This window comes from Hemicordylus capensis, chromosome 5 (genome assembly GCF_027244095.1).
Source record: "Hemicordylus capensis ecotype Gifberg chromosome 5, rHemCap1.1.pri, whole genome shotgun sequence".
Classification (NCBI taxonomy): domain Eukaryota; kingdom Metazoa; phylum Chordata; class Lepidosauria; order Squamata; family Cordylidae; genus Hemicordylus; species Hemicordylus capensis.
Genome location: NC_069661.1, coordinates 18,095,418 through 18,159,189, shown reverse-complemented (window position 1 = coordinate 18,159,189; position 63,772 = coordinate 18,095,418). Strand labels below are relative to the sequence as shown.

Genomic DNA, 63,772 nt, shown 5'->3' with positions numbered 1-63,772 from the left:
CCTCTATAACAGGCTCTTCCCTAATTGAAGAATCCAGTTCTGCCCAAATACAAGAGATTTTGTCTGCAAAGAAATCATTAAAAGTGTCACAGCGGGTAACTGATGGTTCTAAATTTGGATTCAAGGGGGAGGGGGCTGTATTAGCCCTCTCACAACCCTAGACAACTCCTCTGGAGGCAATGCAGGGAGAAAAGAATTGCTTCTTTGCAGCGCATTGCCAGAACGTAGCTCTTCAGATATGCTCTATGCTGTAACCTGTTGGATTTGAGTCGTGTCTTTCTCCATTTGCGCTCTAGTCATCAACCTCAGTGCTTCAGCTCCCATAATTTTCTAGTAATTATTTATAGTTAATACACAGGCAGGTCATAGCAGGCATCTTCCTCCAAGAGGCATTTCCTCCTAGATCAGGTATAGGCAACCCTGGCTCTCCAGCTGTTGTTGAACTACAACTCCCATCATCCCCAGCCTGTTGCTGGGGATGATGGGAGTTGTAGTTCAACAACAGCTAGAGAGCCAAGGTTGCCTATCCCTGTCCTATGGGGGGGGGCATATCCCTGAAAATGATAACTTCTATGTTGTTTTAATAAGTAATTCTATTTAAAACATATATATCATATACCCGTGCCAACTAAGCAAAGATACACTGTTTAAAGTGGCAATTCTCTTATATTTAGCAGGGGGAGAGCAACTGGCCCTATCCAGCCCCAGCACAGCATCCCTCCAGTGGCTGTTGCTGGTGTCTACTTTATGTTTCTTTTTTAGACTGTGAGCCCTTTGGGGACAAGGAGCCATTTTATTTATGCATCATTTATTTTTCTGTGTAAACCGCTTTGAGAACTTTAGTTGAAGAGCAGAATGTAAATTTCTGTAGTACATGCATATAACTGTCTAATTAATTGGGGCTCCGTTTTAGTTTTAAGTTTCTACTTTTAAAAATGATTAAACTAACCAATTAATCAATTAAATATTGGAGGCCTAGAGAAAACTTAGTACAGAAGTGAATCTCACCCGGAGCCAATTGTCTTCTGCCTCTTGAGACAGAGTATGGTGAATGACTTGCTTTCTTAAGCCATCTCTTCCCCAATTTGCTGCATATCTTGCCTCCTCAGAGCCTCAGAAACAGAACTTCTCATGGGCTCAATTTCTCCCTTTTGCACATTGTAATATAGGAAGATGCTGAAAGGCATCTTCTCGTACTGCGCAGGAGGAGGCAATGGTAAACCCCTCCTGGACTCACAAGTATACCCCTTAGGTTCTGGCAACCCTCACCAGGAGTCGACACCGACTCGACGGCACCCTTTACCTATTAATATGGATGGTAGCTTTTAATAAGTCCAAGTTATAGAGTCATAGAGGTGGTTAACACGAGCAGCCCTACCTGGGTAGGGCTGCTCGTGTAAAGTGCTGAGAGCGAGGTCAGTCCCAGAATTGCCCTCCCGGGTAGCCCTGGATTGTTACCCATCTACCTGGGTAAGAGGGCACTTGCATGCCCTTTTATCCAGGTACAGGGCTGTGTGAATGCTTGAGCTGCACACAGCCTGGGCAGACACAGAGCTGGGTGCCTAGAGTGCCCAACTCATGGCAGAATCCTTCAATGCACCACGCTCATTGCACGGTGTATTATGGGGTATTTGGAAGGCACGACACATTTTCCCGGCCTCCACAACACCACGCAGCTCACAAAAGTGCCAGTGTGGGAGCATGAGCCACAGTATGGGACTATGCCAGATCGTTGGGGGAGGTAGGTAGATGGCCTCCTGCCTTCCTCCACCCTGGCGCTTTCAATGGTCGTGTCAATGACCTCACTGGCTCACATCCAGACTCTATTACACCCAGCTAGTCCTTCAGCATAACTCTGAGTCGTACTATTGAGAAACTTGGTCTGGATGTCAGCCTGAGTCTTTAAGGAGGTAGAGTTCCAGTCACTGAAGTATAAGGAACCCTAAACCTTTAAAGGCTGAGAAGCAGTATGAATGACGTGGACCGCAGTTGGGAGAGTATTGCTTCACAGAGGTGGCAGCATGCCAGCAAGAATCCGTACAAGCCAGAGCACTACAGGAGCTGCAAGTTCACGCCTGCACACGTGACTCTCCCCCTAAGAATTTTATGTGGAAAGCCAGCAAGAAGAGAGTGGAGAAGGCAAGCACGTCTGCAAACAAAAGCCCGAGAGGCAGACCTCAGAAGGTGCTGCATAAATGGCTGCCTTTTCTTGAGCATCTCCTGAGGCTTGCCTTCTTGGTCTTTGCCTTTATACAAGTCCCCTTCAGCACAGCGGTACCTGCAAGGGAGTGTGCATGGAACTGCAGCCTCAAGCCAAATGGGCTGGAACGGACCATCTTCCGATATATGGCCGCCATTTTGGGAATTAGGAGCCATGTGGAAGGCTGAAGACAAACACATTAAAACAGAAGAGTGGGAGGATGCATGGCAGTCTCTAGAATACTAGTTGTGTGCTTGTATAAGCAGGGAGAGAAGAGTCATAATAAAGAGGCTCTGTTGAGTGACGAGAACACATGCTTTGCATATATCCAGTCCCTGGTCAAAACCCAATCAAGGGTCCTAATAGCAGAGTTGTGGTAGCAAGCATTAATTGTCCTCTTTGCTAACCAGGGTCTCCCCTGGTTTGCATTTGAATGGGAGACATGTGAACACTGTCAGATATTCCCCTTAGGAGATGGGACCACTCTGGGAAGAGCATCTGCATGCAGAAAGTTCCAAGTTGCCTCCCTGGCATCTCCAGTTAGGGCTGAGAGAGACTCCTGCCTGAAACCTTGGAGAAGCTGCTGCCAGTCTGGGTAGAAAATACTGAGCTGGATAGTCCAATGGTCTGACTCAGTAGAAGGCAGCTTCCTATGTAGACAGTCCTGGGCAAAATGGGCCATTGGTTTAACTCCATACACAGCAGCTTCATGCGGTAATGTGCTCCCGTTGCCTAGAGTGTCCATGGAATTAACACAGGTGAAAAGGTTGCCAGAGGGCTGCATTTGCACCACTAGCAATCCATCCGAAAAACACTGGCATTCATTCAGCAAGTGTCAAACCATAAAACTAGACTTTTATTTAGCAGGCATGTCTACTGCATGGGTGACCATTTAAACTGAAGCTGGTTCAGTGCAGCATCACTGCAGGGTGTTTCTGCAACAGATCCATTACAATTCATGCACCACAAGGCAAAAAGTAAACCATGACATGGAACTCATCTAACACAGACAAGTGTTTTTCATGACCACACAAAAGGAAACTTTATTGCTAAAATTATCACAGGTGGATTTACAGTCACTTGTGGTTCCCCCCCTCCCCCCCAGCATGCAAAGGTTTTTGAGAAGTGGCGTATTTCTGTAGAGGGCTGCTAGGATACAGCTGCCCTCCTATGTGCAAGTGAGAACAGCATCATTTCAGTTTATAACATGCTGTGAAACCCACATGAACCAAAGAGATGCCCAACTCCAAAGAAACTTCACCCCAACTTATTTTTATGAATTCCTTGGTTCCTGAAGAACCTGTACACCAAGCTTGTCCTCAGGATAAGACTGTCCACCACAGACAGTTACATTTGTATCCCACCCTTTTCCCACTATGGAACTCAGAGTGCCATAGAAGGGGACTGACAAACAGGCAGGGGCAGACATACATTGCACATGCATACCCAAGCATTGGGGAAGCAGCAATTCCGGACACTTTCCCCTTCCCTAGGAAGCCCTATAATATGCCACTCGAAAATATGTCTATAAGGGCTGCTCAGCCCTCGGGGGCATATTTTCGGGTGGCAAAGAAGGCGTGCTGGGGAAGGAGAGGGCATCAAACACTGCCACTTCCCTGCTGCAATTAGTTAGGAAGATCTGTTAGGCTGCTCTCTCACTGCACTGATGCATCCTTGCTGTGTATGTCAGCCAGGGTTCCTAGGCAATCTGCCATCCAGACACTGAACAGACCCAGACTTGCTCAGGTTCAAGAACATTGTTACTAGGGGTGTGTACATTTTGCGTTCCGTTCAGAGTTCGGAACAGAACACAAAATGTGCAGACCGTTCCGTCAAAACAAGCTGTTGTGCCCCTTGTTCCAATGAAATGACCCCTTTCTGTTGAATCGTACCAAGCGCCATTTTGGATTCCAAATGGTGCTCTTCTGGTGACTGCGCATGCGTGGCAGCCAGAAGAGTGCACTTGGTATGGGGTGGATCCGTTTCAGGCTCAGAACAGGCCCCGCTTTTCTGTTCCAAGCTCAGAAGCCTTGAAACAGCCAGTTTTGAGGCAGAACATTCTGACCCCGGAACATTCTACACACCTCTAGCTGCTACATCACTTGCCTTCAGACCATGACCAGGATTGCAGTTATTACAAGGTGCAGAAACATAGTTTCAGACAATGGTGCTTGTGCAGAAACAAACACATGTGTCTCTTAACACAAACCCCATCCAGTGAGGATGGTAATCTCTCTCTCTCTCTCTCTCTCTCTCTCTCACACACACACTCTCACACACACCCCTCTCCTCTTCACATTACAGAAGAGGGCAGGAGTCATCTTGCTGCAAGGCAGCAGTTATGTTGCAGGGCATACCTGGAGGCAAGTATGTGACACATTGTTTACTTCCAAAGTCCAAAAGAACCAGGCTTATGTCATTACAAATTTATATTAATATGAATAAAAAATTACAAATAACCCAATAAAAACAGTCCTGTATCCCTGTACAGTCCTATAAAAATTAATACACCTATCAGATACTACTTTATTCATAGAAATTGATTCATATCCAAAAGATACAGTAATTCAGGAATCTTAATATAAAATACACTAAGAATAATATTCACTGTTGATTCTCCAACAGAACCTCCTGACTCATTCTGCAGGGACTCAACAGTGAATATGATTCTTTGTGTATTTTATACTAAGATTCTTGAATTATTGTATCTTTTGGATAAGAATCCATTTCTGTGAATAGTTTGTTGTAGCTAGTGGGTGTATTGATTTTTACAACTGTACAGGAATCTATTATTGACTGCTTTTATCAGGTTATTTGTAATTTTTAATTCCTATTTTAAAATTTGTAATTACATAAACCTGGATTTTTTTGGCCTTGGTTTTGTATCATGAGTGAGCCTAGACACATATCTTTTTGTTTCATTCATTCATATGACAGACAGAGAGACATGTACTACTGTTCGGGAGACTGGGAACACAGAATCTTTGAAGAAAAAAAGAAAAGCAAAAAAAAGGAAAATACATGGCGGGTTATTAAACACTCTCAACATGATGCAGGTAGGAGTAGAAGCGACTGCTTGCAGCAGCGATGTCACAGGCAATATTCAACTGGTGTCTCCAATATTAGTACAACTTTAAAAATAAAACCTCACACCTTCAATAGTCGCAATTGCAGAGTGGGGGAGAGATTACATTTCCCCAGCGACTCAGTGTAGGGAAAATGCAATTTCCTCAAATGGGTACGCTAGCTCAGGAAGCATCATATGGAGTATCTCCAACACAAGACACATCACTACCACCTGGAAAGGCCTCAACGGCATTTACAAATACAGTCTGCAATTTGGCAAACCTCACACACTAACTTGCTTTGCTTCTCAGAGCAGAATACTCAGCCCATCAGCTGTAGCTTGCAAGACTTTTAAAGAACTGGGACAATGAGTTGTATCATTTTACCTACTGGCAAAGAGAAAGATCTTAAGAGATCTTTACTGGCAGGAGGCTTTCAAACCCAAGGGATTGTGAGCTTGTGCTAGAACAGCCTGGGTTAGGGATGTGCACAGATCAAGCCGCGGTCCGAATTTGGACTGGTCTGGGGCTTCAAGGTGGTGCCAGGGGGGTGGAGCAGCGAGTGGCACCTTTATAATAAAGCTGCTGGTCTATGTCAGCATACAGCATCACTGACCACTGTGGCGTCAGCACTCCCAGCAGCCCGTGTGCAGCCGCATGGCTCCAGCACTTAACTGGCTTCCACACGTGGAGGCTGCATGCTGCTGGGGAGAGCCCTGGAGCAGCAGGAAGCTGTGTGGAGTGGCGGTCAGTGATGCTGTATGCTGGTAAGGACGTGTGGCTTTACTTTTAAAGGTGCTGCTCGCTACCCCTACCCCCCGGCATCGCCCCAAACCACCAGTTTGCCGAACCACAGACCACTCTGAATTTGAACCACGGCCCGAACTGGGGCCCATGCGCACCCCTAGCCTGGGTACAACCCACCAGGAGGGTGTCCTGAGCAAGCCCCTTTGTGGTGAGAATGAGAAGTGCAGACAAGCACTGCTGTGCGCTTGCACCATCCTAGTCATCTCAGAAGGGCTTGCACAGTAGACCCGTCCAGTGGAGCATGCCTTCCGATTCCTCGATGTGCAATTCTCAAGCCAGACTGCCAACTGGGGATTTCACGGGCGTTACTTTGAAACAGACTCACAACACCATTGGTCACTCTAATCACGGCAGTCCTGATTTCCTGTCCTCAGAGGGCCAAGTATCCAATGATTTCTCTTTTGCATTCTTATCACCAACAAAACTACCATAAATTATTCAAGGGGAATTTCATCAGGCGGTGTTTGGTCTTTCTTAAAAATAAAAAAAAATCCATGTGCAAATTTGCTTCTTCTCACGGTGTTGACGATGGCAGGTACAGTTCGCTGAAAGAGGTTATAAGTCTGTAATAAGATTTCTCGTCATCCGTCAGTCCTGCATTGCCTGGCCGGACTACTATAGCCACATGCATGTCAACTTCTTCTGCGGCATCAGCCTCTGCGGAAGAAAATGACAAAAACAGCACATTAGTCAAGTGGAGAGCCAGTGTCAGACTAGGCCTAGAGAGATCGAGGACCCAATCCCCATTCAGTCATCATGCTCACTGGGTAATCTTGGACCAGTTGCCATCTTTCAGCCGAACCAAACTCACAGGTACTTGTAAAGAAGTAGGTAGTACTCAAACTAGCCAAAAGGATCATAAGATGGTCATTAAGCAGGGCTATTCAACTTTGGTCCTCCAGCTGCTTTTTAGACTACAACTCCCATAATCCCCAGCCACAGTGGCCCATAGCCAGGGATTATGGGAGTTGTAGGCGAACATCTGCAGGAGGACCGAAGTTGAGCAGCCCTGTCATTAAACTTTCACAGCTGACAACCCACTTCATCAGATGCTGAGTTGTTACTAGAGAAATGCAGGAAAACAGGCTGCTGAAATCACAGCATGCTAACATTCCAAGATGCTTAAAGCTTCAGGGATTCAAATACATCAAGTATCTTTATATATAATTCCATACCTGTGGCTAAATATAGTAATAATAGCAGGTTGAGTTGGGTAAAATCAAGTAGTATTGTGGAGTATGTATGTTTTGAATTATTATAGCAATGGTTTATATGTATAGTTATTGTGAACTGCGCAGATAGGCAAGCGGGAAGTCAATATTTACTTATGTGTAGAATTAGATAAATTAATGTAATTTGAATGTAAAAGCTATTGTAAAATCCAATAAAAATTTAAAATGCAAAAAAAGGGGGGGGAAAAGAAAGAGACACACCCGTGGCTAATCCCATGTGTGACAGCTCTCACGAGAGTTCAGAGAGCTGCCGGATAGCCATGGGACAGTCCAGAGAATGAATATGATGGTGGTGGCCAACCAACTGAAGAAAATGGCAGTGGGCGGCCGCAATTGGTAGCTGGCTCGTTGGTCAGCAAGTGGGCAGCCAGAAAGTGGGGGTGGGCGGTGCAAAAGGAGTTTGGGGCGGGCGGCAGGCAGGGAACAACACAAGAAGAAGAAGGCGGCAGGGGCAGCGAGCGGGGGGAGAAGGTGGGCAGACAAAAGAGTGATGGTAGGGGGTGGGGTGGGGGGAGAAGGTGGCGGTGGCAAACTAGGGGAGCAGACACTCTGCACTGGATCAGCTAGTAATCCTTATAGTACAACAGGAAAACGCAGTCTATTTAATCCTTGTCCAGGACAATCCAACTTTCTGATCAATTCTGCTCTGCTCTTTCCTGGAGCAACAACTACCAGAACAGATCCTTTTCAGCCCAACATCATAGGGTTGTTACGATAACATAGGGAAGTGGAAGGGGAGAGCCCTGCGCCCCTTGGAGGAAACATGGGAATAAACAAACAACCAATTGAAAGTGGCTGAGCCAAGACACCCAGTCTGTTGTTCCTGGATAGTCACCTGCGCCATACATATGCTGCTAGTCCCTGGTCCAGCCTTGTAGGTTTCTCTAAGATACTTTGGGGCCAAACTATACGCACAGATAAATCACATGGTATACAGTTCCCAGGACTGTGCCATTTCAGCATGCAGACTGGAATAAATGGCATGTTTCAATGTTCCCATCAAAATCTCCCTACTTGTGGAAAACTAGCATGACAGAGAAAGCGTGCTAACTTAGCCTACCACTCAACATGATACTTCTTTAAAAAAATGTTTTGCATTTTCTTAAACAAAAATCTTCATTTGTGGAGGGAGAGAAATAATTATGCAACATCCCCCTGCAGTTCCAATGGTATAGCATCTGGGCCGAGTATCACAACTCCTTGCTCCTCCCCAAGAGCAGCAGAGCCAGAATAAATAAAGTATGCAAAATAGTGAAAAGCAAATTAAGAAGTTATGCCAATTAATCTTTATTTTAAAAAATACTTAATTGGCAGATTTTGGAGAAGTCTGCTTTCCTTGGAACATAATTCCTTGCAACAAGGAAGAAACTTATGTTTTTTCAGAGCAGACACACTCTGATGATATCAGATAAAAGACCTTTATACAGAAATTATTTCTAGTTTCCTGCTCTGGCTCTGACTATGTCTGAATCTAACAGACTCTGCTTGATGCTTGGAATTGGGACAACCTAAATGGATTTTCTCCATTTTCTCTTGCTCAATCAGAGATAGACTACTGAAAGGGCAGAAGTTGAAAAAAGGAAGTGGCATAAACAGAATTACCATGCAGAATGCTTGCACAACTTCCTGCCACTCTTCTTCATGGAAGCAGCAGCCTGTATGGGGGCGGGACAGAAAACAGGCTGCAGGTGTGGCTCATTTAAGTTACCCCTGCTAACTGGGCAAAGAGGCACCTTTTAATGTGGTGATTCTCTTTATTTAGCAGTGGGAGAGTAACTGGCCCTATCCACTCCCAGCACAGCATCCCTCCAGTGGTTTTTGCTGGTGTCTATCTGATGTTTCTTTTTAGATTGTGAGCCCTTTGGGGACAGGGATCCATCTTATTTATTTATTATTTCTCTATGTAAACTGCCCTGAGCCATTTTTTGGAAGGGGGTATAGAAATCGAATGAATGAATGAATTCTCCCTCTCCCGCCACACCATTAACCCCAGGTGTGTAGGTTGGTCATTCACCCGATTTGGAGACCGACCAACCCACACGCCTGGGGTTAGCATCCTGGCAGGGGAGACTAGGCAGAGCAAGGCAGTTGGGGTGGGGAGCTCATTTTCCATCCACCCCACCCATATAGGCCGCCACTGTTTCAAGGGGGCCTTCTCTGGTACCAATTACTTTGCAGGTTTAGTGCACAATTTCAGAGCACACCTGCTGGCACAAGGATATCAGCAAGACAACCACTGGATGTCCTACCCCGAGTGACGTCTGTCAGGAACAGGATGTTGTTCGTGGAACACCCGATGCTGGAAGCAATCCTCTGGTAACTCTCGCTGTCAACTTTGGGGCCTATTTTCGTATCAAAGTGGCCATCAAAGAGCTGAAAGAATGAAATTAAGAAGAGGAGCAATCTGCTTGTGGAAAGAAACAAGTTCTATATACTAAGTGGCAATCTGGAGACCTAGGTGTATATAAAATAACTGTTACACAAAGGCTACTTTATTTTATTTATTTACTGTGTTTAGAATATCCCTAAGCTGCTTTTGTACTAAATCTGTTGTTGCCTTTGCTCTGTAAACAGCATTTAAAAATGATTTGTTCTAAAAGGACTAGGAGAATAAAAAGGTCTTCGTCAGATGCCCAAAGGACAAAGGCAAGCCTTCCAGGGGACGGCTTTCCATAGGTGGGATGCCACAACTAAGAAGGCCTTTTCCCCCCAGTCACTACTGGCCTCACCTCCAAAAAGACCTCTAAAGATGGCTTCAGTGCATGGATAGGAAGCAGGTATCCTGTTGGGTACCCGAGTCCCAAGCTTTAGAGGGTTTTAAAGACTACTTCCTGTGTGGCCACCTCCACTCGGCAGGTTGCCACGCCGCTGCTCATGACACAGAATGAACAGGATTTCTGCTGCTGAGTGGATGGCGCTTCACTGGCCTGTGCAGCTCTTTGACCCTTCCTGAGACTAGTGGAATTATGCAAAACCTGCTGAGAAAACAGTCTGAAGGCCCATGATATAATCCACTTGCTAAAGCTAAGTAGGACCAGACCTTGAAGCTGCTTGGATGGGAGATTTTATGTAAAGCTCTTATTTTAGGAATTTCATCTTTATGCATGGAGCTCTTAAGGGCTCCACGCACAAGTGAAGAACTAAAAAGACAACAGCAAGTCACTGATAAGCATATACTCAATTTGCATGGTTAATACAGGTTGCTGACTATTGTACTGACAGAACCTCTTAGGCCTGGTCTACACATGCAGCAGAATGAGGTGGTAGAATCCTAAGGCGGCAGAGTGGACTGTACCATTTCGGACTACAGGCAAGTGCCATTTTTGAATGCGAATCCCCTGTAAACAACTTGAGGCATAAATAAATAAATAAAATCACTAGCACAGCAGAGAGAAAGCGGCTAGTCCAGCCTGCTCCCAACTGTTCTGGAATGCCACCAACAGAGTTTATTTTTTTTAACATAGGGAAGCATTTTTAAAATCCCAATCTCCCACCTTCAGCCCAAACTGGTACAATCCGGTCTACTGCCTCAGGAGTCTACCACCCCATTTTGCTGCAGGTGGAGACCAGGCCTCATTCCCCCCACAATTCCTCCCTACTCTTCCTTCATTTCTCCCATTCGCACTCCAAAGCATTTCAGTGTTTGAAACACAGAGTTAAGTTCACACCCCGAACAACATCTTTATTCAGTTTATTTACATTCAGCCTGTCAATAAGCAAACTTCCAGGGCACCTTTCAAAAATCACATCAAAATCAAAACACAAACCTCAAAAACAACAAAAGAGCAGCAGCACAAAAACATCAGAAGAATTAAAAGCAGCCTAAAAACACAAGTTTTTAAAACTGGGGAAATCGGATTTATGTGGGTTATTTTTAGCCTGCTTTTAAATCCTGTTGAAAAGCTCCCTGCAATTCAAGAACTGGCACTCTGTTTCCTCCAACCATTCTGTTCCCTCTGGAGCCAGCTTTTGGAGAGGTCATAAAAACAGTCTTACTGGATCAAGCTGGTCTTGCAGTAGCAAGCATGAATTGTCCCCTTTGCTAAGCAGGGTCCACCCTAGTTTGCATGTGAATGGGAGACTACATATTTGAGCACGGTCAGATATTCCTCTGAGGGGATGGGACCACTTTGGGGAAAACATCTGCATGCAGAAGGTTCCAAGTTCCCTCCCTGGCATCTCCTGATAGGGCTGAGAGACCTACCTGTAACCTTGGAGAAGCCGCTGCCAGTCTGTGTAAACAATACTGAGCTAGATGGACCAATGGTCTGAATCTGTAAAAGGCAACTTCCTATGTTCCAAGCCAAGGCCTATCTAGTGCAGTATCCTGTTTCCCACAGTGGCCAAGCAGAGGCCTCTGAGAAGCCCACAACCAGAAGATGAAGGCATATCCCCTCTTTCACCGTTGCTCCCCTGCAATATGCCTCTGAACACCTATTCCAGGGAAGCAACAACAGGAGGTAGCATATAGCCATCAAGATTGGTAGTCATTGATGGACCTGTCCTCCACAAATTTGTCTTATCCCCTTTTAAGGTCATCCAAGCTTGTGGCCATCACATCTTGTGGCAGAAAGTTCAACCAATTAATTATGTGTAGCATGAAGAAATATTTCCTTTTCTTCGTGCTAAATCGCTAGCCAATCAGTTTCATTGGATGACTTCTGGTTCTAGTGTCATAACAAAAGGGAGAAAAAACTTCTACTTTATCTGCACCATGAATAATTGTATAACCCAGTCATGCCCTCCCTTACAGGTGAAACTCGGAAAATTAGAATATCATGCAAAAGTCCATTAATTTCAGTAATGCAAATTAAAAGGTGAAACTGATATATGAGACAGACGCATTACATGCAAAGCGAGATAAGTCAAGCCTTAATTTATTATATTTGTGATGATCATGGCGTACAGCTCATAAAAACCCCAAATCCACAATCCCAGAAAATTAGAATATTACATGGAACCAAGAAGACAAGGATTGTAGAATAGAACAATATCGGACCTCTGAAAAGTATAAGCATGCATATGTATTCAGTACTTGGTTTGGGCCCCTTTTGCAGCAATTACTGCCTCAATGCGGCATGGCATGGATGCTATCAGCCTGTGGCACTGATGAGGTGTTATGGAAGACCAGGATGCTTCATTAGCGGCCTTCAGCTCTTCTGCATTGTTTGGTCTCATGTCTCTCATCCTTCTCTTGGCAATGCCCCATAGATTCTCTATGGGGTCAGGTCAGGCGAGTTTGCTGGCCAATCAAGCACAGTACATTGTATACTTTTCAGAGGTCCTATATTGTTCTATTCTACAATCCTTGTCTTCTTGGTTCCATGTAATATTCTAATTTTCTGGGATTGTGGATTTGGGGTTTTCATGAGCTGTACGCCATGATCATCACAATTATAACAAATTAAGGCTTGACTTATCTCGCTTTGCATGTAATGCATCTGTCTCATATATCAGTTTCACCTTTTAATTTGCATTACTGAAATTAATGGACTTTTGCATGATATTCTAATTTTCCAAGTTTCACCTGTAGATACTTTCTTTTCTAAACTAAAATCCACAAACCGGCGCTGGGCCAGTTCGGCAGGCTGGGTGGTTTTACCTTTAAGGAGCAGGAAGGGTGCTCATTCCCCACGCATGTGATGTCTTGGCTGGCATGGGGCGACAGCATACTTCCTGGCCACCCCGGTCAATGTTGGACCATAAGTGGTTGGTGCATGTGTGCACATCTATCTATCTATCTATCATATTTTTACACCGCCCAAAACTTAGTCTCTGGGCAGTTTACAACAAGATTAAAAAGTAAAACATTAATTAAAAACAAAAGCAAAACAAAACAAATATTTAAAAGCAAGAAATGTAAAACACAATTTAAAATTTTTAAAACAATATTCTAAAAACAACATTCAAAACAATCAAAACAATATCAGTTAAAAGCCTGGGTGAAGAAATGCGTCTTTAAGGACTTTTTAAAGGATGTCAGAGATGGGGAGGCTCTTATTACACTAGGGAGCGCATTCCAAAGCCTCAGGGCAGCAACGGAGAAGGCCCGTCCCTGAGTAGCCACCAGACAAGCCGGTGGCAAATGCAGACGGACCTTTCCTGATGATCTCAATGGGCGGTGGGGTTCATTATGAAGAAGCCGTTCTCTTAAAAACCCAGGGCCCAAGCTGTTTAGGGCTTTATAGGTTATGACCAACACCTTGTATTTTGCCCGGAAACATATCGGCAGCAAGTGTAACTCCTTCAATACGGGAGTAATATGGTCTTTCCTAGATGACCCAGAGACCAGCCTGGCTGCCGCATTCTGGACCAACTGTAGTTTACGGACACTGGCCACTTCCAGTCCGACACTGACCGGGGCGGTAAGGACATACAGTGCTCCCCTGAGCCAGCGGTTTAGGAGACAGCACTGGCGGGAGAAACGCAGCAGGGGAGATGAGCACCTTCCCTGCTCCTTAAAGTTAACACCCCCACCACTGCCACCGCCAAACCAGTCCAAACGCCGGACCTCTGAATCGGTCCGGCGGTCCAGAAAGGACCACCAAACAGGTTTGTGCACATCCCTAGCCCCAAACATTGTAGCATTTCCTGATTCATTTTGGTATTTTCCTGGCACCAAGAAGACTTAAGTGGAGGCCCCAGGTGAGCCTCCCTGAAGAGCATACTCCATAGGAAGGGTAACATAAGACGGCCTGCTCCAGCATATTATGCTGCTGGCCTTGTGCGAAACCAAACTTGCATTGTTTTTGCTTTATGAATGCAGCAAACATGCTAAATCAAGAGGCAGCAAAGCACCACCATTTGGGAGAAGGAAAAGAGGGTGGGGTGAGGGGAACACCTTTTTTTTTGAAGATTGCACCTACCTCTCGAATATCACCTTCCGTTGAGTTCCCAAACAAGAGCTTTTGTGCCTCCACACTCCCAGAAGAATAGATATAAACCTTCATACCAGCTTCTCTCCACTTTCTCACTGCTGGAACCACATCCTCAAAGAACCTAGAGCGGAGGACAATAGCAAGGTCACACGAGGGGCAATGCTAAAAAAATCCTGAAAATGCAACTGAAGTGCCTTCCTCATGCCATGCTTACATTGTTTATAATGTAAACACACACAACACTGAGTTAGGATCTCAGCAATACACATTTTTAACCCTGACAGCAAAATCAATTTTGATTATCACTCTTGCCAGAATATTCACTTTGGGCACCAAGAGATATTTCAGATAAGATGCCAAAAGGCAGAATTATGCAGCTAGTGAACACAGGCTCACAACCCCTGGGCTTGCTGAGTAACAAAATAGCTGGGGCGGGGGAGACAGTGTTCCCTCTAACAGGGATCCCCAGAGGTTGTTGACTACAACTCCCAGAATCCCCAGCTGCAATGGCTTTTGCTTGGGGATTGTGGGAGTTGTAGTCAACAACCTCTGGGAATCCCTGTTAGAGGAACACTGGAGGGGGGCATTTCTAGCAGAGGAGCAGGAGGCAGCAACAACGGGTGCTTAAGCCTTCTGACCATTTTTCTGTCCACAAACCCTTCCCCTTCCTCAAGTTGTTTTGGGAGGATGGGGCTGCAGCTCAGTGGCAGAACCACTGTTCTGAATGCCGAAGACCACAGGTTCAGTCCCTGGCAGCATCTCCAGGTAGGGCTGAGAAAAGAGACTCCTGCCTGAAAACTGGAAGAGCTGCTGCCACTCAGAGCAGGCAACACTGAGCTAGATGGACCAATGGTCGGACTCAGTATAAGGCAGAATCCTATGCAGTCGTGTCAGCTGTTTCTCCCCAGTCAGACTCCAAGACTAGCAAGTTGTTCTAAAGGTAAAATGTGCTGTTGTGTTGTTTTTGACTCCTGGCAAACACAGAGCCCTGTGGTTTGTCTTTGGTAGAATACAGGAGGGGTTTACCATTGCCTCATCCCACGCAATATGAGATTATACCTTTCAGCATCTTCTTATAGCGCTGCTTCCCATAGTCTGGGAAACATACCAACGTGGATTCTAACCAGCAACCTCTGGCTTGGTAGTCAAGCCATTTCCCTGCTGCGCCATTAGGTGGCTAGTAAGAACTAATCTGCCTACTTTCCTTTCAGTATCACTACAACTGGACTAAATTTGGTTCAAATTGAGGTCCCCAAATTAGATCTCTTGGGCCTCAAAGTTAACGTGTCCACCATTTTGTGTCAGGGTGGATGACATCATTACAAACTACACCACTGAGGTATCTTGTGTGCCACTCACTACAACTGTACTTCATTTGGTTCAAATCCATTTGACAGTCCATAAGTTAGTGCATTTGCGCCTCAAACGTTCACACATCTGCCATCTTGGATCGCCGTGGATGGCATCATCACAAACCCCACCATTGCGGCATCCCTGTATGTCCCTACAGCTGTAGCAAATTTGGTTCAGATTGGTTAAGCAGTTCACAAGTTAGCCTACCTGCACCTCAAATGTTCACACATCCGCCATCTTGAATTGGGGTGGATGACATCACAAACTACACTGTTGAGGTGTCGCTATGTGTCTCTACAACCGTACCTGATTTGGTTCATATTGGTCCAGGCATTGTGAAGTTGATGGGGGGGGGGGGATGACACACACACAGAATGCCAGGTGATCTCATAGGTCTACTGGAAAGCAGGCTAAAAATAAGCCCAGCTGGAGGCAAAAATGCCTGGAGAAAGCATTGGGTGGAAGGAAGGGTGAACACCTTCCTCTTGTCAATTTCTCCTACAGAAGTGCTCCTTCACCCTCCTCATTGCAGATATTCTGTGATGAGACTGTCATGAGTACACAGGCCATAATGGATCTATGGGCCCCTCGTATCACATATAGGATTCCTACGCAAAGTACTCACTCTCCCTTCACACGGCCATTTTCATATGCTGCCCTCCAAATGTGACCCTGGAGCTGTTTCAAGGCGGTGGTCTTTCTGTCTAAAGACATCTGCCAGCGGACATTGTCTACGACAGCCTGGATAATACGTTCGACCTCCTCTTCCCCGTCCCTGGTTTCCAGCGGAATAGGCACAACTCCATCCATATGAGAGTCCTCTTCCGCCTTTCAAATGTAGAACAGCAAAAGCAAGGTGACCATGTTAACCATTATGGGGACTCATAATCAGTGTTCCCTGTAACAGGGATTCCCAGAAGTGGTTGACTACAACATCCATAAGCCCCAGCCAAAGGCCACTGCAGCTGGGGATGCTGGGAGTTCTAGTCCACAACTCCTGGGAATCCCTATTGGGGGAACACTGCTTGTAATGACAATTCAAAGTAAAAATTTAAAAATTCTTTATTTTATTATAAGGATTTTTTTTTTTTAAGTTGGGGTGGGACAAGCTACAGATCTACTTGAATAAATAAATAGGCCATGCATGTATTGGAGGGATGGTTTCTTTTTTGACTTCACTGATTTATAGTGGCTGACATTCAGACTAACTAAAAGTTTGCAGGAGGATGTTATAGCACAAGGCTGTTGCACATAACACTTCTGCTAAGCCTGAAGCTGGGTTCCAGACTACTGTTGTGCTATCACAAGCATGCTTGTGCGACAATTGCACAACCAAATTCATATGTTTTAAAGCAGTATTTCTCAACCTTTTAAGCAGCATGTACCCCTTAATTTCTGAAAATGTGAAGTACCGCCACAATTTTTCAGTGGGTTTTCTATTTAGAGTAATGTGTGCCATTTGCTGGAAGAAGGGCTGTGCATAGAGGATCATGATATGACAGACATCCAATCTAGTGTGGGTAGGGTTGCCACCTTTTAATGCAGGGTACACAATTGAGAGTATGTACCTGGGCGAGAGAGGTGGTATTGGTCAACGCTAGGAGGGCCGCACCCAGTGCCATAAACAACGAATTATTGTTGGGAAATATAAAGCGTTAAGTGGTGTGCCAAATTCTTTTTGAAAGGAAAAGATTGCAAGACTAGTTCTAGGCAGTATTCGGCAGCAAAAGCAAAGAGGCGCTCTTCCCTCCATACCCCTCAATGGGCTTTCCCTCCCCTCCTTATCCTGTACCCTCTGCCTGTGTCTCACGTATCCCCAGAGTTATGTGTAGGAAAGGAAAGATTGTGCTGTCGAGTTGGTCTCAACTCCTGGCACCCACAGAGCCCTGTGGTTGTCTTCGGTAGAATACAGGAGAGGTTTACCATTGCCTCCTCCCGCGCAGTGTGAGATGATGCCTTTCAGCACCTTCCTATATCGCTGTTGCCCGACAGAGGTGTTTCCCATAGTCTGGAAAACATACCAGTGGGGATTCGAACTGACAGCCTCTTTCTTGCTCCCTAGGCAAGATGCTTTCCTGCTGTGCCATTAGGTGGCTAGGGTTACGTGTACCACATGCTAAAATACATTAGGCCTGTTCACACAACCATTTGGGAGTGGATTGGAAGGTTAGACAGCTCCTAGCCCAGTAACAGCACATGATCAGAACCTGTCAGCAAACCCAGGAAACACATGATTAAGCCAGGTGAGGTGCCCATTGTTGAAATCAGGAGCTGCAAGCATGGAAAGCCCTTTGAAGGCCTAGCAGGCCTTCCCAGAATCCTTTGCACTGTTAGCACACAAGAGAGCCTGACATCAGCAGGTGCCCTTTGATTGCCTATGAAGAAGCAGGAGGTGCACCCAGCACTGCAGAGGACCCAGACACTCTACTACAGGATCACAAAGTGTGCTTTGCAAAGTGGCACATACAGGGATGGTGTCCCTGTAGCCACAGCTCTCTATTGTTTCCATGCCTGCTGAGTTCCAATGGCTGGGTAGAAAAGATAAGTGAATCTACACCAGGGCTGCTCAACTTTGGCCCTCCTGCAGATGTTGGCCTACAACTCCCATAACCCCTGGCTACTGGCCACTGTGACTAGGGATGATGGGAGGTGTACTCCAAAAACATCTGGGGAACCAAAGTTGAGCAGGCCTGATCTACACAAGCAGAAAAGCAAGATAGGAGAAATCTCCTCTCTTCCTACCTTGGATAAGAGCAGGGTATAAAAGCTAGGGGGTTACCCTGCTTTGAACAGCCTGGGCTAGAGGGATTTCCATGGGTTCTCACTGTCATGCAAAACAGGATAATCCAGCTCCTATCCCGATTTTAAAAATTGTGTGGACAGATCTTATGTTTTAAAGGGAACTTTTGCACAAGAATGCTATGGTGCATGTCACAACTCCCCCTTTGTTTAGCACAGCTAAGCAATCACCTTATGGTAGGACAAATTTGTTTGTTGCAAAAGCACTTTGTTAAACAAAATGAATGCGTGAATTTTGTTAATTATTTTTTGCTGCATTTTATTTGTTTAGTTGTTTTACACTTTTTATTACTTTAATTATTGTGAGCCACCCCGAGCAGTACTGAATTGGAGGGGCGAGACAGAAATATTTCAATAAATAATCATCATCATCTGGATGTTAGCCAGTGGCTCCTGATTTATGCCATTCTTAATTTTTTTTGACACTGTTCTTTTTAATTCAACTATCTGATGCTTAGGAGACATTTTCCCAAAAAGCAGCCTGCAGCTTTTTAATTAAATAAATAGAACAAAATTGGGATTGTTGTGCAGCTAAGTTACTAAAAATCTGTGTGGGTTGCAGCTTTGTGTGAACTGTTTGCAAGGCTGGAATAGCCCTAAGAGTTATGTTAAACAGACAGAGAAGTAGAAAACAAAGAGGCTATAAGGAAAGAAAGAGACTTCAGGTACCTCACCTGTTTTCTCAAGAGACCGACATCCTGCTGGCACTCCTCTTCTTCCCAGTGTGCTCGCAAGTAATCTTTAATATTGTCTTTGATGTAGGGAAATAAGGTGTCCTAGTGATGCACAAAGCACACAAGTTAAATGACTGCCTTTGTGTATGTATATGCAGATATGGTGTTCCCATCATAATCTAAAAAAAGAATTATGAAAAACATCTGGAAGGCTGAAGTGACTGTAAAGAGCCAAACTGCATATTCAGAAATGCCATGTTACACAGCCCTTCCTGGATTACACTGCTTCAGATTTTAGGTTGAGGGAAGGCAGAAATGCATGTTGGAATGGTCAAAAGGTGGAGGCACAGTCTGAAACGGTACAGTCCAGCAAGTCCTACATTATGTGATATTCCTAACTGTGATATTCAGATCAAACAGTAGCAGTGTTCCCTCTAAGGCGTACGCACAGAACATGCAGGCACTCACAAGTTTTTTTTAATGTCCGCTCAGATAATTTTAGATCCTGCTCAGGTTGAATCAGGAAGGCCCCACTCTGAATGCACGTGCACACACACTGCCTTGGTACTGCCGTCCAGAACAAAACTCATTTCGCACACATGAAAAAAATTAGAGAGAACCCGGAACAGTAGGATTACTCTTTTCACTGACAGAAGCTCTGTGCCTTTAACAGTTATATTTCAGGCAGAGATCAACAGAGAAAGTTCTCCCCCAGCAGAGAGATGGAAGGATGGAGAAAAGCTTCACCTGTATATTTCTATCTGATGCACAGCTTTTAGGAGCATAGATCTTTGCTAATAAAATAAACTAAAAGAGAGGGAAACCTCTAGTCAGGAATTAATTTCCATATTTCAACCACTTTAAAAAGCAAAAGCAAAACATTAAAAAGTGACATTTGTATTCCTTTCTTAGATAAAATCCCACCCCCACCCCCGTTGTGGGCTATGTATAGATTTACATTATGATCCACAGCATGCTTAAGTAAGAATCAATTAAATCAGCAGGTCTTAATCCCACATATTGCATTTAGGAACCACGTGCCAGAGTGAAATATAGGTCTGTCATCATCAACAGGCATATTGTTATTGATTTCAACACACTGCTCCAAATACATTTTTCACAAGCAAGTGCAGCAGCCTTCTCTCTAAAACTTCGTGTGATTGGATCCTGGTTTATAAACCACAATTCCCAGGTTCAGATGACAAGCAGAGCTGTTAATTAACCAGGATTCTTGCATCACAGCTCTGCACCAAGGATGGGGGCGGAGAGGAACACAGGAAGCTGCTTCATATTGAGTCAGACTACTGGTCCATCTAACTCAGTATTATCTACACTGACTGGCAGCAGCTTCTAACTGGCAGCAGGCAGGAGTATTTCACAGTTCTACCTACAGATGCATTGCCAGGAATTGAACCTGGGACCTCTTGCATGCAAAACAGACACTCTACTACCAAGCTGCAGCCCCAACCCCTAAGAGAAGGGAGTGTGAGAGCCCCCCAGACCTTTGGAACACACTCAAAATTCAACAAACTTGAGTTTTGTTGGATCACCTGAAATGGCTATAATATGCATTTCTTACTTTAAAAAAAATCCTATTAGTTGCTTATCTGCCACTAGTTACTGTTCTTGGTGTTACAAAATACAGCAGTATTTGCAAGTGCAACACTTTTAGCTTGAGACTTGTGATGGGACAGTGTGATTTTCAATTAAATGCACCACTGAATGTAGAATTAGCAAAGAGTGCTTGTACAGTTGCTATTACTGAGTATCCAGAAAGGTCCCTGTCTAAAGAACATCTATATCAGGCATAGCCAGGTTATACAGAGAACAAAAAGGTTTGTCAAGTCTGACACTTCAGTTCATGACCAGAGACAATGTTCTTGCCAAACGACAAATGATCTGACCTTCAGGCCATGAAAGTGATGAAGTTCAAGGTTGATTGCTCATACTTCGGAATCAACTTGGGAGCTGATGGTGGGGGTGGGGGAGTATCTCAAGAGAGATATACCATCTCTCAGAATTTCACAGCATTTAAAAGAATCTTGTGACAGCTTAGACTAGGGCTGCACAATGTCAGCCCTCCTGCAGATGTTGGACTACAACTCCCATAATCCCTGGTTATCGGCCACTGAGGCTGGAGATGATGGACGTTGTCGTCAAAAAAGAGCTAGAGGGCCAAAGTTATGTAGCCCTGCTTTAGACTAGCACAAGGTTTCACAAACTTGGGTCCCCAGATATTGCTGAACTACAAATCCCACCATCCCCAGCCACAATGACCAAAGGCGGACAGATAATGAGGCAGTTCTCACACGCAGCCTAACCCAGACTAGGGACGGGCAGCCTGGGTTGGCTGTGCGTGAGAACCGCCAGGATCGGGCCTGATCCCAGTGGGCCAGCACCACCTAGACCGGCTTTTTAGTGCAGCCGCTAGCTGAGCTTAAGGGAGCGAGTGCTCCATTAACCCGGGCTACTTGCTCGCGTGTTAGCCAGGCTGCTTCTAGGCCGGCTGCACACAGATACGGGTACCTAGAGCATCCGTTTCTTGGGGGAATCCCCCAATGCATTGCGTAGTGCATTGTGGGATTCCCAGAGACTGGGAATCCCACAGCCTCCGCATACTCGCACTGTCTGGAGCAACATGGAGATTCATCTGTGCTGCTCCCAGCAGTGCTGGTCCTGTGGGCATATGGCTTGCGTGCCTTCAGGGCTGTGAGCGGTCATCTAGGGAAGGTAGACTGAACCTTGCCTCCCCCCTCACCCGTGTTCTCTCTCATTTTTTTCATCTGTGTGCAGAATTAAGCTTTGTTCTGGGTGGCAGTATCAAGGCAGTGTGCACGCACATATATTCAGGGTGGGGCCTTCCTGATTCAACCTGAGCAGGATCTAAAATTAACTGAGTAGACATCAAACAAGTTGTTCTAGTAAGAACTAATCAACTTACTTTCCTTTCACTATCTCTACAACTGGACTAAGTTTGGTTCAAATCGAGGTTCACAAGTTAGATTGTGAACCTCTTTCACCTCAAATGTTCATGCACCCACCATCTTGGATCAGGGTGGATGACATCATTACATACTATGCCACTGAGGTGTCCCTGTGGCTCACTCACTACAACTGTATCAAATTTGGTTCAGATGAGTTAGACAGTCCTCAAATTAGTGCACTTGTACCTCAAAAGTTCACAAGTCCACCATCTTGGATCAAGGTGGATGGCATCATCACAAACTACACCATTGGGACTTCTCTATGTGTCCATACAGCTGTAGCATATTTGGTTTGAATCAGTTAGACTGTCCACATGTTAGTGCACTTGCACCTCAAGAGTTTACATGTCCGCCATCTTGAAATGGGTTGGATGACGTTGTCACAATCTACGCTGTTGAGGTGTCCCTACAGCAGTAGCAAATTTGGTTCAAATCGGTTAAGCAGTTCACAAGTTAGCCCACTTGCGCCTCCAAATTGTATGCGTCCACCATCTTGAATCAGGATGGATGACATCATCACAAACTACGCCACTGAGGTTTCCCTGTGTGTCATTTATTGCAACCTTGTCCAATTTGGTTCAAATGGGTTAGACAGTCCAAAAATTAGCCTGCTTGCACTTCGGATGTTCACGCGGCCACCATCATGAACTGGAGTGGATGACATCACACACCACACCATTTGGGCATCCCTATGTGTCCCTAAAGCTGTAGCAAATTTGGTTCAAATCGGTTAAGCGGTTCACAAGTTAGCCCACTTGGACCTCCAAAGTTTACGTATCTGCCATCTTGGATTGGGGTGGATGACATTATCACAAACTACAATGTTGAGGTGCCACTATGTGTCCCTACAACTGTACCCAATTTGGTGTATATTGGTCCAGGTGTTGTGAAGCTGATACACGGACACATGCACAGAATGCTGGGTGATCTCATAAGCCTACTGGAAAGTAGGCTATAAATGTGTGAGCGCGCACACATGCGCATGCCTTAGGGGGAACACTGCCCCCCACCCCAGCCAGCGTGAGCAGCCCCTATGTCTTGCTTAAGGCCATCCAGGAAGCGGTTGAGCCAAGATCTAAACCAGAGTCTTTCCAGTTCATAGCCTACAATCTTAACTCCTACAGTACAATAGCTGCCATTCAGAAATGTCTGTATTTTGATTGCTCACTTGATAACACTCGACAGCATGCTGTTTTGGGAGACAACATTAACTGTGATTAATGACAACAATACTCGTAGCAACCCATTGTACTCATGCAAGTTTTACACTCTTAGACTGCCCCTTCCATTTCAATGGGTTCGCACAGGAGGTTCCAGCGAAGCGTGTCTGGAATTTTACAGAGAGGTACTCTTGAAAAGACATTTCAGAGAGTCACACATGTAATGGATGTGGGGGTCCTAGAAAATTTAAACAGTAATGCAAGTAAGACAATATATAAACACAGGGGTTTCCAAGCTTGAGTCCCCAGATGCTGTTGGACTACAAATCCCATCAAACATGTAACAGGGGATGACGGGATTTGTCATCCAACAAAATGTAGTCCAACACATCTAAATATTATTCATTTCTGCTTGCCTCAGAGAAGCATGGGAAAGCAGAGCATGCAAGTCATATTTTTGAAGGGGTACACCATGAGGATCAAAAGGCTCAATACACACTTCTAAATGCCTAGAAGAATGCTCCCCGGATATACCAATGATAATTCCCCCATGCAAAAACACACAGTGAAGCATGAGTACACCACAGTGAAGCGGGAAGCCTGAGGCACAAACCATGACCTGGTTTCCCAAATACCTGATGTGACAGACCAACACGCAGGATCCTGAAAAAACCCGCTCTTGCTCATGTAGCAGGAGTACATGGATTTAAAGCGAAAGGTTTAATTACTGTCAAGATTACAAAATGTTTTTCTACTTTTTTCAAAAGTGGTTAAGTATAGAGAACTAACAATCTCTTTTTGGATTTTTTATTTTTGTAAGATTTGTTAGTCCAGTTCTAAAGATCTTCTGTTAATATATAAACAGCAAGCTACATTGAAAACGGTTTGGAGAACATGAACAGGGAGAAGTTCTTCCTCTCTCACAGCACTAGAGCTAGGGGTCAACCCATAAAACTGATTGCCAGGAAGTTTAGGACCAATAAAAGGATACATTTTTTTGCTACACAGCACATAATTAATCTATGGAATTATTTGCTATGGGATGCAGTGGTGGCCACCAGCTTGGATGGCTTTCAGCGGGGCTTAGACAAATTCATGGAGGGCAGGTCTATCAATGGCTACACGCTTCCTCCATGAAGTTCAGAGGCAGGATGCCTCTGAATACTAGTTGCAGAGGAGCAGTGGCAGGACAGGGGACACAACTGGTTGTGTGGCTTCCCAAGGCATCCGGTGGGCCACTGTGGGAAACTGGATGCTGGACTGGCTTTAGGCCTACTCCAGGAAGGCTGTTATGTTCTGTTATAGTCTGTCATACAGACTCTAGAACTGCAAGCTGTTTGGAAATCTACAGTTAAGTGGGGAAAAAGTGCCAAGAAATTAGCAACGCTAATCCCATTGGCTTTGTTGTGAAAATACTGGCTTAAAATCCAAGTGCTTCTGCTTAAGTGGGTTGTGGATGTAATAGATCATGAGCAAGCATTCAGTTAACCAGTTTTGTGTGCACACGCACACGTGCGCGCGCACGCACACACACAGAGGAAGTTGCTTTATACCAAGTCAGACCATTGGTGCAACTAGCTCAGTATCGTCTATACTGCGTGGCAGCAGGTCTCCAAAGTTTCAGGCAGGAGTCTCTTCCAGCTCTACCTGAAGATGCCAGGGAGTGAGCCTGGAACCTTCTTCATAGGAACATAGGAAGCTGCCATATACTGAGTCAGATCACTGGTCCATCTAGCTCAGTATTATCTTCACAGACAGGCAGCGGCTTCTCCGAGGTTACAGGTAGGAATCTCTCTCAGTACTATCTTGAAGAAGCCAGGGAGGGAACTTACAAGCATGCAGATGCTCTTCCTCTGAGCTATGGCTCCATCCCCTAAGAGAAATAGCTTACGGCTCTCACATGTAGTCATCCATCCAAATGCAAACCAGGGCAGAACCTGCTTAGCAGAGGGGCAATCCATGCTCACTACCACAAGACCAGCTCTCCTCCTGACACACACAAATCAACAAGACAGCTTGTGTTCAATTCCACATTCTGCCAAGAATAAATCACATAAGTAGTAAAATTCTTCCAGAATCAGGGCTGGGCCCTCTAAAGCGTGCGCACGCTCACAAGTTTTCTGATGTCCACTCAATTCATTTTAGATCCCGCTCAGGCTGAATTAGGAAGGCCCCACTCTGAATGCATGTGTGCACACAGTGCCTTGATACTGCCGCCCAGGAAAGAATTCGTTCCACACACAGATGAAAAAAATTAGAAGGACCACTGGGGCTGGGTAAACCCACTTTCATTTTACAACAGATACTTCTTTACAATATGATAACACAATTACAGTGCACACACGCACATGTGCACACGTGCACATGCACACACTCACGCAGGGAGGAAGACTGCATTTACAATCTACCTAAACCAGATCTCTGTGTAAAACAAACTTCTCTCACAACAATAGAATATGGGGTCAAAGAATTGACAAGAAATTTAAAACTGACAGGGAAAGTACTTCTTAACATGATGCATAATTTGCGTGATTTACACACAGAGGTGATGGCCACTAGCTCAAATGTCTTTAAAAGACATTAATAAATAAATCTTATTTATTATTTCTCTATGTAAACCACCCTGAGCCATTTTTACATGGGTGATATAGAAATCAAATAAATAAATAAAAGGGGTTTAGACAAATTCACAGAGGGCAAGTCTATCAATGGCTACTCCTGATGGCTATGTGGATCTTCCATGTTCCAAGACACTCTACCTCTGAATGCTGACTGATTGCTGGGGTAGCCACTGTTGCCTTTAAAAACAAACTGATTACACGCCAAGTTTCTCAGCAGAAGGCTGCTGCGAAATGGAATAAGGTGGTAGAGAAAAGTGCCATGCTCAGCATGAAGAACAAATGCTAGTGACACAGCCCAATCCTACACATGCTTGTTAACTCAAAACTCAAAAAGGAGGAAGCCCCTCTCTAACTTCAGTGGGGATTGTGCTTTATGAGTAAGTATGCATTGGAACTGCAGCCCCCCAATGCCCAGAGCTTGAATCAAAGAACATTCCCCAGAAGATGCCAACTCCACTGCTAAATGGGCAAAGAGGCACCTTCTAAAGTGGTGTTATATTTAGCAAAGGGAGAGCAACATCTCTGTTCAGCCCAGTCGAGTATCCCTTCCAGTAGCAGCTGCTGATGCGTCTCCCTTTGTGTTTCTTTTACCATTTTGACAACGAATAACCTTTTTTGCTGGGTAAGCCGCTTTGAGAACTTGTTGGAAAGCAGCATATAAATACTCTAACCATAACAGCAGCAGCAACAGACAAACTATTCCTAGATATCCTTTCCAAATATTTTTCACAATATCAAGGATTGCTTTCAAGAGTTTAAATTTCCAGGGTTGCTTTTCAATAAGATTGCTGCTGGAGCGATCCCATGTGTTTATTTTTTCCATTCCAAGTCTTTCGAGGACAGCAAAGCATCACTTCTTCTTGCTACGTAAACTGCTTTGAGAAATTCTTGTTGAAAAGCAGTATTTAAATATCCTAAATAAAACAACATTATTAATGCTAATAACAACAGCAACAGACTGAAGCTACTCCTGGGTACGTTCTCCCCACAATATTTTTCGCAACATCAAGCCATTAAGATCTCCGGGACTACTTTCAACAGTCACCTCAATACCGATTCTTGCAAACTCGAGACGGGCCTAATTTGCTCCATGCCCACCCGGAAAACCTCACCTTGACAAATGCAATCGGAGTTGTTGTGCCTTCTATATCTAACAGGATCACACTGACTTCTGCGGGTACCGTGAAACCCACCATATCCACCACCGGGCAGCAACAGAACCGGAGGGCGGACCGCTGCGGATGCTGCGCGCACGCACGCACAGACACAAAGGCTGGATCAAGCCAGAGACGCGCAGCAGACAGCCCGAGCGGTGCTTGATGCAGCTTAAGAGACGACGCAGCAGCAGCAGCAGCAGCAAGCAAGGCGCCTGGATGAATCGCAAAAAACAGGCAAGAGCGGAACCTGCCGTAGGAAGGCGTGGAAGAAGCAGCCCACGTGGCTGGAAGGCGACTCGCCGCAGCATCCGGAAGCTTATTAGAGCCTGATTGGCCGGGAGAAATGGAGAGGAAGGCGGGACTGTCATAATAACATGCCCCAGGATAGATAAGGGACGGCAGGAGGAGCCATTGGTGTGTTGCGTGCGCCTCCCAGTTTGATGTAATATTTTATAGGGGTAGCCTTGTTGAATATATGCATCTTGCGGGGGATTAAACCCCCCTGAGTTTGATGCATATGACTTGCGAGTAGACGTGCCTAAAAGTAGAGCTTTGCAGCTTGGTCCTCCTCTGCAAGTTTAGTCGCCCAGCTCTATTCCGTGGGGCTTCCTTTCCTTCCTATGCAAAGCGGGTCGGAGCTTTAGAGTTCAGTTATTAGCAGAAGATCCGGATGCATTGCGGCGCAGTTGCAAAAGTCCAGGGCGCTGTAAACGGTGCTGGACCTCCTGGCACGTGTGCATGAAGCAAGGAGCGGTGCGAAGCGCGGTGAAGCTGCAGAGTTGCACCTTCCTCCGCGGTGTGAAGTGAAGACTCTGGTCCTGCTGCTTCTAACCGCTCGTGGGGGGCGGGGGGAAGAGACGAGAAAACCGAGCCTCAGGTCTTGTTGCTGTCCTTGCATGCATTATGCACGCAAGTGACCATCATTCTGATTTTCCGAAGCGAAAGTCGCTGGTTGGCGCTACTACGGCTAAGGACTTTTGGACAAACCTTGTGCAACTCTTAAAACGCACGCGTGCAAAACCGCGGCACCGTATTGTGTAATCAAGCTGAAGAACGGCCATTTTCCAACCACTGTCGATAGAGGGTTCATCCTCGCTCTCAAGTGATGGGAGAGTGGCTCCGTTGGCGGGAGGAACATGCTCCCCCACCCCGCAAGTGATTTATTGGCAGGACAGGCTGTACAAGGATAGTGCAGAAGGACCCACTCCCTCCCTCGTCACTCGATATTATAGATCGCGCTCGGGACAGGAATTATAGCTGGATGTCCGCATTTGCTTCGCCTTTTAGGCAGAGTCTTTATTTGCGATTTTAATCAAAGACTTATAAATCTGGCACTTAAAAAGGGGGGGGGGGGTTTCCCAACCTGGCGATTCATCGCTATTTAAAAACATAAGAAGAAAGCTTCTGGAGAAGATAAAAGTTTTCCAGACCAGTGCCCTATGTCCAATCCAGGGTTTCTCAAACTTGGGTCCCCTGATGTTGGACTACAGCTCCCATCATCCCCCACGACAGTGGCAGGGGAAGATGGGGGCTGTAGTCCAACAACATCTGGGGATCCAAGTTTGAGAACCCCTGCAATAGCCAGATGCCTACAAGAAGCCCACAAAAAGGACATGAAGGCAACAGCTCTTGTTCCCTTGCTCTTTGGTATTTAGAGGTACACTGCCTCTGAGCATGGAAGCTCTGCATATCCATGTTTTCTTATATAATCATATGAGAATCATATCATATCATCACACAGCAGGCATCTGAGGTAGGCATAGCATTTTTTAGATTTAGTAAGATTTGTTTAATGAGATTTCATGGCTTGGCTCATCAGTGCTTGAAATATTTATACCACACACTTTTTCCTACAGTCCAGAGAGAAAGCACATGTATTCACATTTTGGATAGTGCCGACATAAATGCTGTTGTTTTTTGCCATCCAATTCATTTATATGGGCTTTGGAGTAAGGTGGTTCTATTTGGAGGATGCTGTCTTTAATCCCATCTTGTTGCCCTCATCCTTCAGGTCTTCTACCTTTCAGACTAGGGCTGAAGGTCCAGCTTTTGTCTCCAGGCTGTAATCCTCCAAGTCCAAGTGCCTTCAATCTCTGAGATGAGGTGGGAGGTGATTGGGGAGACAGCCTGAGCAGTGGTGACACCCCATCTGTGAAAAACTCTTCACAGGGAGGCTTACCTAGTATCTACCTTGATGTCTCCTCTGTGCCAAGCAAAACCCTTTTCATTTTTCCAGGCTTTTTACTGCTGCTGCTTTTATCTGCTGCTCTTTCTAGCGTTTTGTTGTTGTTTCCCATGCTGCTTCTTGTTTGTTTTGATGATGTATGTGCATATACATTATAAAAATAAACAAAAGCATGGGAATCTTGTCTGAATTTATATGTGCCTTCATCTCTCTGTTCTTTGCTCCTCTTGCTGTTTCTCCTACACTCTCTGCTCTTTCCTCTTGCCTGTAACAACTCTTTAGACTGTGCTTCTCTTGTTGCTACCCAGTTTACTCCAGGGCATGGCCCAGCTGTCACTCAGAGCCCACACATTATTGCCTAATGAAGATCAGTGATTTAGGAGATTGTCATACATAGAGGTGCACCTAGGTAATTTTGGAGTCTGGAACTAAAGGCCTTTGGAGCCCCCCACCTACCCCGCAAACGAACCGTCTTTGTGCTCCATCGGGTGACCACACCACCGGGGACAGATTAAAGAGGATTTGGGGGGCCCCAGGGGCTATGGAGGCCCTGGACTTTGCCCCGAAATCCAGGGGTAAGAGTGCCTCTGCTGCTCACACAGTCTTTAAAGCGGGGAGAGATCTTTTCCTCTAATTATCTCTCTGGAGATGCCGTGCCTTCCATTCTTGCCAGAGGGGGAGGTGCTGAATCAATCTGTGACTCTCCTCTGGAACAGATGTGAGAAATGCACCATTATAGCAGCCTTCATTTATCATACCGTATAATGAAGGGCAATTAAACCAGATTGCTGTATTTATACTTCAGCCAGCTGTAGCCTCACTGAAGGCAGAAGGACGACACTTAACAGTGAAGTGAATGTGACCTTACAGTGAAATTCTATCTCAGACTTATCCCCACAGGGGAGGGATAGGGTCACTCCTGAATTCCCCTGTGCTGGCAGAACTTAAGATATGCTGGCATCGTGAATCCACACTAGCACTGGGCTGCTCTCCTCACAATGTAGGAAAACAAATTGGTGGCCCTGTGAGTCAAGCAGTTGTGCTGTCTTGACATGAAAGGGTGTGCATGTGCGTGCGCACATGTTGATAAAATCTGCTGATACAATAAGTAGTGGCTACTGACTAGCAGCTGACCAGATATGGAGGGACATGTGGAGGAAGGGGGCTGTCCAAAATGCACAGCATCCTGGAGGATTGATATCTGACCATAGGTCCATTCCCCAGTACTTGAGCATCAGACATATGTGTTTCTTACTGGCCCTTTCTCCTGGGAGTCCATAACCAGTACTAAAATCCAAAACCTCTTCTATGACAAATTAATTCTGTTTCATTGCTCTATATAGCTTGGATGCATAATGACGTTGCATAAATATCCTTAAGCAAAATCTACAATTTAGCCTCAATTTTTCTTCATGGTAATAGGCTTTTAACCTAGGCCAGTTCTAGATAGTGTTCCCTTTCACCCTCCATGCTTCAGAGTTTTTTTTTTTTTTAATTAATAATTAAATTAGGTTTTTTAAAAAATCTATATGCATTATATATCATGCATACAAAGGAGAGGAGAGCTGGTCTTGTGGTAGCAAGCATGACTTGTCCCCTTAGCTAAGCAGGGTTGCATATGAAAGGGAGACTAGAAGTGTGAGCACTGTAAGATATTCCCCTCAGGGGATGGAGCCGCTCTGGGAAGAGCAACTAAGTTCCTTCCCTGGCAGCATCTCCAAGTCCAAGATAAGGCTGAGAGAGATTCCTGCCTGCAAACTTGGAGAAGCCGCTGCCAGTCTGTGAAGACAATACTGAGCTAGATAGATCAATGGTCTGACTCAGTATATGGCAGCTTCCTATGTTCCTAATATCACTTGAAAAGCAACCTTCATATGTACAAATATCCCCTCCTTCAAAGGGAAGACTCTTCTGACTTCTGGCTTCAGCCACAGGATGACAGGCTTCTGGAGAATGCCATGCAGATCATGGCAAGGGAAAGACCAGCCTGGCTCCAGCCATCAGTGAGCCTGCTTCCTCCTTTCTTGCCAGGAAAGAATGCTCTGTCAGTTTCTACAGGGACTGTAAAAGCAAAACATGGCAGCAGCCCTCTGCCATTGGCCAAAGGAGGGCTGATGATTTTCGCATGTGTGCATTTCAGGGCTTAAAAAAAACACACACACAACAAAAAACTACATTATATTGCAGCCATATTGAGGACCATTCAGTTGAAAGGCAAAGTATAAATCCTCTGAATACATCATGCAAATTATTGCATAAATACAAATTATTTATTTGTTATTTCTCTGTGTAAACCACCCTGAGCCATTTTTGGAAGGGCGGTATAGAAATAAAATAAAATAAAATAAAATAAATAAATGCAGAGTGTAAGGTGCATAGACTGTCCATACAATCCAATTGTACATACAAAGCTAAAGGCAGGGTCTCCGATCACATAGGTGCTTTCAGAAGTTATGCTAAATGTGCAGGGAAGACCCCACATACTCTATGCCAGCCCTTCTTTGACTGGACTCTGCATCTGCTCGGGGCCCTTTTATTTATTCTTACTTTGTATGTTACTAAACCACCTTAAGTGGCCCAGCTGGGAAATGCTTGACTAACAAGCAGAAGGTTGCGGGTTCGAATCCCCACTGGTACCATATTGGGCAGCAGCGATTTAGGAAGATGCTGAAAGGCATAATCTCATACTGCGTGGGAAGAGGCAATGGTAAACTCCTCCTGTATTCTACCAAAGAAAACTACAGGGCTCTGTGGGAGCCAGGAGTCGACACCAACTTGGCACACTTTACCTTTACTAAAGGGCAGTCTATTCCCACAGGTTCCTTATGTGTTAAGAGGTCCTTCCCTAGGTATTCCTGCCTTCTGAGACTTGGTTGAAAGCAAGGGCCTCTCATCCCTGGCGCTCCCCTATGGAATGTTTTTCCCAGTGAGGCCCTTTATGTCGTTTTGGCAGCAGGCAAAACTCTCTCCATTTCCCCAGACCTTTTAAAACAGCGAGTGAGCGTTTTTAACCACCCTCTCCTGATATTCTTCTAGTGCACAGTATCAGGATGCTGCTGCTGCTGCTGCCTCGTTGGCTTGTTTCATTTGTTATTTTGCAGTGTGTTGTGACTATCGCCCTGAGAGTATATATTTATTATTTGCTCGTTGAAGGTGCAGCATAGAAATAATGAACGTTCTAGGGCTGAACCCTGTTCTTGAAAAGGGATTCCAGCCGCAAGACCCAATGAGGTCAGTCGAGGGAGCATATTTAGGATCGGGGCCTTACTAGGAAATGAGTCTCATTTAACTCAGTGGGATTTATTTCCGAGTAAGCCTGTTGGAGAGACCGGCGTGGAAATCACAGAGAAGAACCACGCTTTGCCCCCAGCTCTTCACCCCGCAGCGGCCATCACCCGGCCGCCCTCATTTCCTTCAGGAATTCCTCCGCCCCCCGGGCACCCGCCGCGCCTTCAGAGGACCCTGCCGCGCCTGCGCCTCCGGAGTACGCGGATTGGCTGAAAGAGCCCATATATAAGCGCGGCGCAGGCTCTTGCCGGATCTCTTGTGACGGCCGCCATTTTGATACTCTGCTCGGGTCGCCTGCTCCTGTCTTTCTGTGTGTGTGTGAGCGAGCGTGCTTGGCCGCGACCCACTCCCGCGCTCCGCCATGGAGGACAACACCGACTACGGCAGCAGCAATAACAACAACGCGGGCAGCGGCAACGGCCAGGAGGACTTCGCTGAGGGCTCCAAGATCAACGCCAGCAAGAACCAGCAGGATGACGGGTATGAGGCGGGAGCAAGCGGCTGGAGGGAAGAGCTCCTCGGGAGGGGGAGGGGTGTCTAGCCGGGCGCCATTTTGCCCTGTAAGAGAGAAGTTGGGAGGGAGGAGCAAGGACTTCGGCAGCCACCACGTGACCCAGCTCTTCCCTGGTGTGGGTCGCCTCCCCCCGCCCCATTCTCCAATCGCCCTCGTTTCCTTTGTGTCTCCTCTTCCTTCCCCTCCCTCTTTTGCTTCCGCGCGCTTTGGCCCTAACTTCTAGATGGGCAGGGCCATGACGCAACCAGCAGCCTATCGGAGCCTGCCGATGGGCGCGGCTACCCCTGGAGGAGGTGGGCCGGCCTGTGGTGCCGTGTGCACGGGGTGGGCGGGGCGATCGGCCAGCCCGGGCAAGGAGAAGCAGTTGGCAAGGGAGCTGGTGGCATCCTGGGCAGGAGAGCAGAGCTGTGCGCCAGGCGCCGCCGGCACAAAATACCTTCTCTTGAGGTATGCAGAATGGGGCATACCGTGCATTGTGTCTTGCCGTGCATTTCTCTGCTTCCTCTGTTCCGACTCAGGATTGCACAGGCGTTCAGGGCTTTTGTCTCCCCAAGAGTGGTGTGGAATAAGGAGTTCTAGCTCTTTAAACAGCTAACGCGGTGAAATGTTGGTTGAGCTGCAGGAGTCTGGGCTCAGATCCTCTCAACAATCTTCGTAGAGTGACTTGGAATAGTTGCTGTCTCTTTACCTCGCTTGTCTTGAGGGTTATTGTGAGGATAGGGCGGGGAGGAGACTGTTTTCTACCCTTGGCACCTTGCAGGAAGAGCAGAATAAGAGTACAAATCGTAAAGTGTCACTCTGACCTGTGTAGTAAGTGACCAGAGCCTCGCTTCCAATTGGCAAAATGAGAATAAGAGTTACTATCTTGCTTGGGGTTCTTGCAGTTCACCACTTCCTGTATTTCTCACAAGTGAACTGTTCACTGGCAAATTGTTCTCAAAGTTCAGAATTGTTTCATAAGAAAGCATAGAGACCTCCTCCTACTGGGAAAGTGTGCAGGTTCATGCAAAGCTGTTCTCTTTCCCCGCATTATATGCCTAAGTCCTTGGGCTATAAACCTAATAAAGTTGTCCTTCTCCAGAAACCTTCTGCCTGAGGGCACAGCTTCTTACTTGGATAGAAAACGTCCCATTAAAATCAAACTTCTAAGCAAGAACTACTAGTATTTTATGTTTGTTCCTCTGTGGAAGTAATGAGTACAGCATTAACTTTTAAAGTTGGTTTTTAATGTAGACTTGACAGAGGCTTGCCATTAAAAAAAAATCCTCACAAGAATTGTTTGTAGATCTGTATGTAGTGATTTAGATTACTTTGCACTTGCCCCCCATATAAGTGTTGAATATAGGAGTGGGCTATGTGCCTTTATTTTGAAAGTCTCGTGTGAGACTTTCTGATAAATCACTTGAGGATTGTGGTGGTCCTGCCCCACCCCTTAGAACATGAAGGTTTGGATTTTTGAATTGCTACCTATGGCTGAACTAAGAGTATAATGAGTTCTGTTATCCTAAAATGCGGGGAAATGAATTGGCTATAGGATGTGGGTAGGAGCAGTCCAGCACAGTTTGTGGTTTTTCTTAATTTTGTTTTGCATTGATTTAGTGCAATTCTTATGGAATCTTTGAGCATGCTGTGGAAACTCAGACTATTTTAGCCATGCTTTAAGATTAGGAAGGCTTAATTCAACCAAGTTTGTGTTCTTCCTTTGCAGTAAAATGTTCATTGGAGGCCTGAGCTGGGATACAAGCAAGAAAGACTTAACAGAATACTTGTCTCGCTTTGGAGAGGTGGTAGACTGCACAATTAAAACTGATCCTGTCACGGGGAGGTCAAGAGGCTTTGGGTTTGTGCTTTTCAAAGATGCTGCCAGTGTTGAAAAGGTATATAGCAACAGTGCAGATAACCATAAGGAGCAACTCTGCATATTGGGGTGGACTTTTCCTTCTCTTAATATAAATTTGCACTAATCTCTCTCCTAGGTCTTGGAACTGAAAGAACACAAGTTGGATGGCAAGTTAATAGATCCCAAAAGGGCAAAAGCTCTGAAAGGGAAAGAGCCACCCAAAAAAGTGTTTGTTGGTGGACTTAGTCCAGATACATCAGAAGAGCAAATAAAGGAATATTTTGGTGGCTTTGGAGAGGTATAGTTCCAGTTGTTTTGATACAATGTTTTATCTTCAGCAGTGATTTGAGGGGCAGTATATAATGTTGCAGCTGGTTAAAATGGTGCTTTCAATAGAATAGCAACTTGAAAATATTTTGAGTTACCTAATCACTTTCCTGTGATTACAGCTTCTGAAATGGGAGGGGTAAGGGAGGATGATAGAAGAGTCTCAAACATACTAACAAGAGGGAGGTTGTAGTTACATGGGGAGGGCAGAAATAGCATTTCATTTCTGTCCTATTCAGCTATGGTTTCATTCAGAATACTAATGGTAGCTGCACAGACAGTATGCATGGTGCATAAGTGCACCATTCATTAAGTCAAACTTAATCCTTGTCTCACAGAGCTGACAGTCCAAATTCAATCTGTGTGTAGAAATGGGAAGGGGGGAATGGGTAGCTGAGGAGAACAAGGGAGATGTGCTAATGATGAATGAATAAATAGTTTTGGTTGATGCAGGCTAACCCAAAGCTTATTTGGGGCGGGATGGATTGAGGAGGTATTTGAAAGGAGAGGTGTACCACATAGACATTTGAAATGGAGTTGGAGTTAACAGGTGTAAGGGAGAATGAATGGGAGAAGGTCACAGATTGCTCTCTGAAATCAAGGCATAAAAGGGTGCAGCGTGACATAGGATAGGGACAGGGAGCTGGTGTTGAATCCATATACTTACAGGGGCTTAATGTGGTTTTCAGATTGAAAATATTGAGCTTCCCATGGACACAAAGACAAATGAGAGGAGGGGTTTCTGTTTCATCACATACACAGATGAAGAACCAGTAAAGAAATTGTTGGAAAGCAGATACCATCAGATTGGTTCTGGCAAGGTATTGCTGTTCATTTGTAAGAACATGCTTGACACCTGTCTTCTCTTACATATTAAAAAAATTACTGTTAAGAACTGAAGTCTTTTCTTGGCATTAAAGCTGAGCAATTTGTCTTTCTTTAGTGTGAGATTAAAGTAGCACAGCCCAAAGATGTCTATAGGCAGCAGCAGCAACAACAAAAGGGAGGCAGAGGTGCTTCATCTGGTGGGCGTGGTGGTTCCAGGGGGCGTGGCAGGGGTAAGTATGTGAAACCAAAAAGATGCATCTAGACTGCTGAAGTAATCACTAGAAACTGGTTGAAATGGGGATGGGGAACTAATAGGAATATGGGTAGGGGGCAAGGAAGGGGAGTGTTGGCCATTTTATTTGCATATATCTTAGAAGCTTTAGAAGTCTGCAGTAGCTGAGCTGAAACCAAATTAGGGAATCTGAAGTAAAATGGCATCCTTTTATTTCCTGCCTAGTGCTGCTTCTGATTCTTCACTAACACAGTATACTGACTCAAGTCGTCATACATGATTGCTTCATTTTAGGTCAGGGCCAGAACTGGAACCAAGGCTATAACAACTATTATGATCAAGGATATGGAAGTTACAACAGTCCTTACAGCGATCAGAGCTACAGCAGCTATGGCGGATATGATTATTCTGGGTACAACTACCCAAGTTATGGGTATGGACAAGGATATGCGGACTACAGTGGTAAGAATGTTTCCACTTAACTACATCAAAAAGCATTTCTTTATATTGCTTTACAGTGGCTTAACCGTTCAATCTCCAGGGAGCTCCGGAAGCTGTAACTGGGTAGGGTGGAGTAGCTCTCATAGAATTCTTAACATCTTCTAACTCCCAGAATTTGGAAGGTGTGAAGATTCCATGACCAAGGATCCACAAATTGCTCCCCTAGTAGCCAGCTGCAGTCCAATTCTACAATTTATGTGGGCCTTGCTTCTAAATAAGGATGCTTAGGATCACAGTCTTAAATAGAATACTAGCCATATTGAGGTGCTTAATAAATATATATTTTTTTAAACCTAGTGGCTGAATAGACAGTATCTGTGTGCACAGTTAGTTGTATGAAGTTTATGGCTTAAGGATGCAATCCTAAACACTCTAGGGAAGAGGATCACTTGAGCACAGTGGGGCTTCTGTATAAAGATACATAGGATTGCATTGTCAATCCAACAGTGCAGCCATGGAATTACTAACTTGTACATCCCTTTCCATCATCTCCAAACCTCTGTTTTAAAGAAAATTCTTAAAGCATGTCCTAGAGAGCTGCCCTCACACTTTTCCTTCTGTCTCAATATCTCTTTATGACAGCAGTCCTCAATTTTCTTATTCCCTGCCTCACTCTGTCTAGTTCATCTGATAGTTGAAATTAGTTTTTTCTTCTTAGCATTGCTATTCCTATTAAGTAGGTACCTCATAGTGGCCTTAGCTGTACCGTCTGAGTTAATTCTCCATGCCAACAATTAGTTAATAAAGTTAAGCCTGCTTGAAAGGAAATCTTGTCCTTGGCTTTACTACTTCCTGCCTTGGACAAGAAATTGGATGGTGAGATCAAGCAGAGAAAAGCCCTCTGGGGAGGACTGAATGACTATGCAAATCTCCCTTGCATCTTTCTGTTTTGGGATGGGAAAGGAGACTGGTACCTTCCCTGCCCTAGCATTCTCTGCAACTTCACAGAGAACTCAAGTACATCACAGAGATAATCGGTTGCCCCTGTTGAGTGCAGTTCTGGAAGCCTGACTGGCAAATTGGTAGAAAACTGAAAAGTTGTTTGTAGTATAGATATTCTGTAACAATTCTGGTACCTTGTTTAGTATACTGATGTTCCATGTTGGGGTGGGGAGGGAGATACAATTTCCTGCTTGTAATACTCTGGGTGAGTTTTCTTCAGTGTTGAGTTGGACCCTAAGGCTGTGAATTTTCCCAACAGGACAACAAAGTACATATGGAAAGGCATCCCGAGGTGGCGGTAATCACCAAAACAACTACCAGCCATACTAATGAATTACTTGAAGATATAGGTGTGTATTGAGTGAAGGCATCACCTTCCATACATCTAATCTAATTTAAAGATCAATAGACAAACAAGTAAAAACCTTTCTTGGATAGCCTGGATTTTTTAAATTAAAACGTGTTAAAAGATGTTTTAAAACTCTTTGCCTTAAGTGTCTATAGATCTTTAACTCTGTAAAAGGTGATTTCGTCGTCCTTAGTACTTCAGAGAAACATAAGAGTTTTTCTGCTTACATTGTGTGCCAGGTGGTGTAGAGGAATAATTAAACTTAATAGAAGTATTAACCAACAGGTAAAGTACTGAAATGGGTACAACTTAAGCAAAACAAGATTGTTGTCTTCTAACTCTGACATTATACCTTGTTTGTACCCGCCAGCGGGAACTTCATTGCAGGCCGTGTGTCACCCTGACCACGTCTATCTCTGGGGGTCGCACGTTGCAGGCAGAGCGCAAGGCATACACCAGAAAACGCTGTCCTGTGGTATGGTCTCTTCCAACTTCATGTACCAGCGTAAAGATTAAAGTGGAAAACTTCAGACTTTGGCTTCTTTTTAAAAATCTTTGAAGATTTAAGTGTCTTAACTTAAAATGGTTTTTTACAGGAGTTAAAGTGCATAAATGCCTTTACAGCTTAATCATTTTTGGTCTTCTGTTTAGTGTTGTATATCAATTGTGGAACCTCATTTTAAGTGTTCGTTCTTTAAGATTTAATGCTTGCTTTTTTCTTTTATAGCTATTAGTGAAATCTACAGACCAAAACGAACTTTTAAATCTGGGAACATTAAAGATCATATGCAGATGGCAGTTTTGTATTTGAATCGCCTGGCTAACAATTTTCCTTGATGTATTGCCACTTTCTCTTTCCCACCAGCAGTTGAAGCCATGAAAGGCGCTTCCACAGCTTGGTTTCTAGTAAACCAAGATTCTCTTTTGCCGTATTTCTACAGTTCTTTGAAACAGCTCCATCGTTTGAGCAGAACTGGTACCTCTGGGCATATAAAGTGTAATTGGGTCATCAGAAGTACTTTATGTTGACAGATAACATGCATATGATCTTTAACAGTGAAGCGAGGAATAAATAGAGGACTTAAAGCAGTTCATGAAAATGGACCTTTTAAAAATGCTTGTAAAGGTTGCACTGGTCTCACAATGATTTTTGTCTTGGTTTTGTAGGTGGAGACTACAGCAAAGCCATCTTGCAGAATATCGGGACTGACTGGAGGGTGGTCTTCGTGACATGAGATTATTTTGTAAAAGACTTTTAGTGTAAGACACACAAGTGTCCAACTGTACATAGTGGCCGACTAGTTTTTCTTTATGGTTTTTACTTTTATCCTTTTGTCATCCGTGTTATGACACCAATGTGGTTCTTGTGTTTATACAATTTTTATTTGTATAATTTTCATGTTGAATGACTCAAATAAAATGCTTACTTCTGTGATGGCTGCTTTTGAGATTCCTGTGGCACTGCTTTATAGGGGCATAGAACAGCTTTGTGTATTTGAGCAAGGTTGGGTCAAGTTGTTGACATAGCCCTGAGCTTGAAAAGTGCAAGAGGAAGAACTGCATTTATAGCATGCCTTGTCTGTCAAACAGCAATATTCTGTGAAATGTAGTTCAACTCCATGAGTTTCAGTGTTAGCTTCACAGTTTAAAGAACCTTAGTTCAGGATAGAAGCAAACACATGTAGAAAATGACTGGTGTGTTAATTGAAAATAGAAATATCTTGCTTTGACTGGCAAGTTCTAGAGACCAGCTGAGGGCACATAGTAGGAAAGAAAATAATCTTAAAGCAGGTACTTCAATTTTTTGTAACCCCATGTGGTTAGTCTTATTGTAGGGCTGTACCATTTAAGGAGTGCTGGTTGCAGAACAAATGTTTGAGTAAACATAATTTGTATGTTGAGAAGGTTCTCGCTCAGACCATCACTTTGAATGGACAGAGGTTTTGCTACATGAGGGAGCATTCAGTCCTTCCACCTGCTGTCTGCAGTGGTACAACCGATTCAGCTCATTGTGTGTAGTGGCTTAGTCTTTTGCTTGTCTCAGGCAGCTAGTCTGAAGTTGCATATATGAAGTAAAGTTGTGACCAAGAGCATAAGTTTTGATGGATAAAAATGTGCAGAGAAAACAGAAGAAACCTGGTTCTCCTACATAAAACGTAAGTGCTGTGAAGGATGCCCATCCACGGCAGAGACAGTGATGAAGCTGCCTCTTACCAAGTCAGACCATTGGTCCATCTAGCTCAGTATTGTCTTCACAGATTGGCAGCAACTTCTTCAAGGCTGCAGGTAAGAGTTGTGTCCAGCCCTACCTGGAGATGAGGGAAAGAACCTGGAGTTCTTTGCATGCAGGTGCTCTACTACTGAGCTTATAGCCCCATCCCCTAAGGGGAATATCTTACAGTGCTCCTATGTAGTCTCCCATTCAAATGCAAACCAAAGGGGACTATTAATATTTGCTACCACAAGCAAGCCCTCCTCCCTTGCAGACTGGGCCTAACTATTCATACTCCAGTCTTGATTAAACCTATTAACATAATATGGGAGATTATATGCATTGGCAATCTTGTTTGAAATAGGTAAAAAGGAGTAAAACCGTCTAAACCAAAATGAGGAGGTACTTATTGTGTGTGTTCAGAACTCAGGAGACAGTCTTGATCTGCCGGTTCACTTCCCCAGAAGGAACAGGTGTGTAGTCTGGGAGTGCTTCTGGATCCAAACCTCTCTGGTGTCTCAGATTAAGGCAGTGGCCAGAGGTGCTTTCTATCGGCTTCGGCTAGACTGTGGCCGCTTCTTGAGATAAAGGACCTCAGAACAGTAGTACATATACTGGTAATCTCCAGGCTCTACTACTGCAATGTGCTCTATGTGGGGCTGCCTTTGTACGTAGTCTAGAAAATGTGGTAGCCAGTTTGGTCTCTGGGTCATCTCAAAAGAGATCATATTACTCTGGCTACTAATAAGTTTCTGGAGAAAATACACGGTGCTGGCTATAACCTATAAAGCCCTAAGCAGTTTAGGTCTAGGATATTTAAGAGAACATATTTATTATGGGCCCTATCGCCCATTGGGATCATCTGGAGAGGTTCTTCTGCAGTTGCCACCAGCTTGTCTGCTGGCTAACAGGGATGGGTCTTCTCTATTTCCATCTTGAGACTCGGGAATGCACTCTCTGCTGAAATAAGAACCTCCCCATCCCAGAGAACATTAAAGTCTCTAAAGACACATTTATTCACCCAAACTTTTTAACTAGACCTAAGGTTTTGCTTTGTTTTATGTTGCTGCAAACCACTCTGATGGAAGTTTGGGGTGGTGTACAAATGTGATATAAGAGTAAATAAAAGAACAGGTTGGGTCATAAAAAGTCATGACTAAGTCCCATTGAAACTAGTTGGACTAATTTACTCATGATTAACTTGCCTTAAGGACACTATAGAAGCCAGGTCAAGTCTGTGGGAGTAAATATTCTTTGAAAATCCTGCTTCCTGCAGGATAAAACTTACAAGTATTAAAGCTTATCCTTTATCTAGTTTGAACAAGGAACTTGCAGTAGCTTGCTAATGTGCATAGATCAAGAATGTGATTCTGTGCTGCTGCTACTAGTTCGTAATGGGAAAAACAGACTTGTGCCTAGGTATGCGCAAAATGTTTCAACTTGAAACTGGCAGTTTAGAGTTTGAAACAAAAACATTCTTTAAATAAAGGGCCTGTTCCAAGCTTGGAAAAAACCCAATTCAATCAAAACGTTTTGAGCACCATTTTGGAGGCCTGTTTTCCTCTTGCTGATTGATTTTTTTCTGGCACTGGCTTCTGATTGACTTGTGATCTTGCTTCTTGGTTGGCTTGCTATACAGATCAAGTGTTGTCCATAGCAACTTTGCCCCCATTGACTGGGAGGAGGGAGGGGAACACAAAAGGAGGGGATTTCAAAATGTATAGAAAGGGATTGGGAAGCAGAGTGTGCCTTGCTTGAAGATACATCAGGAGAGGAGGAAAGGAGGTTTGATTTTTGTGGTTTTCTGTTCTCGGCACAATATAATATGCTGTGCTATTGCTGCTACAACAATCTGGTTTTGCTGGATCTCAGATTGACAAAGGCAAATCTTGAGTTGTGGTTTGTTTTCTTAGTGAGATGAGATAGTGTTGTGGCGAGAAATGAACAGTGGCATTTCTGAGTGATATTTCTGGGGATTGTTGTGATGAGCTCCTTGTCTGGCCTTGAGACTAATGTGCTGCTCTCACTGCTCTGCATTACAAGGTGTACTCATGTCAAAATGTGACTGAAGTTGCTCTAGCTGAGCTTATGGCTATGCATGCTGCTAATGGTCCTGCTGTGGCAATACTAGGAAGTAAGGATTCATAATTTGCGTGAGAGCAACTCGTGCCAATGTTACTGCAGCGTAGGCACTGGCTGGCAGTAGATCTGGGGTCAGGGATTGGTTTTTTGGCCATTTTTGGACTGTTTGAAATTCTGTGTTGAAGTTCTGTGTTGGGAGGGAGAGATTCCCTTTTACTGTGCTTTTCAAGGCAGGATTGCAAAATGTATTGCAAATTGCAATGCAAAACTTGTATGCAGTGCATTCTGTGAGTATAGCTTGTTCCAGCTATAGGGAGCAATGGGGAAACACTAAACACTGCATTGTTCCCCATGGGGAACAATGTTTAACTTTCCTTAAAGCCCTCATAGGATCCTATGGGGTTTGGGGCAAACATTAAACATTTAAGTTGCCCACTTGCTCATTTCTTTTGTGGACTGGGTGGTAAGTACCACCCATCATGCCCTACCACCCAACCCACTTTGGTGACCCTAGGAGGTACCCATGGGGAACAATGGGGCATTTCGAGTTTCCCCATTGTTCCCTATGGCTGAAACAGTCAAAATGTCGCAAGCTTTGTTGCATCGAAACAGCCAGCTCAACCACTGTTTCGGCCATCTGCGTTTTGTTTCAAGCTCGAAACAAAACACAAAATCTACTTCATATACATCCCTACTTGTACCTTTTTATCTTGGATCTCTTCCAAGGCTGAAGACCCTGCTTTGTTCTTTGAAACGTATATCCTGTCATTCTTCTTCATTGGAGGACAGCCTGGAGAACAGTGATCTTCACTATCTTTCAAGCAGAAACCATTTCGACAAAAAAATCTTCAATGTGAGTGCCATTTCCTTCTATCCTGACCTCTGCACGGTACTGTGCTTCTCTCAGTGCTGGGATGGTTCACTCTTAAGAGCTCTGTGGGGGAAAGTGCTGGGAAGCACTACACTTCGAACACTCCGTGCATGCCTTCCAAGATGATGCAGGTGTTTGAAGGCTCCATTTCCCTTAAAGGAGTACCTCCCTAGGCAATGTGCAAGGCACAGCACTGCATGGTGCGGATGGTCATCGCATGATGCCAGGGGGACTTTGCAGAATATTCTGCTTTAGACAGTTCCACACAGGCCTAATAAATGACTTGGGGAGTTAGAGGATTGATGGGGACCACCATTGGCCCCTGTGCCTTATAATGAACAACACTGCTGGAGTAACTTCTTCGCACAGGAGATAGAAGTATGCAAAATGTCTTTTTCAGTGGAGAGGTCAGCAACCCAGTTTCAATCCTGTCTTTAATGAGAGCTGATGCATCCAGTATCTTCCAGTAAGCATGAGTGGAATAAATAGCAAGATTCTCTTCTTGTAGTAGAAACAAGGAGCAATATTAATGCTGCTTTAGCAGCCCTCTGGGGCACATATTTTATGATGAATTGTGTGCTGATCATCACATGATCTGAACCAGTTCTACTCAACTAAGCCAAGCAACCAATAAAATTTAATTGATTTTATTAACTTCTGACATGCAAGATAACTCTGTACCAGAGATGGAATTTCATGGCGTGTAGGATAAAGACTTTTGAAGTGGAGTTGGTAGTGAGGCTTGATTGGTGATGAACTTCCAGATTGACAAAGGCTGGAGCTTGAACCTACAAGGTAAAAGGATCAACGTTCCTTTTTAAAGGGGATTAAAGGTCTTTCTTAGGACATTTTTTTAGGATCGGAAGGAAGAATGCGAATGCAAGGCAAAGGAGGCACCAGCATTTCCACTGGCTCTGATTGAGACAGACCTGGCTAAACAATTTCCTGTACAGTGATTCTAAATAGGCTATTCTATTAGCTATTCTCTGCTTACATGATCAGTGTGTTTACCAGTTAATTCAAGGACATAGTCTTAAGTAATTCTACTAGAGTTACACAAACCAAATCAGGCTGCGGTGGCACAGTGGAAAAGCAGCTTGCCTCTGAAGCAAGGGGCTGTTAGTTTGAATCCTTGCCAGTATGCTTCCCAGACTGTACCTAGTAAATATATATATTTGTAGTCGCCTATATCAGGCAGTAGCGATGTAGGAACGTGCTGGAGGCGGATGAAGTGACAACGGCAAAGGCACAATCTCATACTGCATGGGAGGAAGGCAATGGTAAACCACTCCTGTATTCTACCAAGAAAACCTCATGGCTCTGTAGTCTCCAGGAGTTGACACCGACTCGACAACACAATCTTTCCTTCCCTACACAAACCAACAGGAAGACTAATAATATTAACCTGGTTTGCTACTTTGCATGCATACTAAACCTGGGATGCTGTTGAAGCAGCACACATTTATTATGTTGTTTGCAATAGCTGGATACTTCATTTGTGATCAGTGGTAAAAATAAACAGGGACAGTCAGGCAAAGAATACCAGCTTAACATTTGGCGGTAAACTCTTATTTCTTAGCCACAACAAATTGTTCTCTGGGCAGCTCACAATAACAGTGTTTAAAAAACCCCAAACACATAAAGATAAACAAATTCCAATAGGCAATAGAAAATACAAAACATTTTAAAAACTTATTTTAAAAATCAGTGTTAAAGCCTGAATTAAGAGGTCTTCACCTGGCATCGAAAAGAACAAAGTGATGACAGACAAGCCTTACAGGTTGTCTATGGAATACAAATACATGGTGATAAACTGTGTGGTCCCAAGCATGTCTACTCAGAAATTTTGTTGAATAGTGTGTTGAGGGTTGCAGTCAGATGTGTCAGAACCTCTATTACACTTACCTGGAAGTAAGATTTACTGTGGTATTACATCTCTTGTAAGCATGCTTAGAATTGCAGATTTAAAGAGGGTTTTGTTCTGGCCTTTGTTGCTGTTGCTCCAGTCTTTTCATTGGTTTGTTCAGTTTGAAGCCTACTCAGGGAAGATGAAAAGGCAGTGAGTTTTAATTAAAAAAACTTTTCTTAAAATCTCCCCCTCTTCCTGTGTTTCTTAAGGGGCTGGTATCTCTTTAGGGGAGAGGTCTGTGTCTGTGTTTGATTTTTGCCAGGGGGCTGTGTAGCTTTTAGTTTCTCTCTTACCTGGAGAGAGAGAGTGAGTGAGTGTAGGAGGAGCCAGCTAGGGCTTAGGTGAACCACATCTGGTGGGAGGGGCCACATTCCTGTTAAGGACATGGGAAAAGCCCTGCTGGATCAGGCCCAAGGTCTATCTAGACCAGCATCCTGTTTCACACAGTCGCCCACCAGATGCCTCTGAAAAGCCCACAGGCAAGAGGTGAGGGCATGCTCTCTCTCCTGCTGTTATTACCCTGCAACTGGAATTTAAAGGCACCTTGCCTTTGAGGCTGGAGGTGGCCTATAGCTCCCAGACTAGTAGCCATTGCTAGATCCTGAATTTATCTAAACCCCTCTTAAAGCCATCCAGGCTATTGGCTGTCACCACATCTTGTGGCAAAGAATTCTATAGCTTGATTATACATTGTATGAAAATACTTTTATCAGTCCTAAACTTCTTGCCAATTAGTTTCATGGAATGACCCCCTTAAAAGTGACCCCTTCACATTCTGGTAATATGAGAGGCAAAATTTCTAAGTATGCTGAATGACTGTACCCTAGAAGAGTGGGTCATGGAACCAATCAGAGAAGGTGATGTTGGACTTAATCCTGAATAGTCCACAGGACCTGCTGTGAGATCTCAGTGTCATGGAACCTTTAGGGAACAGTGACCATAGTGTAAAATTCAGCATACATGTGAGGAGAGAATTGCCAAGGAAGTCTAACAATAAAATGAAGTTTTGGTGAAAAGAAAACTGAAAGGGAAAGAATGCAGAGTCTAAAAGCACACTAATAGAAGCCCAGTTAGAATGCATACCAAAAAGGAGGAAAGGTACACCAATTTGGGAAGGATGCCAGCATAGCTAAAAGCTTAAAGGCAAGGAAGTTAGAAAGGGGAAGAAGACTTCCTTCAGAAATTGGAAGGCCTGCCCAAATGAACAGAAAGGAACACAGACTATGGTAAAAATGCAAGGAGACAAAAAGGGGGGCAGAGTTTGGGGAACATCTAGCTAAAAGCACCAAGGGCAATAACAAATGTCTTCAAATACATCACAAGCAGGAAACCTGCCAGGGAGGTGGTGGTCTGTTAGATGGAGTGAAAGGAATTATAATGGATATAGAGATTGCAGAGAAGCTCAATGAGTTCTTTGCATCTGTCTCACGGTAAAGAATACTAAGCATTCACCTGTGCCTGAACTGAGCTTCCTGGGGACAGAGGCTAAAGAACTGACAGAGGTGATGAGAGATGATCTGAACTGTCTGGAAAATTAAATTGCCAGGCCCAGATGGCATGCACCCAAGAGTCCTTAAAGAATTCAAATGGGAAATTGCAGACCTTACAAAAATATGTAACTTATACCTACAATCAGGATCTGTACCGGAAGACTGGAAAGTAGCCAACTGAACATCAACTTTCAAAAAGGGATCCGGGGAGATCTGCGAAATTAGAGGCCAGATAGCTTAGCTTACAGACAGATTGATGGAAAGCATTCTGAAGGATAAAACCTAAAAATATAGAACAGGCCCTGCTGAAGGAGAACCAGCATGGCTTCTGCAAAGGTAAATCTTACCTCACCAACCATTTGGAGTTCTTTGAGAGTGTCAACAGGTGTAGATAAAGATCATCCAGTTGACATAGTATACCTGGGCTTTCAGAAAGCTTTTGACAAAGTTCCTCATCAAAGACTCGTGATAAAACGTAGCAGTCATGGTTTAAGGGGACAGGTTCATGTGTGGATTGCTAACTGGTTGAATGACAGGAAACACAGCGTAGATATAAATAGACAGTTCTCTAAATGGACAGAAGTAAGAAGTGGGGTCCCCCAGGGATCTGTACTGGGACTGGTGCTTTTTAATCAAATTATCTAGAAGTTGGGGTAAGCAGTGAGGTGACCAAATTTGCAGATGACACTAAACTATTTAGGGTAGTGAAATAGTTATCAAGTGGGCTCCTTTCAAGCTCCCTTGCACACTTCCCTGCGAAACTCCATGCAAAACTCCAGTGATCCTGTTCACTAAGCTCTCTGGCTGTGGCCTCTTTACATAGAGAGTAGGCTTCAAACGGAAGCAGACAGGCTCAACAGGTGGCCAAATTTGCAGATGACTCCAAACTATTTAGGGTTGTGAAATCCAAAAGAGATTCTGAGGAGCTCCAAAAGGATCTCTCCAAACTGGGGGAGTGGGCGACAAAATGGCATATGCAAGTGTAAGTGATGTATATTGGGGCAAAACCCCTCAACTTCACATAAATGCTGATGGGAACTGAGCTGTCCAGGAGAGGGATCTTGCGGTCATGGTGGACAGCTCATTCAAAGTGTCAACTCAGTGTGTGGCAGCTGTGAAAAAGGCCAATTCCATACTTGGAATCATTAGGAAGGGGTTTGAAAATAAAACTGCTAATGTTATAATGCCCTTATACAAAACTATGGTGCAGCCACATTTGGAGTACTGTGTGCAGTTTTGGTCACTATATTTGGAGGACATTGTAGAACTGGAAAAGGTGCAGAGGAGGGCAACTAAGATGATCAGGAGCCTAAACCACCACCTTTATAAGTCAAGGCTATAACACCTGGGGCTTTTTAGTTCAGAAAAAATATGACGGAGGGGAGACATGATAGAAATCTATAAATTAATGCATGGTGTGGAGAAAATTGATAGAACTTTTTCTCCTCCTCACATAAGACTAGAACCAGGGGTCATACCATGCAACTGACTGTCAAGTTTAGTACTGACAAAAAGTACTTTCACACCATGCATAATCAACCTATGGAATTCTCTGCCACAAAATGTGGTAACAGCCAACATCCTGGATGGCTTTAAGAGGGGTTTAGCTAAATCCATGGAGGGCAGGTCTATCAATGGCTGCTCGTCTGGTAGCTATAGGTCGTCTCTAGCCTAACAGATGTGTGATCAACCCCAGCAGGGAAACCTTTCCCCTTACATTCAAGTAACACCCACTAATAGCAGAGGTTCTTAAGATGCAGACATCAAGCCCATGGTGCTTTCTGGTGACTTTCATGCAAGGAAACCAGGGTGCCCCTGCCCACCCATCCCTTGGAATACCAGTTGCAGGGGAGTAACTGCAGAAGAGAGGACATGCCCTCACCTCTTGCCTGTGGGCTTCTCAGAGGCATCTGGTGGGCCACTGTGTGAAACAGGATGTTTGACTAGACAGACCTTGGGCCTGACCTTATGCCATGGCAGTACTATTTAAAAATCCCTGGGCAGGACCGTGCTCAGTGGTAGAGCACAAGTGCATGGAGAAGAAATGAGGTGGAGTGGGGAAGCTGCCTGTTGATATTACTGAACAAGATGGAGCAAAGGTCTGACTTGTTATTAGGCAACTTAATAAATTCTGGGAATGGAGCAGTCTTTCTACTTTCCCTACTTTTATTCCCATCCCATGTCTGCTATTGGGCTCTCTTGTATCCACGTTGCCATTAGCAAGTAATATTTGCTAATATACTACTTGCCAGTGATATTGGGTATCTCCAGTTGGCCTAGGCAGAGCTACTGCCTAGCACAATTTTGGTTACAAATAGCATTATGTCCCAGTGGCGGGGAGTACTGAGATTTTACAGTGTTCCAAATGTCAATTGGTTCCAATATCTGATACCTGAGAAGACTTAGAGAGCAGTCAGACAAAGCTGAGCTAGTTTAAGTCCACTGAAATAAAAGGGCTTAAGAATGCTTAGCGGCATGTTGAATTAAGGCCAGGAAATTGTTTAGCCATTCTATCCACTTCCTTAGAATCCACATTGCCCTTGGTCTCAGAAATGATTGGTCTTAGTTCCTCCACTTCCTGCTAAAAAACTGCATTGACAATTAATCCAAGTTGTTGATGATAACTTTTACAGATAAGCCAAGATTAAAAATGAGAGGTGCATTATATAGCTGAAGGCTTCTAGGAATTACAAATTTCCTCAATATCTGTTATTCTAGTAAACAGATTTTACCAATGTACATTTTTTAAAAACTGAATTTGGATAAAGGTGGTGGGGGTGGGGTGTGTGTAAGTAAAAAATAAAATGGAAATGTCTGGCTTGGTGCACAATCATGGATGGATCCGAAACTAGTGTCAAATTGGTTTTTTATTCAATATATTAATCTCCAAGGTAACTTACAAAGAGTTAAAATATAAAACTAAATTACAACTTAAGAATAGACACGAGAGCATTTACAATCGTATATACAATGACGGTTAAAAAGTTCTCACATGGACCAAAGCCTGGAGGGAGAGAGTGCAATTTTAGAGAGGGGTAGAGTCCCTTCGTTCATTCACCCCTCAAGCAGCCCTGGTCTATGTACTTGACAAGAAAGCCTCACTAAAGTTGGTACTGGAGCAGAACTCCCCCAGATTTTGTAAGGTGAGTAGATTAATTTAGAAGCATGTGGTCCACAACATAAATTACATTATGCTTCAGATACTACTTAATATGTATGGAAGTAGAACCACCCTTTCCCTCTCACTTTTTTTGTTGTTTTTGCATTAGATATTAAAAACCTCTCACGTGCACTGCTCACCTAAACTGCTGCAAGTTGTCCTCTGACTGCCCCCACTTCATCACAACCACAGACTAAACATGGGTTTTGTGCACATACATTCCCTCCAAGCTGTCTGACCCCTTTTATTCCTGCCAACTCTAACTAAACCAGTTCCTAAAAATGTAGCCCCCCCAAAAAAAAATTCACAGTATGACGCTATTAAAATCTCCAAGAGGACTTTTAACAGTCACCTGGCATTGGGTGCAGATTTCGGAAGACTCAAAGCCAATCACGTAGGGGTTGGTAACCCTACCCCAAAACCATCATTATACATTTCGAAACCCCTTGGGATAGGCTTAGGAGTACTACTATTTAGAAGAAGCAAACCAACCTCTGTAAGTCACTCTTAGGTTATGCGGTAGAGCGAGATATACATCAATTTTTAAAAAAATAAAATAAAAAAGTGTAGTTCTTTATCAACAAAAAAATATCAACAAAAAGTGAGATACGTCAAGCCTCATAGCAGGATGGCCAAGCTGAGAAGACTCGCCAGCTGTAGTTAAACTACAACTCCCATCACCCCCCAGGCACAATTTATTGCAGCTGGGGATGATAGAAATTGCAGTCTAACAACAGCTGCAGAGCTTCAGATCGGAAGGAACAAGGGAAATACACACGCCCCGCCGAGGAGACCCCGCCGCGTTTCCTATTTCCATTCCTCCTGGAGCCGCTCTACCTCTCCAACGTTTTCTTATCTATGGTTCGGAAGTTTCTACTTAACTGCGCACGCACGTAATGGCGGCTTTTCTATTTGTTCGTCATAGAGAAGGAACGCGCGGGGCGGGGAAGGAGCGGAGGATCACAAAGCCGTAGAGTTAAGAAACAACAACAGAGACTTGAAGCGACGCAGTCGCTTTGAACTACCGGCGCTTGGTATGGACAGCTGCCATTGGCTAGCATGAAGCTTTCGAGAGAGGGAAGAGGACGCCGCGCTTTTTCGGCTCTGCCCCCGCTAGGGTGTCCTGGCCATTCGAGTGGAGGCGACGATCTGCGCGCGCGGAGTGGCGGGGGGGGGGGTGGACTGGGGCGTCGGCCACGTGACCCTCCCCGCGCCGCCGCATTCTTTCCGTCGGCCATTTTAGGTTGGGACCATCGAGGCGGCGGCGCCATTAAAGTGCGAGAAAGGAGGGAAACGTCAAGCGCCCGCGCATCGCCGCCAGGCAGGCAGCCAGCCAGCTGCCGGCGGAGCCTCGGGTCCCGCCATCGCCGGCCAGCCTCCCACCGCCGGAGCTCGCCTTTCCTTTCGCGTTCCCCTTTTCTCCCCCGAACCGATCGAGTCCACAGGCGGCGACCATGTCGGAGCAGCAGTTCGCCGGGGACGCGGCGGCGGAGGAGGAGGCCTCGGAGCAAACTGAGCAGCTTGAAGGAGCGGCGGGCGGGGGCGGCAACAACAGCAGCAGTAGCGCAGACGGAGGAGGCGGCGGCGGCGGCGGCACGGCCGAATCGGAGGGAGCCAAAATCGACGCGAGCAAGAATGAGGAGGATGAAGGGTGAGGAGCGGCGGCGGCGGCCCCGATCCCGCGGAGGCGCCTTGCCTCGGATGTCGACTCTCGCTGCGTAGTCGACTCCGGAGTAGAGCTGCGTGTGGAAGGCTGCAGCAGCCGCCCTTGGCCGAGTGGAGCCGGAGCGGCGGAGGAGGAGAGAGAAGGGAAAGCGGGTTGCCCGACCGAGTAGGCGCCGTTTCCACCGCTTAGGCACCGCCGCTTCCTCCTCTTCTCCATCCCACCTCCTCCCCCACCCACAAACACTGCTCTGGTTTTAAACGGCGGCGCGGGCGATCCATGAGGCTGCCGTGTAGAAAGGAAGAAGGCGTGCGCCGTGTTCTCCCGCCACTGGCGCGATCGTGTGGCTCGGACGCTCGTCGGTGCTACCAAAACAGCGCTTAGCTCTTTTGGGCGGGCGGGCATGCACCGTTTTGGCGCGGCTGCTGTGCTCGGTCTTCCCGGTTAGTGAGCCCCAGGCGTCGTCGTCGTCCTGGGTTCCGTCGCCAGAGCGGATTAACAGCGCGATCCACAGCATGCTTACTCGGAAGTAAGCCCTACAGGGCTGAGTGGGTTTCCCTTCCGTGGAAGTGTGCATAGGATTGCACCTCACTTCGCTCAGATGCGCGCGTTGGGAAAGCGGCACCCGTGTACTTTTGGTGGCTAGGCGATTTGTGCGGCCCGGGTGGCTGAAAGGTATAACCAGTTGTGTGAAAGGACCTGACATATGTAACAATGGATGAAAAGGTGTTTGCATCTTCTCTGTTGAAGATAGCTAGAAGGGTAACGAATTTAAAAAGTTGGTTCGGAGACCCTCAGGGCAAGGACCTGTATTCTTCCGATCTTGCTCTGTAAAATATGTATAGGCTTGGTGCTGCAAAAATTGCACAGCAATTTTTACACAGCAGCAGCAGTTCGTAATATAGGTTTCCTGACGGTTGTGTAGTTTTTTCCCCTTTAGGTGTTTAGAAGGAAAATTTCGAAGGCTTCAACTTGCTCTTGATTTGAGGATTGCATTTGAAATGACATGTTCAATTGCTAATACTTGGGGCTATGCAAATATGTAGCAGAACCTTTTTGGACCTGCTTGAAATGCAGTTTGGATGTTAAGGGCCTTAACTTGCATAGTTACTGATGTTGGGAAAGAATCCATCTGTGCAGTGTTTAAAAGAAGCAAAAGATCTGGTCAGAACTTTGAAAGGTTTATGGTAAAGTCATTCTCCATTACCATACTCATGACTGTGTTGTGAAAGGAGAGGTGATATGATTTACAAGTAAATGGCTTAATATTTAACTAAATCTATGTGAGAGAGGCTGGTGTGGTGTCCATTTGTATAAATTGTCACTGCATATATTGTGCAAAAGACAGTTATGTAACATTAATGTAATGGTCTAGATCAGTGGTTTTATTATTATTATTATTATTTTATTTTTTACATTTATATCCCGCTCTTCCTCCAAGAGCGGTGTACTACATACTTGAGTTTCTCCTCACAACAACCCTGTGAAGTAGATGAGGCTGAGAGAGAAGTGACTGGCCCAGAATCACCCAGCTAGTTTCATGGCTGAATGGGGATTTGAACTTGGGTCTCCCTGGTCCTAGTCCAGCACTCTAACCACTACACCACACCACTATACCACACTGGCACTGGGTCACCACCCTGCTCCTTTAGATTTTTATGGTCTCAAATATCTGCAACGTTTTCAAAAGAACAAAACGGGACTAATAGCTTTTTCCAGAAAGGCTGCTAAATTTAAGTGTAAATAGTGTGTTTCCTGATTGGTTTTAAGAATAAATGGTTCTTTTTGATCACATGAATAAGTGATTGCCTTCAGCTAAGTTGTGAGAATTTGAAAATCACTGGTTTAGGTTATACTGTATAGTACATGAGAGAATATCTTTTCTGAATTCTTGGAAGGGATGTGAAGCTTCCCCTTCACCTCTTGTTCCCTCACAAAGCCTACATTTATTACATACAAACATACTACATACATACTATGTACTGGATGTGTGTGTATTGATGGCTGCAAGTGATATTGTTTAGAGAAATTTCTGCTGAAGACAACATTGGAGGCGTGGATCTTATCAACTGGCCACCTAATGAGAATGTTGTCAAAATGCTGTATGGCTAAGTGGGCTTTCAGTTTGGTTATCCACCTAGGCTGCTTTGTTTTTCTAAGACTCTCAGTTATCCTTGTTAACAGCCACAACTGTGACTGTTGTGTGGAAGTACAATAGCACATTGTTTCAGCTAATGCATATTGGACTTATTACATAATGTACAGAAGTAGCTGAGCAGTGACTGTCAATAGTGTTTTTGTAGCATGTACGTAGGCAACCTGCTCTGGTTACAGTCATTCGTGCCTTTGTACCTCTGAGATCGGACTATTTTAATGCATTGTAGGATGTATGAGAGGGAGGCGCCCTGGTTGGAAAGCTTTGACTGAGGGGAGATACTGCGGCTCTGCTTCTGACAGGTTTGAGTCACTGGGATCACTTATGGCTGTATTTTAGTGCTTCCTTTGGCGCTCTGTTTCACTCTGGGTTCAATTCACAGCACTAGTTTACGACCTGTACAGTCCTAAATAACTGGGCCCAGCATAAATGGCACTCCTGAAGTTCAGGTGTGAGTTGTGAGATAATCTTTTGCTGCGTGTCTTTGATAGGGCTCCATTGTCTGGACACGTAAAGTGTAATTGGGTCATCAGCAGTGTTCCCTCTTGCAGAGATTCCCAGATGTTGATTACAACTCCTACAATCCCCAAGCAAAGGCTATTGCAAGTGGGGATGCTGGGAGTTGCAGTCAAAGACATCTGGGCATCCCTGTTAGAGGGAACACTGGGCATCAGAAATATTTTATGTTGACAGATACATGCAGATTTTAACAGTGACGGGTGGAATAAAGCAGCTCATGAAAATGAACCTTTTAAAACTGCTTGCAAATATTGTACAGAACTTATAATTTTTGTTAGGGCTATGGGGAACACACAGGGGCATCCTCAGGTTTCCCTCAACTTGGGAAAATTCTTACCTTGGAAACTCGAAAGCCCTTTGTAAAGTTCCTGCTTTCTACAGTGTAGAGATAAGAACAGTCCTGCTGGATCAGGCCCAAGGCCTACCTAGTCCAGCACCCTGTTTCACAGAGAGTGGCTCACCAGATGCGTCTGAGAAGCCCGTAGGCAAGAGGTGAGGGCATGCTTTCTTTCTCTTGCTTTTGCTCCCTTGCAACTGGTATTTAGAGAAATCTTGCCTCTGGGGCTAGAGGTACCAGATTAGTAGCCATTGATAGACCTGTCCTCAATGAACTTGTTGAAGCCCTTTCTAAAGCCATCCAAGCTAGTGGCCATCACCACATCACATGGCAGAGAATTCCATAGATTAATTCTGCAATCTGTGAAACAGTACTTCATTTTGTTGGTCCTGAACTTCCTGGCCTATGCATAATTTTATACACTTAGATCATGTCTCCCCGTGGTTGCCTCTTTTCTCTAAAAAGCCCCAGAGCCTTGCCTCACAAGGAAGGTACTCTAGGCCCTTGATCATCTTGGTTGTCCTCTTCTGCACCTTTTCCAGTTCTACAGAGTCTTCCTTAAGATATGGTGACCAGAACTGTATGCAGATGTGGCCTCACCATAGATTTGTATAAGGGCATTATAATAGCATATTTGTTTTCAATCCCCTTCCTAATGATCCCTAGCATGGAATTTGCCCTCTTCACAGCTGCCATGCACTGAGTTGACATTTTCAATGAGCTGTCCACTAGAACGCCAAGATCTTTTTCCTGGTCAGTCACCGAAAGCTCAGACTCCATCAGTGTATATGTGAAGTTGGATTTTTTTGCCCTAATATGCATCACTTTACACTTGCTTACATTGAACTGCATTTGCCATTTTGTCACCCACTTCCCCAGTTTGGGGAGATCCTTTTGGAGCTCCTCATAATCTGTTTTGGATTTAGTTTCATCTGCAAATTTGGCCACTTTACTGCTTACCCCAATTTCTAGATCATTTATGAACAAGTTAAAGAGCACTGGTCCCAGTATAGATTTCTGGGGGAACTCACTTCTTTCTTCTCTCCATTGTGAAAACTGTCCATGTATTCCTACCCTGTCCTTCAATCAGTTACCAATCCACACATGAACCTGTCTCCTCATCCCATGACTGCTAAATTTATTCAAGAGCCGTTGGTGGGGAACTTTGTCAAAAGCCTTTTTGAAGTCCAATAATAATATATCATAAGAACAGCTCTGCTGGATCAGGCCCAAGGCCTATCTAGTCCAGTATCCTGTTTCATACAGTGGCCAACCAGATGCCTCTGGGAAGCCCACAGGCAAGAGGTGAGGTCATGCCCCCCCCCCTTCTTGCTGTTGTTCCCCTGCAACTGATATTGAGAGGCATTGTGCCTCTGAGGCTGGAGATGACCTATAGCCACCAAAGTGATCAACTGGATCACCTTTATGCAAATGCCTGCTGACACTCTCAAAGAACGCCAAAAGGTTAGTGAGGCCCCCAATCCACCCCTCCCTGTCTTTTCTGTAGGTTTTGTATCCAGGAATAACGGTGTCCCACTGGTTCTCATCATTCCACCAGGTTCCCATTATGATGGTGTTATTGTCTGTGGGATCCTGTGTTATGTGGCTCAGTCCTTTTGTGAAGCTGTGCCTACATGTTTGGAGCCAACTCCTGAGTGGCAGTGGTGCTTTCCCTGATATGTAAAGCAGGCCTGAGTGACATTATTTTAATTGGATTTTGGTAGCCACAGATTTTTTGGGACAACTGGAATGAAGGTAGCATTATTATTTGTAATGGACTTCATGACTTTAAAATATTGGTATTTTCTCCAAAGCTTTGGGATGGGGTAGACTACAGAGCAGATGTATAATAAATGAGTATCTGTGCATGAGAGACTGTTCATACCTCTGCTATCCATTAAAATACAGTTTGTGATATTTCATTATTTTTAGAGCAGGCAGAAATCCACAAAAACGTGATTTTGTCTTCTGCTAATATGATAGATGTTTTTGCACACGTTACTATTTTGTACCAGAGGATTTTGTAATCCTCTGGTGTTTTATACCGGAGGATTTGTACACATTTGTACAAATGTGTGTGCATTTAGAATTTTTGAACTCCGTTAGTGTTGTTTAGTTTTCTCTTGACACAACTATAAACGTGTACATTGTTTTACTCTAAGAAAAATTCTGTGTTGGAACAGCCAGGAAAAGCAGAAAAATGTTAATAATCAGAATTCCCACTAAAAAAGAGGGAGGAGCTTGGAGCTTCAGATATAATATTAGGAGGTGTTTCACCTCATTGTAATCATTAACTACATCATTCATAATAATGGGCCAGTTCAGATAAATGTGAGTCCCAGTGCATGAGGAGGATAGAGTTGTGCCCAGAGTGGGCCTGTTCTGACTTAACTGAAGGACGTCCTGATTGGTTGTCAGGGCATCCTTTAATCACATGAGATGGACATTCATCTGAATTGTCTACATATGCTTCAAAACCTCTCACTCCCTGGGTAGACAAGGTAGCTAACAGGGACAAGGTAGCTAAAGGCATGTCTGCACTATGGGTAATAGTGTGTGTATTTGGAACTGTATGCATGCATGCAGATTTTTGTTCGTTTTAATATTCCTCCAGAAGAACTGTCTGTCAAATGCTTTGTTTTTCCTGAGCCAAATATTGTTCCTGGAAATGTGTTGGTTATGGTTTATGTCTGACCCCTTAGATAGTAAAGTGTGCCGTCAAGTTGATTTCGACTCCTGGCACCCACAGAGCCCTGTGGCTTTCTTTGGTAGAATACAGGAGGGTTTTACCATTGCCTCCTTTCGCACAGTATGAGATGATGCCTTTCAGCATCTTCCTATATTGCTGCTGCCTGATATAAGTGTTTTCCCATAGTTTGGGAAACATAACAGCGGGGATTCAAACCAGCAACCATCTGCTTGTTAGTCAAGCATTTCCCCGCTGCGTCACTTAAGGTGAACCGATACACACACACACACCCATTACATAAGTTCTAGATAGATGCATCTGCATACAGCAGAGAGGATATTGAGCCCGAAATAGTGCAAGTGTGAAAAGCACAACCAAAGAAGAGTTCATCTCTTGTTTTACAAATCTGCCTTCTGAACAAGGGGCACTATATTGTAATCTGATAATCCCAAAGCAGCAAAAGTTAGTACAGATACAGCAGACCAGAGGTATGTTGCAAATGTCTTACATCTGCACTTGATTTAAATTGATGTGGTCTGTGTTCTAAATTCTCTTGTTTGCTTTTTAGGGACTGCTTCTGGGCTGGTTGTGCATGTGATGGTTCCATTGTCTAGTAATTCAGGTACATAGTGCATGTAAAATAGTTCTAAAACTTTAGCAGTGCACTATTTGGTTTCCAAACCCAAAACTTCAAATGTACCAAAAACTTCAGTAAGAACAGAGACATAAGCTTTTAACTTCTCAGTAAAGAGAGCTGTTTAAATAATATGATGGATTTGAGCCACCTTTTCCATTCAAAATGCTCAAAGCACCATCTAACAAGCAAGACTTGTAAATATCCACTCATTCACCACAGCTGTTGAGTACAAATCGCCTGCAGGCTACCAGGCAGAGATTATGTTGAGAGACTGCACTGTTCAGTTCAGTGTCACAAATGACAACATCAACTAATACAACTGTGCTTGGGCCAACTAACCTTTCCCAACTTATTTGTAAGGCTGTGGCAGGCACGTGTGTACTGATGTAGTGAGCATCTTCTGCCTGAACATTTTCGTATGTTCTGTTGCGCAGTGTTCCAGCCTTTAGTCACTCAAAACTAGCAAGTTTATCCCAAGGGCAAAGTTAAGTGTTTGTGTGTTTTACTAAGTTTATTTTCACATGAATTCCTCCTGAAGCTGTTCCACGAATCCTGCGGCTTGGATTCACTTCTCTTTCTGTTTCATGTGAAAGCTAATTCACACCCAAAGATGGCTCACCGCCAACAACAGCAACACGTGGTGCTACAGCAAAAGCAAAAGCTGTAAGGTGCAGTCCTTCGATAACGTGCTGCTATAAACAAGGCTAGCATATGCCCTTCATGAACAGGGCTACAGCATTGACCGTTGGCCAATAGTCAGGAGTGTTCTAATCTCTAAGGCAATTTGGGACTTCATTTTCTCTGAACTCGGGATTGTTTGGGAGGAAATGGGGGATATTCGGTTGCTTCCTGTTGATTCTGGATGCCTCTGTCTGGCACTGCTGTGCAGGGAGTGGCTGAACATGTCTCCACGTATTGTTTTGGAAGTTGCTCCTAGGCTGCATATTTGATTTTGCAGAGGCCTGTTAGAATCAGTGTCGTAACTTATGTGAAAATCCATCTTCACACAGGAATTGCTTCTGTGGATTTGACTATTGTATCCTCTAACCTGCTACAATAATCAGTCTGACTAGCTGTGGAAATAACTGTCCAACCTTCCTACACAACTTTAAGTAGCTCTGCCAGCCTGATGCAGATGTGACCATGTATCTGGTCAATGCTGATTGATGGTCACACTTAAATGCAACTTGTCTCTTTGAGCTTCATAAACTTGTGAAGCTGAAACAAACAAGTCATAAAAAACATTATTAAAGATATTTGGTGCAAACCTTTAGCTGAATTCAGAATGCCAACAATAAAGCTCTGTGGCACTTGGAACTAGTTGGGTTCTAAGGCACCTCAGCAGAGTTGCCACAGAACCAAAACAAGCACTGCTTGTGACAGACAACCAGCGCTGATCAGATACATGGTCACTCTTACATAAGGCTGTCAGTGCTACTTCATGTTGTGTAGCAAAGCTTGCAGGCACGGGAACCCTGTTAAATTCCTGAGGTGAGATGTTATAGTGGGGAAATACCAGCAGTTAGAGTGGAGGCTGGATCTTGCTCTTGCAACAGCACTGTTCTAGTTCAGCATCCTGCTCACTTAAAAAAAATTGTCACCTTCTTAAGAATATCTTCCAGACTTTTCACATGCTGCTTGTTTAGGCAAGTGGTGGGCTTTTATAGAGTGAGCACAATACACAGAGGGGAGAATTAGCTTAGGTCACTTGCTTGTGTGTAAGGGTGGACTTTCTAATTCATATTGTTTTGTTTGCTACTGTTGTAGGAAAAACCACAATCATGTTACCTTCCCATGGCGGTAATCAATGATCGCCATCATGTAAAAAGCTGATCTCCTGTAGGTTCAGGTTCAGCTATTTGAGTACTGCATGTTTGTCAGACTGAGCTTAGTTTTGTAATGCACACTGGATCACAGGCAGGGATGTGGATAGGTTTCTCCCCCCCCCCCCGCCCCATTTAAAGGGTTTTCCTAGCCTAGTTAAACACAGTTTGGCACATTTCTGAAATATGCAAGTGGATCATTGCTAATGACTGCTATATTATAAAGTTTGCAATTTGAATATTGTAAGCTTTTTAAAAGCTTGACACCTTAATGCTTTCTTGTGTCTGCAGGAAAATGTTCATTGGAGGCCTTAGCTGGGATACTACAAAGAAAGATCTGAAGGACTACTTCACAAAATTTGGTGAAGTTGTAGACTGCACCCTGAAGTTGGACCCCATCACAGGACGATCAAGAGGATTTGGCTTCGTGTTGTTCAAGGAATCTGAGAGTGTGGACAAGGTATATTTGTTTTCCAGATTTTTTTTTACTGATGAAACACTTGGCCTAGCATAATATCCATGAAAATGTGACATTTTAAGAATGCATTTTTGGGGCAAGATTCATTATAAGTTTTAACTTTTCCCAGGTCATGGATCAGAAAGAGCACAAACTAAATGGCAAAGTGATTGACCCGAAAAGAGCTAAAGCAATGAAAACAAAAGAGCCTGTCAAAAAGATTTTTGTTGGTGGCTTATCTCCAGATACACCTGAAGAGAAAATAAGGGAATACTTCGGAGGTTTTGGTGAGGTAAGTATACCACCCTTTCTGTTACATAGGTTGTCATCAGCTTAAAGAAATCTCCATACAAATATACTTTTGTATATAAATAAACTAGGATACATGTCTGGGATCTGGCTCTGTAAGAGGCTGGGTGTGCCAGCATGTCTGCTGTCTCATGCTTCAGACTTAGCTGTTGTGCCCAACAGTTCTGTGGTCATTTTTGATCAGAGAGGACGAGAGCGCCCTAGAGACACATCCTCCACATCCCCACCCACCCCCCGCCAGCCACACAGTGCTCTTTTCTTTTTATAAGCAACTGTTTTTCCTTGATGTATATGGAGACAAGTTAGTGCATTTTGTATTTAGGTGGTCTGAGGACTTAAGGCAGTTTGTACAAGCTTTTAAGTTCTTTGACTTAGTGTTTTGCAAGTGATTGATCTCCTTGGTAATTGTTGGAAAGGAGTAGTCATATGTATATTTGAAAATGGCTTCTGTTTACATCTCTGACACTTTTACAAAACTCAGTATTTTGTTATCAAAACTTACAAAATATATAATAGAAAACTTAAACATGATACATCATATCATGAATTGAATATTTCCAGTCAATATAAGAATAATTGCTGGCGCTCTGATTTTTCTTCAACTCAAAATCGCCATCAGAGGTTTGATCAGACAGATGATAGTACTGAAGACGTACTTCATTATTTCTTGGCCTGGATGATTCTGTGATTGAATTTGTTGTCCTAAAGTTTCTAACTTTATTGTGTTCAATAACCACTCTGACACACAGAGCAATATCTCCAGGATAGTCTACTCTGTTCTTTATAGAGACTTCATATCCATCAATTATCTCATTTGCCAGCATCATTTCACCATTCTTCTGATACAGTGGGAATATCTGTTCTCAGTTAGTACTGGGATCTCACCTTGGATTTGAACCTCCTAGTATTTTGTGATGTTTGCTGTGATTATGATTGGCTCTCCATTGTGCTTACATGCCTTTTGCGAACTTCTATGATGTCTTCAGCACAGAGCATTAAGATTATTATCCTTATGGGATGAGTTATCCTGAGCCAGAAGCTTCTCTCCTTTTGTTGGTTTTTCCTCATGTCGTTTTAAAAAGCTGCTCTGTGACCTGTTAGATGCTATCCTTGCGTTAGTGGTAATTAGTTTCCAGAGCCTTAGGGTACTGCCAGCTTGGCTGAAATCGATAGGAGCTTTACCATTGATTTCAATGTGATGTGGATTGTATTTTCCATTGTTTCAGTACAAAAGCATTCTAGTCTAATTGACTTGGATACAAAAGTTCAATTTAAATGTTGAAATAGTAATGTCCTTAAGGCAAGTTGGTGAAAACTGTTCAGTTCTAGGTGAATTCCTGTCCCTTCTTAGGAGAGAGCCTGACATTTGATCAGTGCTTCTAATTTAATCAGAAATTGAAAAGATTGGATTAAACTTTGGGTGACTGTCCTCAGAGTTAAATTGGCTCTTTTATTCCCAGTGTCATCTGGGTTTAGCCCAGATAAACTATATTTCAGTAATTTAGTAAACTGGGGCATGTGGGTAATCTTGATGCACCTACCTTTAGACAGAAGCTCAATTTAGACATTATGCTAAACCAGGCCTGCTCAGATTTGCCCCCATTTGTGTTTTTGGTCTACAGTGCCCATAATCCCCAGCCACAGTGGCCAATAGACAGGGATTATGGGAGTTGTAGGCCAACATCTGCAGGAGGGCCAAAGTTGAGCAGGCCTGTGCTACACCATGGCTAAGAAGTGGGTTTGCAAATTCTCATCTGTGCTAAGTATCGTTTGGTGTGATGGCTGGTGACAGACTATAGTTAAACCATTGCACCATGGACTAGAATGTTGAGCTGAAAGAAAATGAAAGACAAGCAGCTGTAAACCATAATCTGCTCATATGTTTGAAAGCTCAAGCATGGTTTACATTCCAAACCATTAGTGATGCAAATAGTGCTTAGCTTGATGTCTGAATTGATCCATATTGGTTACCACTGGACTGTCACCAGCCTATTGCTGTTACTTTGATTTGATTTTAACCAAAGGACATGCAAGGGCTACCTGCCTGCTTTATTTGTGATAAATGCACTTATTTCTTGATCAGGTGGAGTCAATAGAGCTTCCCATGGACAACAAAACTAACAAACGCCGTGGATTTTGCTTCATTACTTTCAAAGATGAAGAACCAGTGAAAAAAATCATGGAGAAAAAATACCACAATGTTGGTCTTAGTAAAGTACGTTTCAAGCTTTTATTTCAGAGCACCACCTTTTAAGTAGAAAAAAATAGAACCAGGAATAACAGTCAAGAGTACTGAAGTGCAGTCTAGGGAGGGGGGTTCCCCTAGTGCAATCAAAAGAGAACACAAGTAATGTTATACTGGTGTACAGCAGAGATTAAACTTTACTTGTGTGAAGTGTAGATGCACCAATGAAGCTGTTAAAAGTATTTTTAAAACTTTTTGTTTGAATAAATGTTCTGGAATGTTGAACATTGAATAATTCTGATGTTCCTTATCAAACAGAGGCTTTGGATCATTAGTTACTTGTAACATAACACAAGTTGTTAACAGTGATAGTCATAAAAAGATGGTTTTTTTTGCATTGGCTATCAGAATTTAAATCGTGTGACTTATAACTGTCACTGGTAACAGTACAGTTGTCCCTTGTCAATCGTGGTTTTGAGAATCTGTGACTGGGAAATTGTGACCTGTCTCACCAACCACAACCTGAATATCCATGGTTTGGTGGGGTTTTTTAAAATGATATTTGGGGGTTCAGAGGTTCAGTCTGTTCATTCCTCTTGCTGACCCTGCCAACTACTCGCAATTTAAAGTGACTTTTACCGATTTGGAGAGGGTTCAAAAGTACCTTTTAGCAATCCTTTGGGGATAAAAAATGTCCAGTGGTTCAATCTCTGTACTTCCCTTACTGAGCCCTGTCAATTTTAAGGGAGTTTTGGGGATTTGGGGCAATTCTTGAGCATTTTCCCCTTTATTTTTTGGTCTTTTTGTGACCGCAGTCCCCCTAACCCTGTTTCCCATAGACCTTAATGCCTTGCCAGCTGCAAATGTGCCAATGGCGAGGTTTTGCTGGAACGGAATCCTTGCTGTTGGCGAGGGGTGACTGCATCCGCTTCCTCTTAAAATACCAATTCTTCTCTATCCCAGTGAACATAGCTACTATTAAACTGTTTATTTGATGCTTGCATCACCCTGCTAAATACATCAGGTGAGATCTGGATAAGAGACAGTTAAGATTTACTAGCAAAGTTGTTTCAGGTTTAAAAAATAAATTGCTAAACTTAGTAATAGATATCTCCTTGAGTAAATTCAACTCATTGTGCTTGGCTTTAACACCTAAGCCTCATCTGTTTGGATTTGTCTGCTGTAAATCTCTGTAAAAACTGCACTGCTACTTCACTAGTTCCTTATGTTGTACTGAATACAGAGTACATGATTAATCATCACTTGGCAAAAATTAGAAATTACTTTTTCCATTCTTTCAGTGTGAAATAAAAGTAGCAATGTCAAAAGAACAGTATC

At 44.2% G+C, this 63,772-nt stretch overlaps 3 protein-coding genes and 1 long non-coding RNA gene across 9 annotated transcripts in view; 2 read left to right on the top strand and 2 right to left on the bottom strand.

Moving 5' to 3' along the window:
• Positions 1–3,035: 3,035 nt before the first annotated feature.
• On the bottom strand, positions 3,036–27,324 carry ENOPH1 (enolase-phosphatase 1). The gene is made up of 6 exons (XM_053252157.1): positions 26,886–27,324; positions 19,009–19,110; positions 16,161–16,363; positions 14,171–14,303; positions 9,554–9,677; positions 3,036–6,729 (listed from the first exon to the last, which is right to left on the bottom strand). The coding sequence occupies exons 1-6, from the start codon at positions 26,967–26,969 to the stop codon at positions 6,587–6,589; spliced, it is 789 nt and encodes a 262-aa protein (XP_053108132.1). The 5' UTR covers positions 26,970–27,324; the 3' UTR covers positions 3,036–6,586.
• A 5,324-nt stretch (positions 27,325–32,648) lies between these two features.
• HNRNPDL (heterogeneous nuclear ribonucleoprotein D like) lies at positions 32,649–39,371 on the top strand. 3 transcript variants are annotated; one of them, XR_008307606.1, is made up of 9 exons: positions 33,138–33,364; positions 34,626–34,794; positions 34,894–35,055; positions 35,774–35,905; positions 36,028–36,142; positions 36,439–36,606; positions 37,847–37,937; positions 38,307–38,411; positions 39,104–39,371. XR_008307606.1 is itself a non-coding variant. In XM_053251498.1 (8 exons), the coding sequence occupies exons 1-7, from the start codon at positions 32,765–32,767 to the stop codon at positions 37,915–37,917; spliced, it is 936 nt and encodes a 311-aa protein (XP_053107473.1). In that variant the 5' UTR covers positions 32,649–32,764; the 3' UTR covers positions 37,918–37,937; positions 39,104–39,371. The 3 variants fall into 3 exon arrangements, 2 of the variants coding, with proteins under 2 accessions (XP_053107473.1, XP_053107472.1); XM_053251498.1 differs by lacking the exons at positions 33,138–33,364; positions 38,307–38,411 and adding an exon at positions 32,649–32,883; XM_053251497.1 differs by lacking the exon at positions 38,307–38,411.
• Positions 39,372–43,732: 4,361 nt separating this feature from the next.
• LOC128325765 (uncharacterized) lies at positions 43,733–50,805 on the bottom strand. 2 transcript variants are annotated; one of them, XR_008307616.1, is made up of 4 exons: positions 50,153–50,805; positions 46,641–46,713; positions 45,007–45,136; positions 43,733–43,889 (listed from the first exon to the last, which is right to left on the bottom strand). It is a non-coding gene; the product is annotated as an uncharacterized LOC128325765 (long non-coding RNA). The 2 variants fall into 2 exon arrangements; XR_008307615.1 differs by lacking the exon at positions 50,153–50,805 and adding an exon at positions 49,801–50,124.
• Positions 50,806–50,918: 113 nt separating this feature from the next.
• The window catches only part of HNRNPD (heterogeneous nuclear ribonucleoprotein D), a 19,537-nt gene continuing 6,683 nt past the window's right edge, over positions 50,919–63,772 (top strand). The window contains exons 1-5 of one of the 3 annotated variants that reach the window (XM_053251500.1): positions 50,919–51,311; positions 59,775–59,943; positions 60,071–60,232; positions 62,333–62,464; positions 63,736–63,772. The exon at positions 63,736–63,772 is cut by the window's right edge and continues 63 nt beyond it. In XM_053251500.1, the coding sequence (XP_053107475.1) occupies positions 51,115–51,311; positions 59,775–59,943; positions 60,071–60,232; positions 62,333–62,464; positions 63,736–63,772 (697 nt within the window). In that variant the 5' untranslated portion in view covers positions 50,919–51,114. The remainder of the gene's footprint in view (positions 51,312–59,774; positions 59,944–60,070; positions 60,233–62,332; positions 62,465–63,735) is intronic. The other 2 variants (XR_008307607.1, XM_053251499.1) reach the window with 2 other exon arrangements.

What these genes read in the sequence shown, in the direction of transcription:
- ENOPH1 (XM_053252157.1), bottom strand. Translation starts at nt 26,969, where the DNA reads ATGGTGGGTTTCACGGTACCCGCAGAAGTCAGTGTGATCCTGTTAGAT. An exon ending in TCGGTCTCTTGAGAAAACAG is followed by an intron (nt 16,364 to 19,008) that starts GTGAGGTACCTG and finishes TACATTTGAAAG; the next exon opens with GCGGAAGAGGACTCTCATAT. An exon ending in CGGAAGGTGATATTCGAGAG is followed by an intron (nt 9,678 to 14,170) that starts GTAGGTGCAATC and finishes TCATTCTTTCAG; the next exon opens with CTCTTTGATGGCCACTTTGA.
- HNRNPDL (XM_053251497.1), top strand. Translation starts at nt 33,141, where the DNA reads ATGGGCAGGGCCATGACGCAACCAGCAGCCTATCGGAGCCTGCCGATG. An exon ending in ATCAGATTGGTTCTGGCAAG is followed by an intron (nt 35,906 to 36,027) that starts GTATTGCTGTTC and finishes GTCTTTCTTTAG; the next exon opens with TGTGAGATTAAAGTAGCACA. An exon ending in AGGATATGCGGACTACAGTG is followed by an intron (nt 36,607 to 37,846) that starts GTAAGAATGTTT and finishes TTTTCCCAACAG; the next exon opens with GACAACAAAGTACATATGGA.